Raw genomic sequence first — 69709 nt, forward strand, 5'->3', positions numbered from 1 at the left:
GCCTGGTCATCGACGCTCCCTCTGATTGATTTATAGCCAAGAGGGGGAACTGTGGGCGAAACAGGGGTTTACAGAAAGCAGCCTCGCGGGGCGGTCTGATCGTCGTCCCTGACTGGGTGGGTGGTGGGCGGCCTCGCCCAGGCTCATCACTTCCGTCACTTCCGTAGTGAAGGGTGTTGAGCCAGCCCTGCCCCTTGTCTCTGTACATCCAGGTTAACACCCTTGGGAAACGCCTCTTCTATCCTGTAATCGGACCCCAGCCTTGCTTTCTCCCACCTCCCTGTTACCTTCCTTAGATTCTAAATGCATAAAAGCATCTGTAGACCGTCATTCTCCGGAGCATTTGAGACCTGCTTCCCAGCAACTGTCGTCAGTTTGGGTCAAAGCGACTCATAAAACCTCTCCAGTCTGGACGTTCCAGGGTGGACTCCTCCCAGCTCCCCCTTCCCTTCCTCTCCTTTTCAGTAAATTGATTTCACGTTCCACTGTGGTGCTAACACTTGCATTTGGAATAAGCAGTCCTAGAAAGCAAACTTCTGTACATGAAACGGACAGGAAGGGTGAGGTGAGTTTCAGAAACCTCTCGGTAGGAGGGGCGCTGGCTGGTGTCCCGTGCCAAACCGCACCACACGCTCAGTTCACTCGTCCCGTCTCACTCACCCACGCCCCCCACACCTGCCCCGCGGTGGCAGACCCTCCGGCAGAGCTGTGCTCGCTGAGCAACCAGCGTGTGAGCAGCCCATTTGCATCCAAGAGCCAAGAATAGAACCCGTGAGACCCACTGCGTGTTCTGGAGGGGAGGGACGCCCGTCTCCCTGAGTGTTTCTCGCGGCTGTTTCAGCCTCTGCTCCGATCAAGCAGGTTCGTCAGCTGCACACTGTTACCAGAATGTGACCGCCACCCACGTCCTGGAATCACAGAGGGCTGAGAGATTAACCAGGAAGCAGAAACAAGTCTGAAGGTCCAGACAGAAAGTACTCACCGCTTCGAGGTCCGGCTCTGCCGAGAGCAGCTCCCAAGGGACCGAAACTGCGTGACCTTGAGGTTCAAGCGGGACAGATACACAGCCACCACTCCAGAACCTGGGAAGAAAAGCCCTCCTCGCCCGCAGGGGCCTGATGCCTGCCAGCTGACGGTGCTCTGTCTGGCTCCTAGTAAGTACGTTTCAATATACTGATTCCTTGGTTCTTGACCTTCAAAGAAATGAAACCTCTTGCATAACTTAAGAGCTTTATTTAGTGTATACTCTCCATATGATTCGGCACAAGGTATAAAAGCTCTTTTTAAGATTTTACCCAGAGGATGTAAACCATACAGAAAGGCCACAGAACGTGAGCCACCTGCTTCCTCAGTGTTCCTCCGTGACAGGCACGTACTCCTTCTAGGCCAAAGGGTTGTCACATGGAAAGTCTGTGACAATATTAACCAAGATATATGATCTGAGAATGTTTTAAATCTTCCCATTAATTCCAAGGTTTGAAAAATGGACTATCATGCCAATTTAAGTAGGTTTTGGCCAAAGAGAGCTGAAATTGTTGTCTTAGACCAAGTTCAAGTTCTCAGCTGACAGAGCCCCTGTTGGGTGTCACAGAGGTTGAGAAAACCACCTTCCAGGGCCCACCAAGGGCCCTGGGTAGCACCCTGATTTGCTCCTGGCTAATGTATCTGCAGTGAATTCCTGTTTCTTAAAAGCCTGTAACAGACGTGACCGGAACCTTTCAATGATGGTGGAGCCTCTGTAGCCACGGTGACCGGTGTCGGTGTTGGGCTGTTTGGTGAAGCCTGCAGGTTCTGGTAGAGGCTCCAAACCTGACACACACAGGTGCCCCCCCTGTGACCCTCCGCGTGGCCCTGACGGCAGCTCCCTTCCCACAGGAATCGCATGGCTGCCGTGATCTGAGTGCATCGTAACCTTCTGGTCAGACCGGATCTTTACAAAGAGGAACAAGTAAGTACTTAAGTCTGTGAGGCCGTCTAAGCTCAGAAATCTTGAATTTTGCTTTAACAATATAACTTTTTCAACTACACCCAATTAAAAGGAATTTCTATGAGCAACTCAGCCTTTAGCAAAGAAAATCAAAGCCTCGGTGTTAATGTTTGCAGAAGCAACCCTTTGTTTTACCCCATTTCCCTAGGTGTGCGTGAACCGTGAACTTAGCGCAGAACCTGCCTAGACAGCGCGGGGCTGAAGGCAGAGGGGCGGCCCCCGTCGGGCTGGGCAGGCAGCTCACGGGCGGCGGGCGGCACCTGCTGAAGGGGCTGGGGAGCCGGGTAGGTACGGGGTCTTTAGGGTGTTCACTCTGAGGCAAACCAAGTGCGACTGTGTCCCTGAAGACAACCACAATGCGAGGTCCTTTCCAGCAGCAGCAGCCAGAGGTGTCACAGGCCCGCAGGAGCCGGCGGTCAGTCCTCCCCCGCCCCCACCCCACGCTCTGTGAGCAGCAGCTCACGAAACGGGCCCTGAGGAGCACTGAGGTGCTCACAGCACTCGCTGGGACCTGGTCCCCGGAAAGGCGGGTATGCGCTGCGCGTGGTCGGGGCCTGGCAGGTGTGGGTCCGTGGGCTCGGTCCTGCAGGTTTTCTGGGCACGCATATTTTCCACTGGAGACTGAGCACCGAATGTGTCGGCAAGAGTGACACCCAGGCTCTCTGACCGCCACCCCATGATGAAGCCAGACCTGAAAACCCTAGACTCCAAATGCCCAGTGCTTTGGTTGGTGCATGCAGGAACAAACGTTTAACATAAACGGAGTGACGTCTGAGAAGGCTCCAGACCCTGCAGTCCGCCACGTGGCGCCTCCCGTGGGCTCGGTGCCCCGGGTCTCAGGCGCTGGCCGAGGTGTTCACTACTTATTGCCCCAAACTGCAGGGACACAGAAAAGATGTACGTCAGGAGTCTCAGTGGCGTATGTAATAAACCCAGCTACTGTCCACTTTTGTTTCAGTAAGTTTTCATAAAAGCCGAGTGCCCGAGCCCATGTCCAGCCTCCTTTGGAATCCTGCTGGGTGAGCGGTTACTGGGTGTGAGGCGCAGAGACGTGGGCCGCCTGCGTCACGATGCCCGCGGGCACTCACCCACTGCTACGGCAGGGAAACTCGGCGCTGTGATCTCGGGGGTGGGGGCGGGGCGGGGCAGGGCTGGGGAGAAAGCTAGTGTCTTCAGCCACCATGATTTAATTAATTGCACAATGTGCTTTTACCAACAACTTCTACACGTCTCATTAGAAATTAATTATAAAAGCAGCCATCCAGACCCCTGAGCAGGGGCACACAGCGCTCTTCCTCGCGGGACGGGAGGTGCTGGGTTCCCCGGGAGACCACAGCCAAACGGGGAGGAAAACACTCTCTGCCAAAAATACTGTATTAATGCATTCGTTAAGATACAATATTTTAAAAATATTCAGACCGCAAAGTTCTAGGCTTTAAAAAATACAAAGGTTAAAACCAAAATATTTATAAAATCTTGCAAATGCAATAAAGGTAAATGAGTACGAAATAAAGAAAAGGGGTCTGTCTGGCAGGGTTCGTCACACAGCGTCACAGGTTTTGCCACAATAACACTGACCAGCAGGACAGACACGGCCACACGCACATTTCCGCTCCTATGAAGACTTCCAGTGTGGAACCTGGAGCCCTTCTGTGTCCAGCATGAACACATGCACAAACACGCACAGCGCAAGACACGTGTTACACATGATGTTTTAGACAGCACAGAACAGTTTTAGTTACAAAGACCTAACATGATTTTTTTGAAATATTAAAAGCATGATAATTGGAAAATATTATAAAATTTCTAGGTGGGACAGGACAATAGTTTTTAAAAAGCCACCAGCTGGTCTTCACTAGTGAAACAACGCTCAGCAACGCAGCCGTGCGGGTCCCTCGTGCGGCTCGGCCGTCACCGCCTCGTCAGCCGGAAGCGCAAAGCGTTTGGAATCCTCACAGGTGTGGTTCCCCACATGAAACGTCGCTGTTCAGGCCACCTGTGAACACGGGCTGTTTCCCGACCACGAAGTCCCAGGCCACCCGTGGACGGTGGCCACACTGAGCCTGGAGGGAAAGACGGACGCACGAGAGAGAACGGAGCTGGCTGAGCTGCGTCAGCGTGTAAACATCTGCAGGCCTTGTTCATGTCACAGCACTGGGTTTGGGCCATCCGATGACGCAGAAACATTGTCTCAGAAACGGACGGAGCAGGAAGCTGTCACTTGCTTCTGGCCAGCTTGTAGACGTGGAACGTCTTGTTCCGGAACACCCGCGTGAAGAGCTTCGTGTAGGCAGGCAGGTCCCGCTTCACCTCCTCACAGAACCGGGGGTGGCCTGCCTGTTTCAGATCCGGGTCGTTCTCTCCTGGGCCGTCCATCACCTGGAGCCCAAACAAAACCCAGTGTGGCTTGGTAAAAAAAATTCACATTTATGAGAGACAGCATGCGTGGGGACAAGTGTCACGTTTCCTTAGTGGACCCTAGTGGCCTGCTTTCCATGTCCGTGGCCACTGGGGGTCCCCTGGGGCCCCGGCCCCAGAGGTGAGTGCCAAGGCAAGGGGCCACCTTTAGTGGCAAAGTGGCACCTTTAGTGCAGCAGACACAGCTCTGACCCTGGGCCTAGCGCCCTCCTCTTCCTCCTCCTCCCGCCCGAGGGACGCAGAGAGGCCAGCGCACGGTGCCGTCTGTGAAGCACAGCAACGCCACCACCACCCAGGACGCCAGCGGAGCCCGCCCTCCGGGGCCACGCGCTCACGTGTCCGTTGGCCACGTCCAGCAGGTCACGCAGCCGGCAGCCCCGCCGGTGCCTCCGCTCGTAGCAGATGCTGTCCTCCAGGATGACGTAGTCGGTGCCCAGGGCCCGCAGCAGGGTGTGCACCTCCTCCGGGGGCCTCCTCGCGTAGATCTGGTAGACCTGCCAGCGGTGGAAGCGGCAAGGGGTGGTGAAGATGGGACGGGGCAGAGCACCGCTCAGGTCGCCCGTGAGCAACGCTGCTCCCTCCACGCGGGCGGGGCCTCACGCGGGGGCTGCCTGAGCACTTCCGCCTGAGGTCCCCTCCGGCCCTGGGGGCAGCGGACGCCTTGGCCACCCCCCCCCCCCGCCCGCCCCCGAAGCCAGAAAAGGCGCCGGGCGCTCACCGCCCTGGTCCGGGCCCGCAGGCCGCTGTCCTCGTAGTGCGGGTGGTTGGTGAGGGTCCGGCCCGTGCACAGCTTGACTCCGGCCAGCAGCTGCATGCTCCCAGCAAACACCGCTGTCCCTGGGGTGTCAGCGCTGAAAGAGGCGACAGTCCCCATTACCCGCTGCCAGGTGCTCACGGGCAACAGCGCGGCCAGCACCGCACGGCGTCCGCGCCAGCCTGCCCGGAGCAGGCGCCCGGGTCGGAAAGCGCAGGGGGCTGCCTGAGACGCTCAGCCGCACTCAAACCGTTCGCAGACATCCTGCACCTGGTTTGGTTGTGAAGCTGCTGACCCGCGGTTCTGACGGGTCTCCTGTCGCCATGACCTGTCTCAGGCTCCAGTCGTCCAGGAAACCCCCGCCCCCCGGCTCTCTCCCCAGGGGCAGAGCCCAGGAGGAGAGAAGGCCGAGTTACTGTGGCCTTTTGTGTAAATGCAGCTGAAGGGCTGCCTCCTACAAATTAACTGTCACAAAGCCAAAAACTGCAAGCGATCAGGCCGATTTCAAGGGTTTTTGTTTAAAAAAAGCAAAAGAGATCCCAGAAATTACTACAAACTGCTTTTCAGGAAGAAGGAACCAGTGAGAACAAGACCACGGAGAGCCCGCGATGCTCCGCGGAGGGTAAAAAGTGTTCCCTGTGTCCCCCCCAGGCTGGTCGCCGACAGCGTGGCCTCGGGCAGGGGCCTCCAACACCAAACCACAGCGCAGGGCCTCCCCGCCCCCCCGCGGCGGCTGGGCAGCGCCCTGTCGGGGAAGCCTTCTTGCTTCCCTGACCCGGGAGAAAAGAACCTCAGTAGCTGATTCAACTCCCTCCCATTTTTTGGAAACCTGGGAGGACCCGCTAACGGGCGAGGCATCATGGGGAAGAACACGCCGTGTTCCTGCACCCTCCCACCCGGACCGGCTGCCCCCCCCGTACGTGAGGGCAGAGGAGCCCAGGCCAGCCTGGTGACCAAGACGGCTGGGTGTCTCACAGTCACCGCTGAGACCCGGTGCCCTGCAGAAGGGCTGCAGTGGACAGTCCCGGGGGTTGGAGGGCAGGGCATGAAGCCAAGCCCTAAGCTCAGCCCCGACCCACAACCCGATACTGTTTCATTTATTCCAATTTAGTGCTAATCCAACAGAGGCCTGAGGGTGTCCATGAGCAAGACGCCCTACAGCTCAAGGGGTCATATTTGCAAGTGGTTCACTCTGGAAAAATTCAAGACTTTCTTTCCAGCGATGGAGTTCTCCTTCACTTCAGTTCAGGGCAGGCAGCTCCCTGGTCGGAGCCCGGAGTGTGGGGGCCAGGAGAAGCTTCAGCGGGCTCGGCTGTGCGGACGGGGCGTCACGCTGACAACAGACCCAGGTAGGTGTCTGCTCCATTCCCTGAAACCCCCCCCCCCCCGCTTCCAGGGAGGCCCTGACCTTTGCTCCCCATGGTCAGGAAACCTGGGAGGTTCAAATGCCATGAGAGGCACGGAGTTTTGTGGAGGGCTCACAGAAATTCAGCTCCCTGCCCGCCTGCCCCGCCTGCTCTCCACTGGCCTAGACGGCCCCTGCAGTCGGTGCTCCAAGAACACTGCGGGTTAACGCCTCAGGGCACTGTCTTGGGTCCCCGGACCCAACAGGCTCAGAACGTGGGAAGACGCGGCCTGGCCGCCTGGCCAAGCAGAGGCGGGAGCTGGCTGTCTGCTTGGCTGTCCCAGCATCACTGTGAATCCATAACAGGGACACACACAGAGCTGTGTACAGCGCAGTTTATAACGGAGGCGGCCTTGTTATCTCTCTCTGACATTGCTGAGGGCCTACTATGTGCTATGTCAGCCACTCCCACTGCAGGCAGACACTTCCCAGCAACCAGGCGCTCCGATGCTCTCATGCGTCTGTGCGTCCCCAGGGGTGCTGAACACGGAGCGGTCAGCATGCCCCACGCCCCCCAGGATGCTCGGAGAGCACCGACCCCCACAACCCAGTGGGTGGGGCCGTCCCCAAGGCAGTGGCGCCGCCAGGCACAGCGGGGGGGGGATGTGCCACACGGCTACTTAGGCTTCCTGAGGAAAAACATTCAAGAGCTCGTTCACGGGCCACAGGTCTCATTGTGTGGCCTCGTCAGCGAGAGCCAGGAGTTCAGGAGAAACGTCCAGTCCAAGCTGCTGGATCCTTGACTTTCATGTCGGACCTTGTCTTGTTCAAAATAGCCAAGGACAAGCGCCTGATGCCTATAGAGAGCCCTGCGCGTCCCCTCTGCGAACGCCTGACTCACACTTGGCTCGGCGTGGCTTTCTGTCCCAGCCGCGTGGCACAGCTGAGGGCCCGTGCCTCTCAGTGTTTACGTGGCTCACTCGGCAAATGCAAAGGTGCAGCAAACATGCGAAGTGGAACCAAATGAGAAACACACGTTTTCTAACCCTCAGAGCCTGAGGCCACTGCCCTTCGGGTTTTCTGTGGGAAAGGTCTCAGGCGCAGGGGAAGGGACGGCCTACATCTGACATGTAACGCGTTCTTAGCCACCATGCGACACTCCTCTCCTAGAGGAACACAGAGCATCCTGACCAGCGTCTGAACGGGCAACGCGGACAGCGGGAGGGGAACGTGCTCCAAGCATGCCTGGCCCGGCTCCACAAGGGACTCGCTCTGTAAGGAGGCCACTGGGTGGTGGCAGGCACCCAGGCCAGACGGGTGCACATTATGTGATTACATGTCATTCCAGAAAGCCCTGACGGCACTTTGAACAAATACCATCATTTATTTTTGAAACTTGAAGCCCCAACAAGTTAATTACTGTTGATCTAACGGGTAAACTGAGCACTAATGTGAGAACATTTGCTTTATCTACACTTCAAAGATTTGTGCAGTTACGGAATATTACAAAAGGATTCATTAAATACGAAAGCGGTTCCTAGGCATTTAAGTATTGAGCTTAGCCTACGTCATATTTCAAATACATAGAGCAAGACTTTCTGCTTTGATTAGATGCCACGGCAGTTTGGTCCGTGTTCTCTTAGTATATTGAGAAAATATTGTGCAACCTCTTCACTGGGAAGGCACCATTTCCAGAAGCCAAGTAGTGAACACGTCCCACCTCGAAATAAACCCACAGCCTCTTGTGACTGCATGGGGACAAAGAACGCCAGCAGCAGCTGAAGCCCTCTAAGGACACAAGGGGACCAGGTAGGAGCCCCCTGGTGCTGTGACATTTGGCCTCGCTGCACGACACTCAGGCCTGCTGGAAGGGGGGTTGAGAACCCCCTGGGTTTTCACCTCTGTAGCCAGGAGACACCGCCAGCCCGGGGGCAAATGGGGACATGAGCGGACCCCCGGCTCCTCCAGGGAAGACTCCTGGGGGCTCATGTCCACAAAATGTCCTGGCACGTGAATGAGAAATTTAATCCCAAAGGAGTCTTGGTTTTATACTTTAAATTTCTACTCCTCCAAGGAACTAAAGACAGAAATAGACATTTTCTATTCCTAGAAATTAGAACTCAAATTTTTTCCACTCTAACCGGTTAAGTTCTCACTGTCTCACCATGGAGCCAAGAATAAGAATCTGTATAAAACCCACAGGTCGCACTCAGAGCCCTCGGCTACCAAACGCCCGCCCCGCGCACACCGGAGCGACGGCAGGCCGCCCGCGCGGGACACACGCGCCGCTGCCTTTCGGCCACACAGCTGGAACAGCGCGGCAGAGGAACTCAGTTCTGCTGGCGGGAGGCAGGTTCATTCAGGAGGCCCTGTGCAGGCAGACTGCAGACCTGTGGACCCTGGGAGCACCGGCTGCCCCTGTGCGGAGAGGCTTTGGCTCCGTGTTTTCCACGCGCTCCAGGCCTGGGCGTCATGTGAGTGTGGCCTGAGTTAGTGGAAGGATGAACCGTGTGAACGCTCAGCCAGAACCCTTTCTGGGCTGGGTCCCTGCGGGCCAAGGGCTGTTAGAACCAGCGGTGACCGGATGGCCCTGCGCCACTCAGGCCTGACACTTTGCCCCCCTCGGCACCCTCCCCACGTGAGGTCCCCTCTCCACGGGGCTCTGGTGGCAGAGAGCAGTTCTTGAATGAAAAAAATTATCTCCAAATACAGAGCTTTAAAGAAAAGCTTGGGAATGAACATGTCTCCACAATTAGGCTCAGAGAAAGGCAGGAGACGGCCTGGAAGCCTGCAGACTCTGGGAAGGCGCGTGAGTGGGAAGGTGAAGAAATCCTCTTACTTAATCCAGTCCATCAGCTCCACTGTGTCTGGGTCATAGAACTCCCTCAACTCGGACAGCTCATCCATCATTCCTGGCCAGAACTGAAATTAAAAACAACACAAAACAAAAACAAAATCCACCCCACCCCCACAGCCATCACTGAGGTGGGAGGAAAAGGCAGGCGCTGCCTGTCCGTGGGAGCCGGGCACCAGGCAGCGGGACCCCAGAGCGGAGCCCCGCGGCGCCCCCTCCACTGGGGCGCGTCAGCGGAGTCTGAGACGTTTCCCAAACCAGTTTGAGCCAAAGCTCATCCTGACTGGAGGTGTTGCCGACTTTTTAAAATGAGCTTTGGTTTTACTCAATAAAAACGCTGCTGCGCGTGTGGTTCTAGTGAAATGTTAACATGGTGGTGGGAGCAGCAGCCACAGGACAGCGCCCGGCACGGCAGGAAACTGCGGCCCCGGCCCGCGCCCTGCCCTTGGCGCTGGCCGCACGTGCCCTCGGGAGACAGCAGTGTGGGAGCTGCGGGCGCGCTGTGGAAGCCAGCACACGCGGCTCCGCGCAGCCTGGAGACGGGGGCGGCAGGAGGCCCAGCAGGCTGTTGACTTCCTCCTGCGAGGTGTGGCCCTTGGCTCAGGGAGGGACCTGACGGGGCAGAGCAGCACCCTGACACCTGACTCCAAACCCAGCCCCCTCTTGCTCCGGGATGTGGGGGTAATGCGATTATGTTTCCTTTGTCCTGGAAGTCTGGACCAACACTTGGACATCTATTACCGTCACTGCAGGTGCGATGGCAGAGAAGCGGCCCTGAACCGGGACCCCCCGGACAAACTGGTACGTCCGAGTATATTTATGCTGCTGGGGCCTGCGACCGGCCAGTCACTGGAGGGTGTGCGGGGCCCAGGCGAGCGGCACACTCGGAGGCTCCGCCTCGAACAGAGCGCGTCTAATTAAACAACTAACTGAGTGCTAATGGTTTTCGGAAGTGATGTCACCATCTACACCCACCCTGAGCGAGCACCAGGACGCGCTTCCCGGTGGGACCACGTGCCTGGGCTCCTCCGAGGGGCAGGTGTGACCATGTTTAAGAACCACTGGCTGGACCGCACAGTGCCTGACGGGCTCCGGCTGCGTCAGCCCCGCCCCGCCCTCCTCGCGTCCCCCTCTGTGGCCGCTCCTCGGGGAGACAGGCCGTCGGGTGTCGGCACCACGAGTTCCAGGTTCCAGAGGAGAAGAAACCAAACTCCTGCTCAGATGGTACCTTTCTAACGTTCCAGGATGACTTTGATCATCAACAGAAATAAGCTTTTTAATGATATGTTCTAATGCTTTTGCTATAAAACATTTTTAAATCTATGATTTCAATGGATAGTACATATTTTTCAAGTCTGAAAGTTGCTGTTATTAATTCTGAAAATGTTAAAATCTAGCAACATAGCCTTAACCAATGTGAAAAAAAGTGCTGAATTAACTAAATGTTGTTTCTAAATGATCAGCAATAGTTTATATGAAACTTTAACAACCCAAGGAAGTTGTCAACATGGGGGCAAGAATATTATTAAACTCTTGATTTTAGAATGGAGACTAGTCAATGCTTTTCCCTTCTAAACAGGACTATCCTGATGAGACATACAGCAAAATTAGTATTATGAACAGGAAAATGTGAACTCCTCACTGTGTACGTAAAACTCAAGTCAGGCCGTGAAATACGGGTTCCTGTTACTTACAGACAAATCTGCGCAACCGCGGAAGCAAGGCTGCCGGGGTAATGGCTCATGCACACGCCATCTTTCTTGTCTTGGGGACTTCACATCTCGTGAGCCGGGGGAGCTCAAGTCTCTGACCCGCTTCCTACAGCAGCTTCTCCTCAGCGGGCACTGAGACGGGCCGGGGCTCGGGGACCCTCCCTCCAAGGGGCAGCACCAAGGTTTCCCGGGGTTCTGCGGGGAGGGAGGGACCTGCCCCTCCCGAGACATTCTGCAACGTCTGGACACAGTTCTGGTTGTCACCAGTGACCTCTGGTGAGTTGCAGGCAGGGAGGTGGCTGGGCCCAGGACACCTGGTGCCCGAGGACTGTCACCAATGTGGCCACGCAGAGTCCAGCCTCTTGGGGCCCCAGCCGCAGCCAGAGGGCCGGGACAGCAGCTCTGGGCCCCACTCCCAGAGCGTCTGACTCAGCGGCCGGGGCCACAGCTCCAGATCCTGTTTGCTCTGCCCTCCCTGTCCTTAACAACAGCGAGGGACGTAAGTCCTGAAACGGTTCTTAAAAAATCAGTAAAACCTGAAGTAAGTGGCTGAGATGGTAAGAACTCAGCCGCACAGAAGCAGCGGGAAGGCGGAGTTAGCGGCGAGGCGGGGACGGGAGGGTCCGAAAGTGAAGTCACCTCATTTGTCATCCAGCCTGTGTCTGCTTAGCCCTTAGCTGCTGCTTTTCAGGTGTTTGTAAGACGCTTCATTTATTCATGTCACAGTGACAGCATCCCAGAGGCCGGGCGGTGGAAGCCACCTGGTGCCGCTGTTCCCGTACCTGGGAGCTGACTCAGGGCTCTGCCGGGAACGGTGGACGGTTGGATGGATTGGAATATGACTGGAACATTTACAATGGGATCATCCAACACAGCGATTACTTTTTAACCTAAACCCTTTGCTTCAAATAAAATCTTACAGGGAAACACGAGCCAGTGCACTGCACAGCTGAGCTGCAGCTGACCCTCTCTGTGGGGACCCCCCCCCCAATGACTCGTCTCCCAGACTGGGGGCTGCACGCAGCAGCTGGCAATCCACTGTTCTAATTAAAATTTGAAGAAAGTCATTGGAACTTAACACGTAAGTTGTTTTTAAACTTTTTTAAACTGAGAGCTCACTTGGCTAAGGCAGCCTGGGTTGCCAGCGCAGGTGACAATCCGAGCCTCTAAACACCGAAGGCGACAAAACGTCCCAGTCGCCACCACGGCCGATGACCCAACTCTTGGGCGCGAAGCACAGTCAGTGCCATTTCAGAAACCAGTCAACTGAGGACACGAAGGACTTCATGGTCCCTCCAGACCTGCTTGCAGGCGGGGCTGGCCTCCGAGGCCTCTAGCGACACGGCCCCGCCCTCTTCACGGGCGACTGAGCGGCTCACGACCTCAGCAGGTGCGGGGGCTCTCACTCCACGTAAAGCAGGTAATGGGGAAAATACTGTTCCTGCTTTTTTCACCTCAAAATAGCTCTGAAAACATCTTTATTTTCAGAATTTGCATCAGCTGAAGAGTGAGCCAAAACCAAAATTTGTTAGAACGATGAAACTGGAGTAGTTTCTGCTGTGTGTTTACTTCTTAGAGACTGTTTGGGAACCAGACCAGCCTTCTGATCCAAGCCAACTGCCGCAGAAGCTAAGGCGACCTTTATAACCTCTGCAGTGCACTGTCTGCCAGCAACACACCAAGGTCACCCAGTCAAAGCAACGCCCTGCGACTTAGATTAACGGCGAGAATGAGGAAATCAGTCTTACCTTATAGCACAGAGAGAGCAGTATCAGCGTCGGGACAGAGTACCGCATTACACACGTCTACGTAAGAAAGACAACATTTACATTACAAGTGTCTTCAACACTCTTGCCTCCCAGTTTTACTCTGTAAACACAGGACTTTTTAAAAAAACAACAGAAACGTAACTTAAGGGGGCATTTAGTGGTGTCTCCAACACGCAACGCGGCAGACCCAGTGGCGGGCCCAGTCGCGCAGAAGCCCGCAGCTCCAGCCATGCCCCCGGTGGCCTCAGAGGGCAGGACGACGCACGGCGGCCCTGACGGGAGGGCTGTGACCCACAAGGTTTAGGATAACACATCCTAGTCCCAGAGGTGGCTCTGGACCACGGGATTAATGGCAGTTTTTAACTTTTCTTCTTGTATTTTACAGTATTCCCAAATTCTTTACAATAGGCATATCTAACTTATGGTCTGGGAAAAAATGATTAAAAAGTAAAATTAAAAATTAAAAAATTCCTTATAAAATCATAACGTATCAATGACCTATTTTTAGCTTCCATCTCAGTATCCGTTTCATCAGACAGGTGTGTGGGCAATGATTAAATGACACAGAACTGGCAGGACACTGAGGTCACAGGCGGCACTGACCCTCGCTGGGGTGTACAGGTGGGCGACCTTCAGCAGCAGCCCCCACACTTCGGCGCTGCACAGGCCAGAGGCTGCAAACACGCACAGGTGTGGCGTCCACAGGTACTTCATCCTGCAAGGACAACGGGCGGAGGTCAGCCCGAGACAGCTGTGCGTCAAATCTTACCAAAACTGTGCAGAAACATCTCCAAAGGTCAGCCACTAACTGCACTGCCTTCTGAGAACGGCACGGGAGGAAAGACAGGAATGTCACTAATGAGGGAAAAGCTGCTGTAAATGAGCTTTTGTTCTGGGAGGAAACAGCAGACAAAGGACATTTTGTGGGAACCATGATCATTAATGAAGATGATGTCAGTTTCCAATTTTACTGCTGAATTATGTCAGGTAAAGAGTGGCTGAATGAAAGAATCAATCAGATAAGACAAAAATACCTCATTGTACTCAATGCCAAGAATCCAAACAAGATGGTGTGTATCAGGTTGTAGGCAGTTTCTGGCCTCAGGCTGATCGCACACGCTCCCGTGTGACCCATGAACGGCTGGCTGGGAGAATCCCTGGGTAAGAAACATGTACAAGTTAAAGCTGGATACAGAATTTTAATTTAGTCAAAACTTCAAAAAAGAAGATACAAGAAACTTACGCTTTCATATATTTAGAAATTAGTTCTGTACGATAAACTACCACTGACCATTTTGTTTATGAGGCTAAAAGGGTCATCACATAAGTGCATCAGTAAGTAGAATAACTAAAATTTAACAAATTTCATTTTAAGTAAACATTTAAAGTGCTTCAATCCTTTAAGTTATAAGAGAATAGCAAAAAAAAAAAACAAAAAAACAAAACAAAAACTAGTCCTGAAATCATTGAAACTAAGAGATCTTGAAAGATGTTTTGTTACCAGTGCTTTTCAAGTTTTTACAAATAAGAAAAATTAAAAACGCATGCATAAACTTGGAATTCGGTTTCTCCATGAACCACTGATCACATTTTAAGCTGCCAGTACCCACTGGGTGTTTCTAACCGGTGACTTTCCATCACACGTGCGTAGTGACCTCACCCAGCTGGACGGCAGCTGCGTAACGTCCCGTGGGTGCTGTTTTCTGTTCACTGACTGCTGTTGCCGGCGGCTTTCTGCCCGGGGCCGACTCACAGTCCAGGAAAGACCCTTGAGTCAGTCAGTGTCCCGCCCGTCAGGCTGTCACTGGTTGAGGAACATGGATCCCTCACCCTACAGCCATCCTCGCCCTCTCGGTTTGGCGGGGCGGGTCCCTTGTGGGGAGGCTCAACATCCCCCTCTCTCTGCGCTTCTCACAAATGTGCCAATGGGTCTGGGGCGGGGGCAGTGAGAGCCCAGGTGTTTTCCTGGCAGGAACACCCGTTGCGTGCCTGCACTGTGCCCGTTGGGAAACATGCCCGCGTGTCCGCTTGGTGGTGGTGGTGGTATGTGGGTGTGGGCGCTGCATGGTCATCGTGAGGAGGTGACACAGAGGCCCCACTTGCAGGTAAAGCAACACTTGACCAGGGCCCCAAGGCTGTGTGATGCTGCCATGGTCAAGCAACGCTCTTGACCTCCCTGGAAGCACAAGCAAGTTGCAGCGAAGCTCCAGGCGCTTTCCCACGGTCTTCGCCTGCCCCGCAACGCTGGCTCTCACAGCCTAGGCCCTGGCTCTCAGGATGGCGGATCCGCCCTCCTGGACGCCCCCCACTGAAGCTGAGCAAGAGCACCCTGTACTTTTAGCTCAGCCATCTCCCGGGGACGCGGGGAGTTCACAGCCGCACAGCCCCCTGCGTGTCTGAGGTCCGCCGCACCTGAGGTTGCGGAAGGCGACAGCCAGCGCGGCCACCAGGGTGACGCACAGGACGAACACGTGGGCGTGGAAGAGCAGGGTGTTTGCAAGCCTCCCGAACGTGCTCCAGGGCAGGAGGCCAAACGCCTCCTCACACAGGTACAGGTTCGCATCGAAGTCTCTGGGGCGCAAGTGGAAAGCAGATGAAATTCACGATCAGTCAACTAGCGTTTTCCTTAAAATGAGCCTGAAGTTAACAGTGGGAAGCACAGTAACTTCAGTTTTAAAGTCTTTGCTGCTCTAATATACAACGTAAATCTAGATATTTTTTAAGAAAAAGAATTAAAAAAACCAAGATTTTAAATTTATCCATACCTTGTTGCTCCGAAGCCAAATTTCGCCTTCAGAAATTTAAATATGTGTTCATCTGACTTCAGGTGAAGGGTTTTCTGTTGGGGAGGGACAAGCGCAAACTGCCCTCAGTGGCGCCCCGACGGCACAGTGGGCTCTGGGGAGCGGGAGCTGCCCACCCCTTCTTCCCAGCAGAACCCTGTCGTCAAACAGAATCTCACGCACAAGATCAGCAGGTGAAGTAGATCAGAGACGGAGGTTTCAGGGATGGAGGGGGCTGAAGCCCACTGAGGGTAACTTTTCAGATCAGAAAACCAATAATCCGATGCTCTGCAGCCTCCCATGGGTGCATCGCCCATAAGGCGCATGTGGCTGTGGGCTTCGGGCTGCGACCAGTCACACAGTAACCCCAAGGGGGTCGCCCACACGCCTGGGTTCACCATTGGTGATTATGATTGTAATTCACATCGTTTTATTTTTGATTTATGGCTTACAAAAACCGATACAATGCAAATGGGGAAGAAACTGTATCAGAAGAAAAATGAAGGTAGAAAAGAAAACGAGGCCAAGTCCAGAAGTGAGGGTGGCACAGAAAAAGCGTCCCGGAAAGACGGTATGGACCCCACCCGCCCACACCCACCACGGCTCAGCGACACGCAGGCAGCTGCGCAGACTCTCGCCCAAGGACTGAGACACAGGAGAAAGGCAAGGAGCCTTGCAGGCTTTCTTCCCCCTAAGTCCTGTCACTGTCACTGTAGGTCACAGGCACTGAGCAGGCGCTGTTCTTTGGGGGGTAGGAGCAGTGGCCCCCGTGCGGCTCTCTCCGCCGCTCAGGCCAGGGCAGATCCCCAAGAAGGAGACGCGCGAACCCGCAGCTTCCCCAGGTTCTCAGAAATGCAGGCCGCTCTGCACGGATGCGGCGAGGGCGTGCGCCGACCGGCTGAGAACTTAGCAGGGAGGCCCCACAGAGGCATGGTTTTCCTTGGGGGTCACCACACGACATGGCCCGCAGGCACGTGGCCTGTCCCGAGACCCGCCCTCCAGGGACAGAAGCACGTCCGGGAGGCAGTGGTTCTGAGAGCAAAGCAAGGTGATTTATTAACTGAACCCAATAAAAATCCTGCCATCTTGTTTTTTTAGCTCTGCAGTACAGAAAATGATCTCTAAAAAGTAGGGTTTTTTAAAATTGAGACAAATACTTGTTTAATGCTTTTAAAGTTGAGCTTCTAAGAAGTTTAATAACTCAAAAGATAAGTTCAAGGTAGAGCATGTTAGAGAGAGACTAGAAAGCAAGGGCTAAAGTCAAGAAAATAATCCTGCTCCTGAAATAAGTCGAAACTGAGCCGCTGAAGTAGAACTGGCAACTCTTCAGTAACACCAAATTAAATGTCATTTTATTAACCTACCTTAATGACGTTGTTGAGGAAAAACGTCAAACATAAGACCACAGATAAATGTAGCAGTAGTTTCCCAAGCCTATTAAAGAAGTTTCCAGTTTTCAGATTTTTCTAGAAATTGAAAGAGTTGAGTTTTAATTCTTAAATTTTAATATAAATTCATTAACACTTATGGTTGCTCAAGGACTTAAAACACTGGATCATGCAACATATAGGGAAAATGTAACTATTAATTTTCATAAGTTTATATTGCTTTAATATTTGCAATTTTCTTAAACTAAACGAATCATTTAATAAGAAGCTCCGTAAAAAGGGAAAATGTGTCCTCGGCAACCAGCGTGCGCAGTCGGCCCCGCGCGGTGCTCAGGGCGCTCCTACTGAACAAGCCTTCAGACCGTTCGCCTGTGAGGCCTCGTATCCCAGACGCAGCTCCCCACGAACGAAAGTAAAGGTCTGTTATGCTCTTTGAAATCTGCTAGTTTTTGTATCACCCTCAGATAACTTTACAGATGATCAGATATCATGGTACTTAGAGTTCAAATGCGAGTGATGCTTACTTGTAATTAAGGTAAAAAGAGTGAATGAGAGCTCGTTTTGGATCGTCAGCTAAAAAGCTGTTTCTAAAATTTAATCATTTGAGTTTGTCCAGAGCAGCTCTCACAAAAGACGGAGAAGAAAAAGGGTTTGTTCCTCCCAAAGCAGAAAACAAAACGTCTCCTCGACACAAAGGTGCGCATCAGAAGTGTTTCTCACATGCTTATGAAAAAGACAACAGGCTTTGTGACATTACGGAGGAAAAACGGATTTTTAAATCTCATGTAAATTTTAACTCTAGATAATAAAGCCAAAAGATCAGGCTGATGTTTTCAAACACGATACTCTATCTGTAAAGGTATTTATTTGGATTTCCAAGAGTTCTTTATAATTCGCTGAAAAGTCAGTAACCAGGTGCGGGAGTTGGGGCACCTGGAGGCTGGGCCGGGCGCATCCCTGCCCCTCCCACTCACGCACAAACAGAAGTCTACAAGTTCTCTCTTTTGTTTCAACTTTACAGCCATGGCATTCAAGCAGGCATCTCTGGTTAACCCCTGAACTGAATTAAGATTCCAGTTCTCAGAGAAATAATAAAAACAGTAACGCTAACCATGAACTTCCCAAAACAAAATACCGCCCTTCCTGTTTCTTAGTGGGACTTTGCTCACATGTGTCCCTTAGACTGCTGCATGAAAATAAGGTCCCACAAACCACACTATTTATGTAAAACATTTATGGACAGAGTCCTACCTGAAGCTTCCTTACAATTAATACTGAGAGGTTAAAGCTGATAAGCAGCGACCCAAGGATCATGGAGTTGAGAAACTGAAGGGCGCAGACAAGCAGCAGAGCCGTGACCTGAAGCGCGTACAGCCACGTCGCCTGCAAGAGCCAGAGAGCCGCTCGGGTGAGGCCTGCATCCATCTCAAGTATACAGAAGACACGTGCCGCGTAATACAAGCGAAAAAAGAAACCGAATCACATACTTCTGTTACTTAACCTTCACTACAAACACTTGGAACTCTAACAGTAATTGAAGAGGAAACAGTGGACCCTGTGAAGTGGGGGAGGCAGACAAGGCCCTGAGTGCGTTCTGGAAACAGGCAGGGCGGCCTGCACACTTTGCTTCCTTCTAACTCCTCAGCTACGGCTGCCGGCGGCCGCAGCATCTCACTGCGTTCCGTTACTCCCACTTCCACGCTCTAGGGCCGTGTCTGCGCCACTTCATTTTATCTGTGTGTGGGCCACTCTCCCAGGGACTGGACCCCGTGCAGAAGCAGGCACGGTGCGGCACCAAGGACACGCTACTCGTCGGGCAGATGGGATGCCCACACTGGCCTTGGTGCCGTTGGGACCGGCAGGAGGACCCGCTGGGGTGACAGATGGAAATGTGCGTAAGGAGCGCTCGCCACTGGCGCTCTGGACGGAGCAAAGACTGAAAGAAGCAGAACTCCACCCACCTGGACATAAGAAAATGCCTCAAAGTAAAACAGAATAAAGAGCTGATACCTTTTGCCTTCTCTTTCCAGTTAGATCATTTTATATTCATACTGCCTTATAAAGAATTTCATTTACTCAGCAGCAGATCAGATGTCCCCCTTGTTTTGCTCTCTAACCTCAAAGGAAACAGACCTGTGTCGGGCATTGCACATACTGCTAAGTGGTCACGAGTTAACTCGTGGTTTCGGGCCCAAACGTTGTTGGCTGGTCACGAGTTAGCTCGTTTTGCACCTGCATTAGGTGTTTCAATTTCTAAAATTCAGGCTAATATAGGATGTTGTAAAATCTTTCTTCATCTTGTTCAATTGTGTTCACTTCACTATAAAAAAAGTTATTTTCTTGATATTTAGGTTTTTGTCCCAATTTTAGTATTACAAAAATTTCAACCATGATGGATTATGATGGTGAAGAATTCTTCCTGAATTACATGCAGATGCTTTATCTGGTTGTCTGAGCGATTCTGAAATATACCGTAGTGATTTGGAAACTGACAGTTTATCGGAAGACAGTTATCAGTCTGATATTAGACACCAAAACGGCAAAACGAAATGTGACAGAATCTGGAAGTGAAAGTGACTTTGAAGAAGAGGGGATTGAAAATGGTATGACACCAACTTTGGAGGGTTGTTCACACATTTCCGGTGTAGCTGTCGGTCCTAGGGATCCACAGAGCACCAGTGAAGTGACGGACCTACTTTGTGTGATGATGTTTTTGATTTATTTGTTTCTCAAACAAATTTATACCACTGCCAAATGGAACAATTTTATAAAAACTCTGCTGAAACTTTACCATGGACGTAAGTTACCACTAGTGACATAAAGAAGTCTCTCGGCTCATGGGTGTTGACAGGACAAACTAAAAATCCCATTGGAGACATTACTGGTCAATGGACCCTTTGGTTGAAGCACCAATATTTCCTAAAACCACAAGCAGAAAGAGGTTCGAGCAAATTCTTACGTTTTCCCATCTTAGTGATAACTCACATAATACATCTAGTGAAGACAGACTATATAAAACTAGACCTCTTTGGGTTACTTTATTCCAAAATTCCAGCCTTTGTATTTACCTAAACAGGAGTTACCCCTACATGAAGAGGACGTATCAGCTGCAGAACGTACAAAAAAAGTTATTAACACGTATATAGAAGATGTGCACCAAGTTCCATTTCAGCTCATTATGTATAAATAAGGAATATACTGAAGTCCATTACGGTGTTTCACTTCCATCCTCAGTCACGAAATAACAGCCAGGGACATGAGGCAGCCTCTGCGTGACACTGCCGGTCAGCAACATGTTAACAGTCAGGCCTGCGACACACACACTCCGAGTCGGGTGAATGTCACTATGAGAACTTTATAAAGTTGTTACATACCCACTAATTTCCTTGGGGAAAAAAGTCAATAAATAGCTACATACTTTAAAAGAGCCATCACATAAATTAAAATTTGTTATCTTTAAGCAGGACAGTTGATCTAGATATTTATGCTCCAAATAAATGTACGAGGAGAGGCCCAAAAAACCCCAGAATTTATTTATTAAATTGCGCATTTGTTCTTACATGTTTAAACTTCAGTCACCTTGAAAGTACTCTCCATTTGATGCCTTTTGGTGCTTCTGCTGTTTTTTGTTTCACCTCTTCCACATCCGCAAAACGTTTCCCTTTGAGGACTTTTGCATCCAGGGAAACAAACAAACAAACAAACAAAAAGTTGCTCGGGGCAAGATCGGGTGGATGGGGCTGTGGGGCACAGGGGGCGGGGAGTGTGTCATGCCGCTTTTGGTCAAAAACTACTGAACACTCAGCATGATGTGGGCAGGTGCACTCGTAAGTCACCCATCAGGAGATGGGCAAATGCGCTGAAAGTCTTCAAAACAATTTCACTGAAGCTGAACGCAGCCTCTCACAACACCGCCAGCTGGTGCTCTGATACAGACGGGCTCCTAGGACGCTCACCTGGCAGGGGAGGCCTGGACTTCCAGGGGCCCGCCCTCCAGATGATTCTGGGGTTTTGGGGGCCCCCCTTCGTATCATTTAAGGTACAATAAGCAGAGTAAGTTAAGGTGGTCAAACGCGGCTGTGTGAATCACCAGCTTCAAACACATTCCCATGAGCCACAAGCAGCGGCGGCCTCATGGTTAAGCACATGCGTGTCCTGCTCCCTCTGCGACAGCAACACTGAGTGAGAACCACGCGCCCGAGTGGCTGGCGCTCACCTTCTGGGCCGGCAGCATGTCCAGGGAGTCCAGGGCGAACAGGCCGAGCGCCTGCAGCAGCATCGTGAACTGGGTGAACTGCCACGTCAGACTGAAGACGAAGGTCGCCAGGAAAACGGCAAGCAGGGCCAGCCTCTGTGGAAAGACAATCTGGTGTAATTCACACGTCGCTCGTGATAAAAACCTCGCAGACAAGGCTCCGAGAGAGGCCAGATCTCTACAACCAAACAGGAAAGCCATAAACCGCTGCTCCGCACACGGCTGCATGGGCTGTTTGAGCTCTGAATGCCCTGCACGGCCTCAGCACAGAACTGCTCACTGGGGTGTGCGGGCCCCGCCCGGGCCTCAGGAGCAGCGGCTGCAGAACCCGACGGCTCTGCAGGCGCTGTCCGTGGGCTTGCTGCACTGCCGGCAGGGCAGGCTACGCAGGGCACATTTTAAACAAGAGTTTTCTTTGCAAAGGAGGAAGAGGCTCTGAAGACGACTTCTGTTAACTTGAGTTAAAATAAGGCCTGTCCACGGGCTCCGGGACGCCTGGCATGCCACCACTTCTGAAGCCTGGATACACCTGGAGGGTAAAAACGTAGTAAGTCTCGTAACAACTTACTTCAGACCGGGGCCGCAGGTCTGGTCTCAGGAAACACGTGACAGCTGCGACCTGAACCGCGAAGAAGGGCAGCGCCCAGTTCTCCCGCAGCGGGACGGTGAACTCCACCCTGGTGGTGTCGATTCTGCAGCAAGAACACACAGGGACCACCCTCGTCCTTACGTCCTGAAGTGACCGCTATGCTACGCTAAGGACACTTAGGTTCTGGTTGTTGGTTCCCGGGAATGACCTGTCCTCCTCGCATCTGTCCTGGGAACATAACATCGGCACCGAGAAAATTCGGGTAACCCGTCCACACCAACGTAGTTCAAGTGGTGGACTGGGGCCCCCTACAGGAGGGTCCACGCTGAGGCCCTGCCGCTGCTCCCAGCGTCATTGGCACCCGCTCCCCGTGCCCTCCCCGCTTCAGACATGAGCCCCGACCGGAGCCTTGCTGACCAGCGCGCAAGCTCCCTGCCCCTGGAACGCGACCTCTCAGGGCAACCACGGGTCAGCTCCATCTCTGCGCGCTCGCTCTGCAGAGCCGTCCGACTCATACTAGGCGCTCAGCAAACGTCTTTCATTTCCTCTTCCTACGACAGGAACCCTGACTCGCACCTCCTCTTGGTGGGAATAATGCGTTTGGCTCAAACACAGAGAGGCCGCGCAGCGCAGTGGTCTCACGCCCGTCTGAGCCGCGGCCAACGCTCGGCCGTGTGTACACGGATGCAGACATGTGCTTGGTCTGTATACAGACACACACACACTCACAAATAACAACGCTTCGAGTTAACCCTCAAACTTCCACGGTGGGAGTGATACCTCCTCCAAAGGCTTGTTAAAAATACACGTAAAGCATTTTGTCGAACGCTTCGCGTAGTCTCCACTCAACAAAGTTAAATAAAAAGTAATTTGTTTAGGACTATAAAATAAATGTTAGAACTTGTGTTCGAGTTTGTATGACTCCTACTTAGTACTGGTGTTTCTACTGTAGGTCAGGCGATTTTTCAGGATATCTTGAATATGTTTTTAAAGAGTCCTATTTCATAATGCTCCGGTATTCAGAGGTAGCTAATGAGATACTAAGAGGTCCTCACATTTGTACGGCGCTTCATGCTTTGCTCCCTGTAAGCTGCACACACCCCTGTTCAGGCTGAGCGAGGTGTTATTATTAAATGTCTTTGAGAAATGAGACCCGTGGCTGGAGAAACACTGACCACACAGCAAACTGGTAACAGAATCGGGTTATTACGAACAGCGCTCTTGACTTGCTGCTCCATGTTCTGTTCCACAGCTGGAGACACATGGACGTAGGACCCCCCCCGCCTCACTCACTCAGACAGACAGACGCCACTGAGCAAAGGCTCCCACACAGACAGACGTGGCAGAACAACCTTCTCTGAGCTGGAAATGAAGAAGCTTCCCGTTTGCTCACGTTTATGAAGGGGGACAGGCACCCTGAGCCCAGCTCACCTGTTTGTGACGTACCAGGAAGCCGCCAGCAGCCCCGCCAGCCACGTGCCACTGAGGAGCCAGCTGGTCACGTAAAGGGCTGCGACATAGACCGCCTGGAGTCCGAACAAGGTGTAGATATAAAAATAAACAGGCTCCAGATATTTCTGTAAAAGGGACCAGTAATAATTATGTCAGGGAAGCCCTAACTGTCTCCTGTTCATTAAAAAGCACAACAGAAGAAATTCAATATCCAGAAGCCTGGTATTAATCCCAAGCAGGAAGCCCACGTCACTACAAGAGGGGAAGAGGCAGCAATGGCTGAGGCCTCTGACGTCATTCTTTAGACAAGGTCACACCTAATTTTGTCCAGTTTTACCTTATTCACAGAAGTGCGCACTGGGATTTGCTAATTTTCCGGTGTTTTTTATTTCAAAGGTTAAGTGAGGAGTGAGTACATGTTTCCACATGGAAATACTCATCACTTCTAGATTGCCTGGAGTCCAAACAAGGTGTAGATATAAAGATGCCTACACACACATATAATATGCCAGGGAGCATCTACATGCACACAATATCCTATGAAACGTAATGGAAAGCGAAGTTCACAGTGTTTGTGAAGATAATCAGGACACTGTTGTGTTCATACAAGTCCAGTGGAAGGTCAGAATAACACACGTGGGACGTCAACCCCAAACGGCAGATTTCGATGTTTATTGCTACTAACAACGTGGTGTCGCAGAGCAGAACGTACCTGTATGGGCAGAACTTTATATAAAACACCGAGGAAAACCTCTTGGTAAATGTTCATTCGTTGAAGGAGGTTGATTGTCCTCATAGATTCAGTTTTGTTATCATACATTAAGCCATGGAAACCTAAGGTTGATAATTGAAAAATCAGGAAAAACAATTACAACGAAAATTATTCGCTGACTCACAATTCATCATGGGGTCTAAGACGGGCCCCGCTCGGCGTGGAGGCCTGCTCGCCCCCAGACCCTGCACCCCGCCCCCGGGCCCGTCCACGGCAGCAGGACAGCCAGAGGACAGAACAGGAAGGGGCACCGGGCGCCAGCAAAACCCAGCAAGTGGGAAACTGTCTGACAGATCAATCAGTGTTTCCAACAAGAAGTGATGAGAACAAGTGGGAAGAAATGTATAGATTAAAAGAAAAGAGACAGAACAAATGACTGCAATGTCCGGCCTTTATCTGGATCTCAGACGATGAAAAACCTATAAGACGTGGGAACCTGTTATGGGGTTTCCTTCTCCCCTCCCGTCTGTTTGGACCTGCTCAGAGTCACGCACCTAACGCCGGGTGAGCCAAGCTCACGGCGAGCTTTAAAGAGAACAGTGTGCCACGTCTGCACCAGTTTCTCCGCTCAGACGCTCCCACGGTTTTCACATTTGGGGCCTGGTATTTCTTGTTGTGCAGACTGACCAATGATGTTGCTGTTTAAAGACACCATCTTTTTCTTTTTTTGCAGGGGACATGGAGGTGGCACGTGGGGTGGGATCCGCTGTCTGGCCCTGGGCCACAGGCCCGGCGCCCCCCCAAGCCCATGACCGAGCCCAGCAGGTCGGAGACGAGGTGGTGGGCATGCACAGACGGACAGGGGTGGGGAGGACAAACCCTGCGTGGAGGCCTGACTCCCAGGAGCCTGCAGAGCACTGCTCTGCCTTCGGGAAGCCCTGGCCCAAATGTGGGTGGGCATGTGTTCCATGCACACCGCTGACTTCCAGCCAACGGCTGAAGGAAGGTCCCCTCATACTGCCTGCCTGGGACCCACCACACCCCGGGCCATCAGATAGTTGATGAACACGGGCCTTTTACATCACAGAGTTCCAGCTCATAGGTGCAGGAGGAATGACAGAATCAGACCGTCATACTGTAACTCTACAAAATACTGGGCATGGGCAATAATCCTCAAATGGCTGCCAAAACCATCACATTTTGGCTGACGGGTAATTTACCCCATTACGGATAAAACTGCCTCTCTACACAGGAACTGACTAGTTAATTTTTATGGCACAAAAAGAAAGATAACCAAAATCTCACGTCTCTTACTGTGATAAAATGGGAAGTATAAAACATCACCTATGAAGAATTCTGGCCAACACTAGAGGTGCAAGCAGGGTCCCAGGCAGGCGACTGTGTCACGTGTCAGGCCAGGCCCGCTGGCGTGCGTGATGGGGCCTCCAGGCTCCCACTGCTGAAGCACAGGCAGAGCCTGGCTCTAAATGCTTACAAACAGTGAAAGTGGCGACTGCCAAACAAAGGGACTAACTGGGCACCGGGGACAACTGTCGTCATTTGTATGATCAAAATGCCTCTTTTAGATACCACTCCGCTCTCCTGCGAAGGCCACCTCCAAGGTGATGGCGAGCAAAGTCAGCTGCAAAACCAAGGACTCCCAAACAGACTGCTTCTGGGATGGAACAGAGCTGAGATGCAAGGGAAGGAGGGTCCCAGAAAGTATTATGCCAGTTGTTGCAGAGCAAAACATTTTCATGGATGGACTGCTATCTAACAAGGAAAAACTACCCACGTCCCAAGAGACAACGGCCAGCTCCGTGGAGCATCTGACACGCGTTAGTGCAGAAGCGGTTTTGGCTGAAAGCGTGAGGGAGGGCGGGGCCCCGACACGGTGGGGGGTGGGGTGGGGTACCTTGTGCAAGGCTGGGCGCCTGCAGCATTTGCTTGTAGTAGGAATAGTAGAGCCCACACTCCGTCCGGAAGGAGATCTCTCGCTCCACCTCCTGAAACAAAGGTAGCCCTGTGGGTTTACGCAACCTCGTTTGGTCAGAGCATCTGCTGTCGCTATAGAAACAGGGCACAGAGCTACAACTTAAAAGGAACACAAACTCTGAAAATAGAACCTTAAGAAATCTCGGCAACTAAACACGACAGAAGGCCGGTAGCGGCGGGAGCCGGGCGTCCGTTACAGAAAGGGGTCACTGTGCTGCACGCTCTACTTTTGTGGCTGCTTAAAATTCTCTTTAACGAAGCATTTAAAAAAATGAAGGCAACTAGTTCCATTTAGTTGATGTTTCAGTGAACGTTTTTCTTGTATTTCACACAAATTAAAACTAAAAAAGTACACCGCCATTCTTACATAATATTAGTGAGACACAAAATAGGAACAGCGTTAAAAATCCCCCATATGAGCCCCGCACGCTCCTTTCCCCCCTTCCTCCCTCCTTCCCCTCTAGGAAAAAAAACCACTCAAATGAAAAAAAATACTGTAATTGCATTAGACACCTGCCTAAAAACTAACAATATTAGAAAAGATGAATAATTTTCTTAGTGAAATGGGGCAGACCTTTTACATGCGAATTTTACTTTGACAAGTGGAAAGACGTTCCTGTAGGAAAATGGATACAAGAAATTTAAGCTGTTTTTACATCAACAATTTTAGAAGAACCAAAATTTAAAGCAATAGCTATTAGTCCATTTGGTTGTAAGATACTTTTATAAAATTTAAAACATTAACATAAAATATGCAGGCAACAGGTAATGAGGGTGAAGTGTTTCTGGAATAATCCCATTAATACTCTCGGACCCTGTATATAGATGAAAAACATATAAATGAACAAAAGCTGTCATCTATGTCGTTACTGATTCCTTTCACCAGCGTTCAGAAAAGCAGGCCCTAGAAGCCGCAGCATACCGTCTGAGGGGTGCCTCCATCCGCGCCAACCCCCACGCCACAGGCCCGCCTGCCCTGGGGAGAGGCAGAGCCCTCGCGCCTGGCTTTCCCGTGGATACACCTCTTTGGGCACACCTGTACTCTCCCTGCCGCCGACTATTTTTTAAATAGTAATAAATTCTTCATTGAAAGGACCACTTATCTTCAGACCTGAAAATTATTTATTTCTTCTCCCCTTTAAATATTTCTCCTGTTCTTTAAAACAAGTATTATACATCCACTCAGGAATAAAGCACTGAAGAAATACTCAGTTATCTCAGAGTACAGACAACAATCGCTGGCATCGAAAAACAAACTGTTTTGTTCCATCACTGTCAAACCTTTAGGGAAAGAAAAGGGAGCAAGGGCGGGCAGCAGATCTCATATGATGAACTTCCTTTCACAGGAAATACATTTGTCCTGGAAAAATCCAACATTAAAAAGAAGGCCCAGCCAGGTTCTGAAATGTAATTTCATTAGCATGTGTGCTCCGTAAAAAGGGCAGTGTAAAACGATGTGGCTGTTTTTGCTTTTACGTTTGCATGGATCTGTGATGTCACCTCCCACAGTGAAGGCGACTGTCCCTAGCAGCCGTGGGAACGCATCCGCCTTTATTTTAACCCCTGAGGAAACCGGCGCTATGGCTTTTGATAACGTAAAACTAAACTGGTACCACTCCCTCCTAGATGTTAACTGAGCCAATATTAGCTTTCTCCCAAGCAAATGAAAAAACAACAAAACCATTAAGTTTAATTACATTTCTTTTTTCTTCTCCAGCTGCCTTGAAAAGTTTTTTTACTTTTTATCCCCACCCGGAGATGTTTTTCATTGCTTTTAGAGATAGAAAGGGGGAGAGAAACACTGATGTGAGAGAGAAGCATCAGAGGCTGCGTCCAGTGTGCGCTGGGGCCGGGGAGCGAGCCCCTGACCCAGGCCTGTGCCCTGACTGGGAATTGAACCTGCAACCTTTCAGTTCCTGGATGACACTCCAACCCACGGAGCCATGCTGGGCTCTCCAGGGGCTTCAAGAGCTCAAAGCACAGCTGCCTTCCATGGAACATTCTGACGCCAAAGCTACACCCTCAAGTCAACCTGGGGAGCCGCACCGCCCTTCTCCTGCGGGGACTCTTACCCGACACGGTTCTGAGAGTGAAGGGCTGACTTCATCAAGACGGGGCGAGAAAACACTGCTTGAAGCACAAACAGCAGGAAGCTTCTCCCCCCAACCCCCTAAAGCACCGGAATGTGTAAAGAACAGAGGGTCATAATTAGTAAAAATGCATTCGAACATGATGAATTGGTGATCCTGGCAGCAGCTGTACGGAACCAAATGCTATACTTTATCAGACAGACATCTGCAAGTTCTACATCTGCTTCCTGCTAAGAGAACAGCTGCTTCCCTCATTCAAGCACTTTTCCAGTTTTACGGCGATTTATCCTTCGCCGGGCGGGCTGCGCCGAGGGCAGCACACAGCAGGCCGGGCTGCGGCGAGAGCTCACGGGAGGCGGCGATGCCTGCGATCCTACCTGCGTGGGTTCCCCAGGAGAGTGGTGCTGAGAGCACCCGTCTTCTCTGAAGGTAACGACGAAGAGCGGCATGTCCGGGGCAGTGCGCAGCCAACTCCCTTCTGTCACCAAGTCTACAGCAACGTCACCAAAGCAGCAAGAACCACAACGACTGCTCAGAAGGAATGCCTTCGGCAACACACAAAGGCAACAGGCCCTTTTACACTAACGGCCCCAAATGGACAGAGGAGCCGGCGGGGGGAAGCTCTGTGAAGGTTAAGCTCACGAATGTGACCTGTAGCCGAACTGGTCAGCAAGTCGCCTCCCCAAGCAGCAGCCGCTCCCGGCGAGACCGCTGTTCCCCAGCCCGGCCCTGGGAAGCCGGCCCCCAGCAAACATGTTCGTGCACAGACTGGGTTTGCTGCCGGGCTACATTCACGTCCGTCTGCTAGAATGAATGATTCCTGCCCTCGCGGGGAGAAGCCTGAAGGCAGGGAGTGGCCGAGCTGGGAGGTGCTGGCGCTGCTCCTGAAGTGACTGTGGTCTCACTGGGCGGCCACCAGTCCTGGGCCTGCTGCGGCCACCATGCTGCAGACTGACCCTGTTTAGTCTAAAGACTCCTTGTTTTGCCAGACTGTTCAGTGCGAAGATATACAGATTCTGTAATATCAAACCAATAAGAGAGTAACAGTGGAAAACACTAGCATAAGGACAAAAAAGACTAAACAAACCACGTGACTGAGTGAACTGAGAGCTTTTAGCTGAGATGACCTTTCCTCTCACTGAACACGTATCTGCTGGGGAAACAAAGCGGTGTAAGGATTCAGTCCTTGATCCCTCGGGCTTGTTTTTCAATGAGAGCAAAGAAGGCACTTTTTACAAAGGAAAGTGACCCCAAGGAAAGAGGGGTATCAGTCAGAAAAGAAAGCCTTACCCCTGAACTATTCAGCTGGCCTCCCCCTGGATCCTGTGCTTCTAATCAGTCTCTTCTTCCCCATGAGTCCCCTCCCTCATTCCGCAAAGGCCTGCTGCCCTCGGCAGGGAACAAAGGAGACACACCCCTGCCTTCCTGGGACTTACAATCTAGAGCGGACAAGGAAACACAGCAGGCGAGGCAGAGACGGGGAAGAGGGACGGGCGGGGCCGGGAAGGCCTCGCTGCTGAAGGACCAGCGAACAGAGTCCTGGAGAGCAGACGCAGTGAGCCAGACAGACGGCCCTCTGCCCTGAGGGACAGGGAGGAAGGCAGGTTCCTGCACGTGTCCCTTCCCTGTGACACTGGCTTCCCAAGCTCTGCCCTCCCCCACACCAGTTAACCCTTCCCACCCTTCAGGCCTCACTGACCTCACGCCCTCTAGGAGCCTTCCAGGACCCTCCAACCCTCCTGCGTGCCCCCCCAATGCTACACGTCAGCCCAGTGCAGTGGGGACTCACGGCCTAGAGCTGCCCCGGCCTGTGTCTGGCCCAAGAGCGGCAGCTGGAAGACGGGGCCCGTCTGGCCAGGCGGCGCTGCCTTTGTGGGGAGCGCTGCCTGCTGGCCTGCGGCAGATGCCCAGCAGACACTGCCCACGTGCACCTGTTCCACGGGACAGTCTGCCACACACGCAGAGGGCTCTGCCATTCCTCCCAGGTTCCCAGCGCTTAAATCGCGTTACCCGCAGACCAGGTGCTCAAACACCAGGCGAAAGTATAATGAGAGTAAACAGAGAAAAGTCAGGGGTGCTCAGGAGTCCTGACGAGGGGCTGTGTTTATCTGAGGAAGCCACCAAGGCCACAGATGAACTTTAGTCAGGGAACTGCACTCACAGTTTAACCGTGACGTCCCTGATCGCTCAGCATGTCTCCTTATTGTTCAGTTACTGGCAGGACATTTCTGCTGCGCGTCCCACAGGGACACGTGAGCCTTTATTCAAAATGCTTGTGCTAGTGAGTAAGCATTAAACTGCTTTATTCTAGGGCGTCTCAAAATGCACTCCATTTTAAAGAGATAAAGGCGAGGAAAATTTTTCTTGACAACTAGCGATTGTCACTGAAGGATAAGAGTTATGCCCTGGCTGGTGTGGCTCAGTGAACTGAGCGCTGACATGTGAACCAAAGTGTCGCCGGTTCAATTCCCAGTCAGGGCACAGGCCTGGGTTGTGGGCCAGGTCCCCAGCTGGGGGCTCTTGAGAGGCAACCACATTAATATTTCTTTCTCTCTCCCTTCCCCTCTCTCTAGAAATAAGTAAGTAAAATCTTTAAAAAGTAATTTAAAAAAAAGTTGTGATTCTTTGTTATCCTGATCGCTGTGTAAAGGCAGATGGACAGATGCTGCATCATAAACTATTAGAAGGTGGGAGGTAAGAGAACTCTGCTGTTCCGGTAAGCTAAAGCTCAAATACTTTGGAATACTCTATTGGAACTGTCGAGATTCCTCAGTGATTCTTCTGCACAGTCTCACAGGTCACAAATCTTTGACCTGGAAGGTGAATTTTACCTTTGTAAGCAACTAGCCATTAAAAGCCATAGTAGTAACTAAGGTCAAAGATCATGACACTTTGGATCAAAAACCAGGTATGTTTGGTTCAAAAACACTGCCAATGTGTAGGCTTCCTTGCATGATATACTTGTTGTGAAAATGTCTAATTAAAAAATACCTAGACAAGAAAGACAACAGGAAACGTGTTTAAAACACCACAGGCCCTCCGGAGAGCGGGACGGAAATGAGGGGTCGCCCCAGCCACGTGCGTGTCCAGTTAGACGTGGACACACGGCGGTCACCGGTGGAGACAGCACGGCTCAAGCAGTGCCTTTTGAGATGCTTTCCTCTCTTTTAAAAAACTGTGCCCCACAGGAGAGTTTGTATCCGTGACCCGACTTGTACACACATAGGAGAGAAGGGCCCACGGTGCCCTGTGCGCGTGTGTGCGGCGCTGTGCCATCGCCGCGGGGCCCTGGCGCCAGGTTCCCACCCCATCGGACGGGCGCTGGGCAGGGCGCCTGCTGCTTCGTTGGAGCGAGCGGTGAAGCTCGGCGGCCTGTAAAAACTCTGATCTCCTTTTCACGTGACAAACACCAGCCTTTTTACTCCACGGCCAGACTCTTTACGAGACTGGGTCCCGTGCGAGCTGCGCAGCGTGGGCCGTGCCCTGGATACACGGAGCGCAGCGCAGGGCGCTCACCTTGATGTGGGAGAACCATAAGTCGTTTTCGTGCAGAGTGGCCAGGTAGACGGACGTCAGCACTCCGGCGCAAAGGGCGACAGTGCCACCCGCCGCCAGCGACAGAATCCGCCACACTCTCCTCCTGGTCCAACCTGCTGGGGAATCCAAATGACAGCTAAGCCGGCAAAGACTCGAACGCCCCACCTCAGACCCTCGCGCCTGCTCAGCCCCGGCCGCCGGCCCGTGGGGAGGCACCGCCGCCTTCTGGGACCCTGGGCCCGCCCCAGCCCAGCGGCAGCTCTCCCCGCGGGGTCTGACCGCTCACGCGTCCACTCTGCCGCCCGAACGCGGGCTTCTCGACAAGCCGCCGTGCCCATCTGAAAGCCCAGAGCCCGGGCCTGGCGCGGTCAAAGGGCCGCAGTGTGACCGCGCAGCGTGCGCGACGGGGGGACAATGCGGTCCCTGTCTGGGGGCCAACAGTCTGCCTGCACGTCGTGACCCGGTCAGTGTCTGGCCGACGACTCTGACCCCCCTGAGAACGTGGCGGGGAACACCGCAGGGCTGTGCCGAGAGAGTAAGACGTCCGACTCGTGTTCCAGTGCGTCGGCGGGACGGGAACCCAGGTCCGGCTGCGGGTGCGGCAGCGGCGGCCCGGCGCGCGAGGACGCCCCCCGAGATCGTCGGACCGCGGCCCGAGCGCCCCTAAGACCGCGCGTCAGGTCTCGCGGCTTCACGCCCTGGGAGCGGCACGGAACGCGCAGGAACGAGAGCCGCTCCGGGGCGCCATCAGCACCTACCCGACGGCGACCTTCTCTCCGGCGTCCCCGCCTCCGGCTGCGCCGCGCCGTCCTGGGGCCCCTCCGCGGCCTGGGCGCCTCTCCTGTGCCTGACGGCCATCATGGCGTCAGCGGCTCCGGGGCACGGCTCCTCCCGCGCGCCTGCGGACGGCACCTCGGCCCCTTCCCGGCTCCCCGGGCCCGCGCACGAGCCTGCGAACAACGTGCGGGTGACGCGCGCGGCAGGAGGCGGGGAGGCCCCGCCTGAGCCGCCGCCGCCACGCGACGTCTCGCACGCGCGCCCCGCCACCCCGTGTCCAGCAGCGGCCGACGGCTGGTCGTGAAGACCGCGACTACGCGTGTGTCCGGCGCGGACCTCAGGGCGCGCTGCGCACCGGCCCGTCGTGCTCTCCATTCGCCCGCCCGCCCGCGGACTCGTTCCTTCGTCCGCCCGCGCCGTCACTCGCTCACTCGTTCCCACGCAGCCAGGCGCCCCACGCGCACGCGGCGCGGACTCCGGACGCGAGGCTTGGGCTGCGGGCCACACTCGGGCCGCGCGACAGCGAATACACACTCACGCCCCGCGGGCCGGCGCGGGGCCACAAGCCTCCCCTCCGCGAGAAGGCCCGGCGCGCAGCGCGCCGGCGGACGGAGCGGTGCCGGGTCACTGAGGGCCAGCATGGCGGGGCCTCCGCAGCACAGACCTGCGCTCGGCCGTCCTGGCGCCGCTCCGGGTGGGGCAGGACCGGCGGACAGGGCGCCGAGAGCCGGGGGCCGGTGACGACCCGGAGCAGCGGAACGTCGCGGGCGGCCCTGAAAATGGGGCCTGGGACGTCTGCTAGCCGGGAAGGGGGCGCTGAGGAGGCCGGGCCGCTGCGGCTGCTCTCATCGGTTCCGGGAGCCGTCCGTCACCGAAGCCCCGCCCCTCGCGGCTTCCCTTCCCTTCCCGCCCCGCCCCGCGCGTTGCCAGCCGGAAGAAAGAGGTGCATTTCCGGTCGCCACCCGCACAGTGCCCGCCGGAAAGGAAGCAGCGCGCTTCTGGTCCTCACTGCGGGCTGAGGTGGTGCGGCTGCGGGAGGAGCTTCGGCGCACGTCTCCTGGCGCCCGCGTCCTCATCCTCCAGCTGGCGGGTGCGGAGGGCGCGGCCGGGGCGTGGCGGGGCCTGGTGGGCTCTCTGAGCCCCTATGGCCGCCAGTCACCCGGAAGGCTCGACAACCGCGGGTGGAACAACCCGCGGGCACGGTCGCAGCGCGGACCCCGCGACCCCAGTCTTACCGAACGCGCTCCTCCGTGGTCTCGGCCCCCCGGAGCGCCGACCTCTGCGCACGGATACGCGCCGCGCACCTGGATGTGTCTCCACCGCCCCGTGGGCGCCGCGACCTCGTGTGGACTCGGCGAGGGTCCGGGGTCCTCGCACAGCACCGCCCGGCCAGGCCGCTGCGCGGGCCTCCCAGCAGTTGTGCGCGTTTTCGGCCCCGCGCCTTCTCCACGGGGGCTGGCGTTTCACGCGCCTTTGGCGCTCGCCCTTTATTGAGCGATCTTCGCCCTCCCGCGCGCACGCACAGGCGCGCCTGCCTCCTCCGGTAAATGCAGTGGAATCCGGACGCGCTCCGCTGCCTGCCTCGGGGCCCAGTCCAGCCTTGCCCAGGGGTGCACATTACATTGGGGCCTCCCGCCCGCCTTCGAAGTGTTTCTGAGGACGTTCCCTGTGAGCTGCTCACGAGAAGGCGGCACGGAACACCGCAGCCCCCCGCCCTCCGGCCAGCTTTCTTACTAACCGAGTCTGTGGGTTTGGAAGTCCAGTCCACGGGCAGATGAGCACAGGTGCCCGTTTGTCCACCGACTCCATTCAAGTTAACGAAGCACTCGAACGCGACCGATTTTGTTTCATTTCCTACTGGGCTATTTACCATCGAAGATGCAGTAAATGACCTGCCGTCTGAGCTGTCACAAGCTGCGGCCGCACCCTGAGAACAGCCGCCGGCTCCGTGTCCGTGGGGCCCGGCTGCCGCCCCGCGAAGCTCCACTCCGAGGCAGCCAGGCCTGCCGCGGGCTGTAATCAATCCCGTCCGCCCAGCACGGTCCAGCGGCACCACCGCGGTAGTTAGCTGTGGATGTAGGATTTTCTAGGGGCTACGTTAAAGAAAACAACAGGTGAAACGAATTTTAATGAATTTAACCCCAAATACCCAAAATACCACTTCAACGTGTAATCAATATAAAAAACCGAGACCTCCCATATTTTTGTCCTGAGCCTCTAAAACCACGTGCTGCACACTTACTTGCACGGGTCACCTCTGGGCTCAACAGCCACGTGTGGCCGGTGCCGCCAAACCGCTCCCTTGTCTGGCTCTTCACGGCTGCGACTTGTGCGACTGTGAGCTTAGTGCACAGTGCTGGAGTTTGCCCGTGGGGAGACAGGCCAAGAGCCTACAGCTGTCCTGAGTGGACGCAGCCCCTGCCTCAGTTAAGGTGAGGCCGCCCAGGAGACACGGCACAAAGGGACAACCAGACGACACGGTCAGATGGTCGCTGCACTGCCCAACGCAACAAGTCCAACATGAAGGGACACTCGCTGTAGGCCACCAAAGGGCAAGGTGTGGGTGCCTGTGCCACCTCTGGCCTTCCATTAAGAACGCTGCTCGTCATGGGCAGAGCTGGTCTATAGCTCTCTGGTTACACGAGAATTTCAAGCATACAAGGATGTGATCTGGGACAACGAATGGAGAACCATGCAGCAAGGAAAAAACGTCCAAGTTGGACTGAACTGTTACAGTGATTGCAACAATCTACATGCGTTTTCTGGTCCCTTCGTGGGGGACAGTTTGACACCATCAGCAGCAGTTTAACGAGTGACGGGGGAGGGAGGATCATAAGCCTTTGGGAACCCTTGGGAAGTTCATTACCTAAACCTAACTTTCTAAGTGATCAAATCATTATTTCCAAGATAAGTATGGATATACCCTTTTGTTAATAAAACTTTGTGAGGCAAATGTTTTTAACAAAAAATTTATTACCAAAATACATTATTAAAGTCAATACATGACAAACTTCTATAAAGCAAAATAAGTTACTCTAACATTGTCCAGTATCTGCAGAGGCAGTTGAAGCCCAGCAGAGCCGCCTCGCTGTGGGCAGGCGGGCTCTCCCGCCAGGACGCGCGCCTGGAGGTGGAGGCGGTAAGGCATGCAGCTGCTGCGCAGGGCGGTTTCACAAAATGCAACTCATCCTGTTTTCAGTAGGACAGTGTCAGAAGCACTGCAGTCTTTACACGTCAGTGTTCCAGAAATTTCCAGACTTTGGCTACAGAAGCAATGCCATAGTGTTACACATACTCATTTCTTAAAAAAATACATGTACTCATGTCCATGAATAGCAAACTCAAATTTCTATTAAATATATTTTATAGAATATTACTTTGAGCACCTTGCTGTACAATAAAAAGATTAAATAAATGTCTATGAAAACTAAAAATATACTAAGTCTCAATAGAGAAGCTTGCTCATCTTTGTCCAGCCTTGTGCGCGGCAGAGGACACAGCGTAGACACGCATGCCTGCCTGCTTTTTGAGGAAAGACAGAAACGGGCCACCAACAACACCCTTAGCCAGGGCGGAAGACCGGGGACAGAGGCCGTGCTGTGTGTCACTCCTGGCACCGTCTCCAGATGACCTGGAGTATCGGCATGGTCCCATGGAGCTCGGGACACCGGCTGTGCTTGGGGTTGTCGGAGAAAAAGAGGCGAGTGACCCCAGGGCAGCCCCGTCACATCCCCACTCAGCCTCCTCCACACATTTCTTTGTAAAACTGTTTTCACAATCCGCTCTTAGGACTGGGAGTGTTTAGAGTGGAAAACGAATACGTAGACTTTGTACGGCCAGAGGTCAGCGCCAGCGAAGAAAACAATCCTAGAGAGGGAGCTCCTGCCGACTCTCAGCACCTGTCTCTCCCACAGCTCCCACCACACGTCAGCCTTCGCTGCTGCTTTAAGAGACACTCAGTGGTTCTTGGTGGCGCTAAGGCTGGCCACAAAGCGGGCGCGTGAAGGTACGGAACATCCCCTACAGGCCAGGAAGAAGCTTTTGAGGATATTCTGGGCCAGATGAGCATTTTTAAAGACTTGAGACTTCTGTGTTAGTTTTTCTCCCCCATGAGCTAGAATTTTAAATCCATAATTGCAAATGGAAAACTTAAGTAAATCAATGGGAGTGGTCTAAGGTAACGAAGAAAATGAATTTAAAAACTCACTGTTGGGATTTTTTGGTCATTAGTATTTTCCAAATTTATTACATAAAATTAAAGCCAAATTATTAAAACAAAATTCTTCTAAGGTTGTTAATTTTCAGAGTCACAGATTTCTGTAAAGAAATACTGAGTCACAGCTTCTAGCAATGGAGAAGCAGACTGAGTGGTAACAATAGAAGTGATAATAATGGAACCATTTAAAATACTTGATTTGAATTTGAAATGAAATATAATTGTTTTAATTCTGAAAGCAGGAGAAAATGAATATAAGTCCACGTGCAGTAGACTTTGGGAATATAATTTACTATATATAAATTCATTTTATCTCTGTGAAAATCACACGTCACAAATGGATCAACTTTCCTAAATAACATAGCTACCTAAATTAAAGGGCTGCAAAGTTATGATCAACTCTTTGCTTAAAAATCACCATGAAAATGAAATTAAGAAAACAAATCAGTGTTTCCAGATGCCTGGCCCCACTTAAATAGCTCCTAACGCTCTCTTAAAAACGTTACCTCAGTTTACACCTGGACTCTGGGAAGAGAATTCTTTCCTAAAGTGAGTCTACAGAGCATCACATTCAACAACTCTGTCCTCGCCGTTTCCCAAGTCTACCGGCGCCGTGGCCGGGGCTCTGGCAGCAGCGGGGCCGGTTCGGGACGAGCACCATGAGGCAGGCTGGCATGCGGCGCTGCCCCGACTTGTGGGCACATTTTACTTTAACAAAACAAGGCATAAATAAATGACAAAACTACAAAAGCCCAAACAAAAACCCCTACATTATAATCAAAATGTGCACACGAGGAGGAACCACGTCTATTTGATGGCGTGCTTTAAAGCAGAAGCAGGCCGGCAGGTTTCCCAGGTCCTACTGCAGGCGGAGGAAGGAATTTCCTAGAGAGGAGAAACCCTGTAGACTTGCCAGTGTTGCTTGTTGTTAAAGTTTTAAAACCACCAGGATTTTCAGTATATTTTAGCCACATTTGATTACACCACATATGCTAATGACATCAATTAGCTCCAGGAAAGTAAAATCTCAAAGCAGCCCTCACTTTAAGGGGACACTGGATCTAGCCCTTCTCTCTCAAATGGTTTTCATTTTGGAGATCAAACTCTTCCCAAGGACTGATGGTCGAGTTCAAGCCTGCACTTTGCTTTCATGGACTTTCAGAGAAATGCTCGGTCTGGGCTGGCAGGGACTGGAAGCCTGTGAAGCTGCCGAGGTCACCTTGTGGCCCGTCCCCCACGAATGGAGCCTCTGTGAGGGGACAGGCCTGTGTTTCAGCTGGGGTTTGGCTGGGTCTGGTGGGTTCACCTATTTCTTCCTGTGCCCAGAGGAACTCCTCTGTAAATTTAAGACAGTCATTTACTCCTTAAATGCCTATTTACAATCTAGCTTTGGATTGAGGTCTCTCCTCCGCCCTTTTTTAAAGGAGTAAAGCAGTATTTCTTAGGTTACCTGATGAGTTATCAGTGTGGGGGAAGGGTTAGGCAGATGGCCCCAAAGCCCGTGCTCCGAAAGCCACTTCCCCCCACGCCCAGGAAGTGTCACCCCAGAGCTGGCTGCCCAACTGCCAAGGAAGAAAACCGAGCTCTGCTTGAGATTGTGACACTTTTATAACGACGGGGTTTAAAGCGGTTCCCGAAAAACCCTCCCTTAACTCTCGCTTGCATTTCTACACTATAAGCTTTTAATAATAAACACGCTGGACGTTAACGAGAGGTAACAGGGTTAATACAGGGTTACAGCTTCGCTTCCTCCCCAGCCCATTTCCCCTCACTCAGAATAGTTATTACCTCCACCCACCCACTTGGTTCCAAAACCACGTCTGTCACTTCCGTAAGTCCCGCCCACGGCCCCCTCCTGGGCCGGGCCAGCGGTCCAAGGCGCCGAGGCCGATGGCGGCGGGAGGGGCCCCGGGCAGTGCCTAGCTCGTGCTGAGAGCTGTGCCGTGCTCCTTGTTCAGGATGATGTTGACGATCTCACCCTCGTGCTCCTTCATGTGATCCAGCAGGTGCTCTTTGCTGGTCGATTCGAAACCGCAGATGCAGCAGCAGAAGAGCAGGACGCAGTACTCCGTCCCTGGAGGGGCCGCGCCCGAGTCCTTGTCTGAGCCGCACGAGGCGGGGCTTGCGGGGCCCCGCTGCGCGCTCCTGGGGGGCGCCTGGGGAGCCAGCTCGGAGGCAGGCGCCGCGCTGTCCAGACCCGCAGTGGGCGCGCCGGCGCTTTCTTCACCGCTGTTTAGGGGCGGCTTTTCCAGGGGCTTCCCTAGGACCCTTAAGAGCCAAACAAAAGCACCAGACCTTCAGTTGGTCGGAACGCAGCCTTGCACTCACCCCCACGGCGGGCGGGGACGTACCTGCCGCTCTGCGAGATGGCGTCGTTGATGGCCTTGTTCACCTGCTCGTAGTTGTAGTTCCGGTCGCTCGCGTGCTTCCACATGTGGGACTTCAGGGACGGGGGGTGGCTGCACACGTACCCGCACAGGGAGCACCTGGAGCAGGGGGGCGGCACAGGAGCCACGTCACACTTCCCAGCAGTGACTCTGGCCCGTTACTGAGTCCCTGCTCCCGAGGCCCGTGAGGCCTCAGACTCCGCTGACTCTAAGAGACATGAGTTCAGAGGCTAAGATGTCCTGGAAGCAATGGAATGAAGTATCTTATATTATGGAAAACTTATAAAAACCAAGACAAACACCCCAGGTTACTTCAGATATTAGTGTTTTGGAAGGTTTCTCATATAGTAATATACTAACTCTATGCTCCAAACTGTTTAACTACAAACACAAAAATACACAAAATACTCTACATCCCTCTATTTTTTAAGGAAACAAAACTTAATTACATGAACTATGTGCTTATTTACAGATCCACAGAGAATGAAAACAGTCCTGAAAAGCTCCAACACTTTACAGAGTTCCTAATAACCTTTAAAGAACTTCTAGGTGGAGTAAGAACAGTCTTCCCCACGGGAGCGCTTGCTGAAGTCTGGGCTGACGTCCCTCAGAAGAATGATGTTCTTTCAGGGCACTGCTGGGTTTTCCAGTCCCCGTCCAGTGACGTCCCACGTCAGTGGGGAACACCGTTACCATCATGCACCGACATCAGCACGTAACACAAGTCTGTACAGCTGACCCTTGATGGGCGTGGGGAGTGCGTTAGGAACATGGGTCCCCAACCTTGTTTATGTGGATGCCTGCGGCTCAAACCCGCCTTGTTCAGGGTCAGCTGTAGTTGACATCAGGGTTGTCTGTTGTATGTTCTGTGTGTTCTGACAGATGTGTGATATCATGTCATCCTGAGTAAGTTCTTGCCCTCACATCCTCTCTGCTCACTTGTTCACCCCTCCCTCCCCATTTTGCCCAAAAGCAGAACCTTTCACAGGGAATTTTATTGCTTTTAAGAGTTAAGAATCTTCTGCTGGGATACTGAGCACTCAGTACCCAAATTGCCATGTTAATTTTATGAAACCAAAAAGCACAAAACTGACAGACATGGGCATCTCCCCGTATTTCAACCAGAAAGCACGGCTCCTGTCCTAGGACTGCAGCTTTCTCATTCATATTCCTTAACAAACTGAACGGTACACGAGGACATTTTTCCATTGTTTTTTAGAGAGGGTGTGAAGGAGGGAGGGTGGGGGAGGGAGGGAGAGAGAGAAGGAAACATCGACTGCTTGCCGCCTTGTAGGTGCCCTGACCAGGGATCAAACCTGTAACCCAGGCACGTGACCTGACTGGGAATTAAACCCACGACCTTTCGGTCCATGGCACGATGCTTCAACCAACAAAGCCACGCTGGCCAGGGCTAAACAACACTCTTGAAACCAGTATGTGAAAGTTTCTTAGTGCTTAACCTGTGTTCAAACACGTATATGGCTCTTTAATGACTTCAGAACCCCAGGACCGTCACTCACCTGTAGGGCTTGTCCGAGTTATGTGTTCGTCTGTGGTTTCTGACACCCACGTACGTTGTACTTGTGTAGTCACACACGTCACATCGGTACTGTTTCGGGCCCGAAGGCTTGTTCTCTAGACAAGGGATGGCAGAGTTTTAGTGACACGCCTTCATTGGCCTCCACTGGCAGCACCCACATCCCACTGCTAAGGAGTGCAGACACCACACAGCACCGGCACCTCAGCCTAGGCTTTCTCACCGTCTGATCAAGTTAACAAGCTTGAACACGGCTCTTCCCAGACTATCAGCAGATACAAGCTGACCGTCACCGGATCTGCAGACACAGATACACTGGGATGGTTCTTACATAACCTTGTACAAAAGTCTAACCTAAGGAGCTTGATGCTGGCTGTTCTGCTGACTAGAAGCAGCTGAATTAACTAGTGCCTCTGTTAATGTGAAAGGTATCAGTCTAATCAATGTTGGATATTGTCTTAAGGAAACAGCGATTTGCCAACAATCTGTACCTCAATACCAGAATTCAGTATTATCAAGGGGTGGCTACAAAGTGTATGTAACAAACAATACAAACAGCCTAGTGCCTCTTCAGTCTGTGGGATTCCCGTTTATAACTGTCAGCTGTCAGTCCGTTTGCTGTTACGTGTCAACGCTGTGCAGTGACAGCCAGCAGCCTGGCAGGTTGCAAGGACAAAGGTCCTAATGGATGTGAACAGGCAGCTCCCTGAACCCACAGGTCACTCTGCAGCAGGGCTGGGCCCCTGAACCTGGGAGAACTCGAGACCACAGGCTGCGTGATGTGTGCCCGGAAACTGCTACTGAAGACGCCCAACTCCTTGTTCACCCTGTGAGCAACCCACTGCCACAGCCGGCCATGCCCCTCTCAGGACACAGCGGGCCCGAAGCTGGACAGAGCAGAGCAGGGCAGAGCCCGGGGACAGCATGCCACAGTGCAGACGGCGGAGCGCCGGCACAAAGGAAATTTAAGCTCTCTAAAATGCAGTAGTTTCTTTTGCTAGCAACTACTTTTGCCAGGCACAACACAATGTCCTAATTTCCTGGTATAGATCTATTACGTTAATACACACACTACCCATGACGATAACCTAAGTACCACTCTTCATTGGTAGGTTAGAAACTTGGACTTGATGATAAGTAGCGCTGTTCCCAACCGTTTCAGAAGCCCCTGGAAACGAAGCGGAAAGGCCAGGGCACGGCTGTGCGTGAAGCACTGCAGCGGAGTCCCCACGGGTGAAACTGCACACGGCGCAGGACGAGAGGCTGGGCTGCCACCAGCAGTTTCCGGAGGATGGGGTGGGGTGCACTGGGCCTCAGCTCAAGACTTTGGGGCTTTGTCCTTGCTGCCACTTAGCACCGGGTGACCAAGAGGAAACTGTCCCCTCTAGAGGACTTGGTTTTCTCATCAACAAGCCCAGACTCCGAGTGCCCCAGCGCAGCTCTGTGCACCCGGGCACTGTGTGCTCCCTCCACCATGCCCATGGTTTCCTGGCCTCTGTGGGAAGTCCCTGATGTGTCACAAGCTGTGGACTCCTTGTGGACAGGGACCTGTGCTCACAGTGCTGGGCAAATTGCAAGTTTGCAATAAAGACAACTTATTCAGATCTCACTGAGGAACACATGGAGTGGACTGGCTGGGGCGGCAGGGCCTGCCCTGTGAGCACCACATGCAGCTCAGGAGGCTGCCACGTGGAACATGGTGGAGACACGAATGCAGTGGAGCTTGTTCTAAAATCATGAACTGGTTACTTTAATTTTGAGCTCATATTAACCTTTTTATTAAAATTGTTTACAACCCACTTGGACAGTGTTAGGTTACTGCTTCTGAAGACGGTGCAGAAAACCTATTCCAGCGCTGGTCCACCGCAGGGGGTGCCGCTGGGGAGGACGGACTTTCTCCCGTCACTGGGGACCCCGGTGCCAAGACATCAACTGTTGCAGTGCCCCCTTTTACAGGATGTGGAAGCACAAGGAACTCGAGTGGGCCCCCGCTCCTCTGTAAGCAGGAGCCGCCTGGTGCAGCTCAGCCGTCGCTCCACGGGCAGGTGCTCTGTCTCCGAGTCCTGCGTCTGGGAGGCGTTTGCAGGGACACCTGCCTGACAAGGGTGTCTGGTGTCACAGTGGTGTCGGACCAGGTCTTGCAGAAACACGTTTTCTTGGGTGTAATTTAATGAACATTTCAGGAAGGCGTTTTACTCTGCAGTTATTTCTAACTTTAATTCCCGGGAAACCCTAAAAGGAAAGTCACCCCAGTACATCCTCTTTCCCACAGACACTGAGGCACCCACTTGAGACACAAGGCAGCACAGCTCAGCAGCTTTATCCCAGTTATTGGGTGAGGTGCTGCCTTTTCATGCAATCTGGTTCATCTTTTGATTCTAACAGTCCTCATCAGCAGGAACTCGGTCAACGGGTACTAACATGTACATTAGAAGACCTGGTGCAGATGACACCTGGCAGTCACACCTGGTTAAGATGAAGATCACGTCAGGGGCCTCGCTCAGGGTCTGAGGTGGGGACCTGCCGTCCGTGAGCTGCTCTCAGCAGGGCAGCTGGTTCAGGGGGAAGGAGGGGCGCTGTGTCTACGCTGCAGCTTGCCTGGCTTGCTGGCACGTCACCTAAGGGTTTACACTGCACTTGGCTCTAGGAGGACAGCAGAAAGGTCACTGTCACATGCACTACAAGGTGAAGCTGAGTACTTTGGTCTCAGAGCTTCCTGGGAAGAGCGATCAGGTTCTCTCACACCCGCAGTGCACAGCAGGAGTCCTGAAAACCACCCCGGGGTGCAAGCCAGGGCAGCCTGGGGGACACGCACACGCACCTTCCTGGGCGCACTCCGCCTCGGCCGCGTCCCCGGGGAGCCCTGGCCCGGGAGAAGCCGCCGCTGACGCTGTGTCCGGACGGCTGTGCTGCTCTCGCTCGTGGCTCCTCAGCTGGCTCTAAACATTGAGAGAAATTAACAGGCAGTTTCCAACGGACACGCCTGCAGGTACAAGCGGCCATGGAAGGAGTACAGCTTTCATGGCCGGGAGCACATCTCTAATGTCGCAAAAGCAAACGTGCTGAAAGATCATGGGACGCGTCTGACAGCGTGTGGGGAGAAACACACCTGGGGGGTTGTCAGAAGGCAGCTCTTCCCACGCTCTGGAGAGACGGGCGGCCATCTTGGGTCTTTGCATGGTGTGCGCGTGCTCAGCACCACCCAGAGCCCCAGAGGAACGTCCCGCTGCCGGCCTCTGCAAGGACACCCTCTTCCTCTAGTGGCGCCAGGCCCTCCTGGAACCTGCCTGACACCCGCCCTGCCCCCCCCCCCCCCCCCATGCCGGCCACCACCCACCCCCATCCAGTGGCCTGAGGCCACCCCAGCCCAGGAAGGCAATCTGAGTGGCTTTGCCTCCCAGCCAGACCCCGACTTTCAGTAATCTGGAAGTGTCCAGCCCTGCCTCCCAGGCAGCCCCTTAGAACACTGCGAAAAAATTTCTTATGAGTCAACTGGCACACTGAAGAAAAAAGTCCTCAACCAATGACCTAAAGAACACAGGTTTTCTCCACAAAGCAGCATTTCTTGCTGGTTGAGGTTTCAGGGTCTCACGCAAGGTTAAAGTCCCAGAGTGAAAGCAACCCTCGCGAGCCCTGGCCGCCCAGGAAGCTAATGCGAGGCTCTCTGTCCACTGCGCTGCTCCTCCGTAAGCCCGTCAGCCTGTCTTTCCTTCTGCAATGAGAGGAGTCTCATAGGTCAGCTGTGCAGCAGCTGGAGTGAGTTGCACTCTGGGGCCATGGGTGACGAGAAGCTGGTATTTCTTGCATTGCTGATGTGGGGTTAAATGTGTGTAACCAGATGTGCTGTGTATGCTACTCTCTACTGCGCTTTCCCTCGCACGTGAAAAGACACACTAAACCATGAAAGCAAGGAGCAGAAGCCGCTAGGGAGGTGGCAGGCAGGGAGAGACACCCCTCAAGTCCTGATGCCCAGATTTCGGTCCCCAGTGATGTTCATCAGCAGGGACCCCCGGGCCTTTTTCCTGATCCATGCCATATGGGGTGGACCGGACCCCCCACGCCCACCCCTGCTTGGAGGTGCCGGGGCCCCGCACATACCTTGTAGTGGAAGGCCTCCGCGCAGCGCCGGCACTGGTGCAGCCGGGCCTTGCAGTGGTGCAGCATGTGGCCCTCCAGCTCCCTGCTGCTGTCCGCCACGTGCTCGCAGATTGGACACTGGTAGGGCTGCCTCTGCCGATGCACCCGCAGGTGCTGCTTGATGTAGCCCTTGTTCCCGCTCGCGTAGTGGCAGAGGCGGCAGCGGTAGGGCCGCTCGGCATTCGGGACGTACTCCACCACGCCACCGCCCGCCAGGGCCGCCTCGCCGCCGGGCTGGCACTGCGCATTGTCCTGCAGCTCCTTCAAGATGTCCTCGTCCGAAGCATTCTGGTCCGTCCTCTCCCTCAGCTTCTCAATGACAGTGAGCAAGGACAGGCTGATGCCCGTCTTCACCTGCCCGTCAGACAATCCCTGCCTGCCCTCTGGGAGGGCCACCAAGGGGCAGCCACTCTGGTTAAAACTGGCCACTCCATTTGAAGAGTTCTTAAGTGGTGACATCATTTTGGAATATGCTGCCAGTGTGCCATCAACCTGCCTTTGCCCAGTGTCTGGGTCTAAGAGCGTGACGTTGCCATAATGCCCAAGGTTGGCTCTCGTTAGCTCAGCAGCCCTGATAGGCATGGTGACCAGGGCTTCTGCCGCTAGCGAGTGTAATCTTAGGGACTCGGAATTTGTCCTCCTTCGACCCGGGGGTGCATTCTCATCAGGGGCCAGTCCCTGATGGAGTAACTCGCTCTCCTCCTTCTCTGTGCTGCTCCAGCCTATGATCAGGCCCCCAATATCGACAGTGCACTGGTCAGCACGGTAAGTGTCACCTCTCCCTTCATACCTTGCCTGGGCTTCTGTCGGGCGCAGACTGCCCCTCTCTTCGACAGCAGCGCTCACAAGGAACGGTTTCTGGGACACAGGTTCTTCAGCACTCGGCAGGCGCTCCACTATCACGTTCACGTGACCTTTTTTATTGGGGCTGCTGCTGATGATCTTCTGTGCCGATGAAAGGAGGCTGTCGGCCATCAGATGCTCCTCTGCATCAGAGATCACCTCGAGCATGTCCTCCTCGTTAGGGTCAAGGGTCACCGGCTGACTGAGACCAAGGTGCCTGGACTCTGCACCCTGCTCTGAAGCAGACGCCGAGGACAGCGGCTCTGAGCTGCAGATCTGCACCTGCACCGACGGCCCGTTGTGGATACTCAGCTCGTTCTCTCCAATGGCGATGACCACAGCATCAACCCCGCCAGGAGCAGCAGCCGTGGAAGAATCCAGCAAACCCAGGGGCTCACGCTCATTTTCAAATATTGGGTAGGAGCAGTCCACCTCCCCGGCATGCTTCCAAGCATGTGTTTTTAACATTCTCTGCTGTCCGCACGTGTAGCTACAGAACAAGCAGCGATACATGCCGTACTGTTCGTAGGCGTACCACTGCCTCCTCCCCACGTCTGCCTTGGACGCAGCAGGGCCAGTGTGCGTCTGTGGACTGCTCGCCCCCACAGGGGGGTCGGGAGTGGCCCTGCCCTTCCTCTCGGTGGGTCCTGGACACACAGCGCTAGGGGCGCTCACGCACAGCGGGGCTCTGGGCTGACCGGGACTGTTGGCATCGTTCTCATGGTCATTGACCACGTGAGCTTCGAGCTCCTCTTGGCTTCTGGACGTAACACGGCACTCGGAGCACATCAGGACCACTTCGTTCTCCTGCCCGTGCTGCTTGATGTGCTCTTTCAGCACCGAGAAGGACGGGGACAGGAACTGGCACAGGCTGCACTGGTAAGACATCGCCTTCCCGTCACTCTGGGCGAAGGGGCTGGGGCTAGAAGGAGCTTGCGGCGGCGCGGCCCTCCTGACAGGGGCAGCGGCGGGCGGGGCTGCCTTTGCCGGGGCCTCCCCGGGCTCCTGGGTTTCCGGAGAGCAGGCCCCAGCACTTGGACGCGAGCGTTTTCTCCCAATTAAAGGACATTTCTGTGACTTCTCGTGTTCCACTATCTTGCTTAACTTCTGAATAACATGGATTAATGGGTCTGTTTTTGCTGTGGCCTGCTCATCGATCTCCAGGGAAGAGCTGATGACAGTCTCGGCCGTCAGGACGGCTTCCTGCTCCCCGATGTCGGGCACCAGCAGGGCGACGCCGCTGCTCTCCTCCATACCTAGGACGGGGAACAGACAAGAGATGCAGGTCACAGGGCAGGCCCAGGGGTGCAGCCCAGGAAACGGGACGAGCCGGGGTGCAAGCTGACCCAGTCCCTTCCCTGGGAGCACGCAGGAACGCCCCGCCCCCCACCGAGGGGACCAGCTCACAAGTCCTCCTGGGGGTGCTGGCTCCTGTCAGGGCGGAGGGTGGAGCGCTCGCCATCTTTCATCCTGCGGGTACGACTAACAACCTGCACCTCCTTCTTCCTTCACTTCCTCCCCCCGACAGCCAGCTGGCCCCAGTCGGTACCCCCTCTTCTGCGCACCTGGCTGAGGGGACAGAGCCACGCCCAGGGCCTGTGGAGCCACCTCAGGGCGCCATGAAATAGCATCCCTGGAACCAGTATAATTTCCTACACCAAACAGAATTGTAGTTTTTTACTAAAACCATAAATTTGCTTTCTTCCTCTGCCGATCTTCAGAACTGTGAGACCAGAGTAATTAACTTCTTGGAAAGGGCACGGTGGGTGCTGAGGAGCGCTATGCACAAGAAACTGAACAAAAGCAACGCCGTGGTTCCTCCTTTTACTTCCTTCATCTTCCTGGGGACAAACCACAAACTGCGCTGTGGCTTTTCCCAGAGGTCATATTAGTGGTCAACTATCACTCGGGCATGTTTTTTTTTTTCCTGAGAGGGAAAGGCATCAAAGATAAACAGCGGACATCCGCACTGTGCTTCGGGCCCCCCCACGCACGGATTCTTAGAAAGCGGCGCTCTTGGGCCAGGGAAGTCCCTCCACAGAAAAGACCTACAGCTGCCTTCCGCCTAAACCATACTCTTATTTCCTGACGTAGCTTTCATTCCAAACATTTCCTTGGGCTTAAGGAGAGATTAACTGGTTCACTTGGATGACATTTTTAAGTTCAGGCTTTTTTCCAGCAAGTGTTGTTTTTCCGTATTCCAGGTGCGTTTTGGCACCTTACAGCATTCACTAAACGCCAGCACAGTTTCAGTGGCCCTCACTGTCGACCGCAGACAACACTATTCTTAAACCCCAGCCACAGGCTGGGACTTCTCGTTTCCAGAGGCGAGCTGTGGCCCCTGCTATGGACCCCCAGTGCTGACGGCTTCCACACACTCGCCCACAGCCCTTCGCTGCAGCGAGGGCCTCTCCTGGCCTTCTGCTCTCAGGCACACCAACCTTCTGCGACTAGGCCCCTCCGCATCAGGCAAAGATGCAAACGCTTTCCTCCGGGCTTCGGCACTCCCCCGTCTCCAGGGCACTCACAGTGGGGGATGCACTCTGGCCCGCAGCAGCACCACTCTCCCCCCTGAACACCTGAGGGCATTACCTTTCAGGAGGACAGACTGACTCCCGACTCCCAAGTTGGAAAAGCACCTGATACTACACTGCAGAGTCTGGGCTGCTCAGCTTCGCGATCGCGGGGCTGGCCTGGAGCTGCGTGGTCCAGAGTCACGGGAGAGCATCTCACGTGTGTCACCAGCCCAGAAAGGGTCAAAACCCAGAGGTACTGCTTCTGCACCACCACGATGCTGAAAACCACATCTGAGAACATCTTACGTGTCCCTTACATCGTTCTCACGCAGGAAGAAGTCTCTACACCTGACTTCAGTCACTAAACAGGGACTAATGTGAGAACAATTTGTTTCTCTAGAAAGGCCCTCTGTGACTTTCTAAGTCACTTCACTGCCTGTACAGTCCATATTTTTAGGTCAAGGGGCGCTGTGGCTCTCATGTGAACGTTGGGTCCCCTGCGGACCCTTCACTCAAGGCTGCATTCTTTGCTGGCACTGCAGACTCCGATGACGTGAGGAAGAGTGATGACAGGAACCCTGGAACCTTCCAGCTCTTGCACAAGACTGCTCTGCTGCAGACCTCAGGCCTCCCCCCCAAGGAATGTGAGCTCTGCAGGCCGACCCATACCCTGGAGGGGAACACTGCACACCCCCAGGTGACAAAGGTGATGCACGCTGTCCCTCTGCACTCCATGGAGGAAGAGGAGGGAGGCAGAGCGGGCCCACTGTCCCCTGTGATCGTTCAGTGAGCACCTTGAGAAGGAGGTGAAATGAAGAGGAACAGTCACCTCCCCTCAAAAAAAAACACACAAAGAAAACAATCCGACACTCCTGCTGAAAGCAGCGCATGCTCGGGGACCCGCAGGGGGCGTCCACAGGTCTGGCCGGGGAGGCTGCCACACATGGGGTAAGTACGGGAACTGCAACTCTGAAACACACGACAGCATGGGAACACCAGGACATGCCCAAGAGCCAGTGCAGGCACACATGTGAAACCCGCACAGAAATCAAGTCTCATGGAAACAAAGAATCTGTTAAACAGCTTCCACAGCTCACACTCACGTCTACAAAGACAGTGTTAGGGTGACCTTAAGGCCAACTCTTTACAGGTTCGCAGAAGTTCACTTAGGCCACCAATGTGCATAAATATGTAGGATGGCATGTCAAGTGAAGGAAAATTTGAATAGTAAGAGGTGAAAATAAACACAACAAATATAATCCCACTGTCTCAGTAATGACGGCAACATGAATTATGATAAACTGCAAACTAAGCTCGGTCTCCAAGAGATCAACGTAAAAGCGACGGTGAGAAACGCGGCCATGGAGAAAGGCTGGTGGGAGAGCGAGGACAGAGGACGACAGCAGGCTGTCCAGCACCGAGGAGTGACGATACTGTTCTGCCTGTGTAACTGCTTACATTTTTAAAATAGAAAGTTACAGAGAAAAATTGTTAGGTGCAAGGGACCAAGCAAAGTACCGGGAAGAATGGAAAGTTTTTAAATTTATGGTACTCATAGATAAGAACCAAGATGAGTGAAGAAGAAAAATCTATTTTGAAGTTTAAAAGTATTAACCATTTTTAAACAACGCAACAGTACACGAGGTAAAAACGCCAGAAGGCTCAGACAGGGAATAATCAAATCCTAACTGAGAGGAGAGCTCTTCTGGTCTAGAAAGGTGAGCAAAGGTTCCTTCAAGAGGTAAGGCATATGCTGAATCCCAAACGATGTCACCATTGGCCCCTCCAGGCTGTCTGCCCCAGGAGGGATTGAGTGTGTCCCTGGGCCCGGCTCGGGAGCTATGCCATCAGGAGATGGTCCCCAGCTTCCTCCCTCCAGGCAGGCTGCTCTGCAGGAGGCTCTGACTCTGGGCCCTCGCCCTCCCCCAATCTGCTCCAGGTAACATGTTATCCCTGGGGTCTGCCTACCCCGGTCCTGCTCCTTGACTAGGAGCATCTTTGTAAAATACACCTTGAATGGTCCAGCTGTGAGGGTGCCATCTGCTGACAGCGTGAGACTGAGAAGGAGAACAGCCGCAACAGCACGTTTTCGTAAGTGGGAACATGCACGCTATCTCGGGGCGGGTGGAGAGACCGTTGTGACAGGACAGGACAGGGCAGGGCAAGGGGCATCAGCAAAACGGGGGTTTCTTGTTTGCAGCCTTCATGCAAAACATTAGACGAAATGCATCCAAATGTTACAACTGTACCCGACCACAAAAGTTCTATCTCCTTTTCTACCGAGTCTCCAATTTTTCCCAGACAACAGTATTCCACAGGTAAAAGTGTATAACTAACATCTTTTGCTAAAAATGATCCAAATTAACTCAGCTGTCTTTATTTCTTTGCACTTTTCCATTTGGTTTATTTGTATAACTAATTAGTTTCTTGCAGGTATATAGCAGTCAGTATGGTAACGAAAATAAAATCAAGCTGAACAACTCACGGTGGCCTCACCGGGATGGAGAAAGGCTGGAACTTTCTGTGTATGTACAGACAGTTCAGTGTGTTATAAAGGACCCTTTTTTCAGACTAAGACTTTGCTCTTTTCCAACTAGAAAAATCTGCCATAGAAGTAAAGGCCAACTCCCCATTCTTCCAGATTACTGTAACCCTAAAACACAAAACATTTATTTTGTTCCACCAACAGGCAGCAGGGGACGTCAGCTCATGGCCTCCTCCCCTAGAGGAGCCCCGACGGCTGCGGGACCTACGGCAGGTCGCTGCTTCCTCGGCTGTGCAACCAGGAGTGGAGCTGGATGAACTTCTGTGTCCCCGAAACCTAAACAGTCTGTAAAAAATCGCCCCGAAATCGTATACACATTATTTATAGCTTTACCGTACTGACGTCAGCTTCAATGTATTTGAATTCAAGTCTTCTTAGCTTCATGTGATTAGTAACTGCCACGAAGAAGAAACTGAGCGTCCACGCCAGAAGTGCACCAACTCGCAGCCTTCAGTGTCGCCGCTGACATCGGGCTGGGGCGACAGTCTAGCTGGGGAGCTGCAGGGGACCCTGAGGTCTAAGGAGCGTCAGCCGGTACGTGGATCTGACCTTAGCGAGCACCTGGGGCCTGGCTGTGCGGCTTCTCGTGCGGCTCCTGGCGCCCTGAATGGCCGTTCTGCGGAGGAGGGACACTAGGCTCACGGGACCAAGTAATAAGCGACTTAAGAATCGGCTCCAAGCGTCTGACCCCGAACCTGTCCATCCTCAGCGCGCGCCCCTCTCACTTCTCGGTGAGAACCAAGGGCGGGAAGCAGGGCTACTGCGGGTGTGGCGCCCGGTGGCTTCCCGGGGGACAGGGCCCTCAGGGCGCGGCTCGGACAGGGACAGTCCCTCGGGCCAGCCGTCGGAACGTGGGGCCTCACACTCCCCTCCGACTTGGTAAGACATAATCGTTGCCGGGCTCCGAAACAGCGCTCAGCCTCCGGCGTCAGAAGGAACCCAGTCGGGTGACGCCAACGGCGCGGCTCGGCTACGCAGGCCCGCGGACTTCGTGCCCGTGACCAAGGACCGGCCCGGGAACCCCCCAACGCGGGCGCGACGCCCCTTCCGAACGGGTCAGGAACGAGGAACCGGCCGCCGCGCTTCCACCCCGCACGGGAAACACGGCTCACAGGGCAACTGCGCAAACTTGGAACGGCGCCGCGTGCAAGGGCCCCGGGGCATCGAACGGCGAGACGCCGGGAGGTCCCGCGCCCGGCCGCGCAGCTCCCGCCCGTTTCCCGCTGGAAAGGCCCTGGGAGACCAAGGGTCGCGCGTCCGTGTCGCCCGGCCACGTCGCCACGGCCACGCTCGCCGCCAGAGCAGAGAGCGCTCGCTCTGCCCCCGAAGGCAGCGCCACGCGGGGACGGCGCGGACGCACGCAAGCCGGGGGCCCCGGCGGGGGCGGTCGGCCTGTCCCTCCCCCACGCGGGCCGCCCGCCCGACGCCCCGGTCTCACGGGGCGGGCACTCGCCCCACGGCCGGCAGCTCCGGGACAGGCACGGCTGCGGGGCCTCGCCGCGGGCGCACACGGGCTGCAGGGGCCAGCGCACATGGCCCGCGGCGGCGAGGGGCGGCCCCGGGGCACGGTACCTGCGGCTGGGCGGCGGCTGCTGCTCCGCGGGCCTGCTGGGGCCGGCCGGGCGCCCCCGTGCTCTCGCCCCCGGCCTCTCCCGCCGCGCTCCCGCCGCACGGAGCCCCTCTCCCGCTTTCCGGCTCCTCACCGGAGCGCCAAGATGGCGGCACGGGCCCGGTCACGTGAGCCGCGGGCGGTCAGGTGACTAAAGGCGAGCGGGGCGGGGCCGCGCCCGGGCCACACCCACAGGCTCGCGAGGCGGGCGGGGCGGCGCTCAGGCCACGCCCACAGGCTCGCGAGGACCGGGCTGGGCGGGCGCGGGGAGGTGAGGGCGGCGTTTGGACTCCCGAGGCGGCCGCGCTGCCCTCGGGGTCGTCGGGGCGGGGTCGGCGTGGGTGCCCGCGTCTCCCCACGTCGCCGCGTCTGTGCGCCCGCGCCGCTGCTGCAGCCCCTGAACTCCGTGCCGCTTCTGCTCGGGCTGGCCCTTCGGTGGCTGGAGTGCAGGCAGAGGCCCGACCGGGCTCCCGGCTCCCGCTCAGGGCCGGGCGGGGCCCTCTGTCCGAGGGCTGGCGGGTTTTCAGGGCAAGAGCTCCTCTCCTCCCAGGGGCTGTGGGCCTCCGTCTGCTGGGCGCACCGTGCTGCTTGCGTGGGGATCTGGTTCATGACCGGCGCGCAGGGTCACGAGCAGCTCTGCTAACCCGGTGGCACACGGCGAGGAGCGTTGCGCTCAGCTTCACCCAGGATGCTGGGCGGCTTGGGTGCATTAAGGACGCCCCTGGGTGCTTGGGTCTGGACACAGCAGGCGGGCCACCAACAGCGGGAAGACAGTTAACTGCAGGTGTGGCCGTAGTGATGGACTGAGATGCCTCTGGGGACTTGCAGGTGCGCTAGAGCCTGCAGCAGGTGGCAGGAGGAGCCCACGTAACTTACAGTCACTGTTCGGACAGGCCGGTCCCTCCCGAGATGCCTGAGTACCCCGTACACCTCCACCTGCACCTGGGGCGTGGGAAACCAGCAGTTAGAGTTCTGCTTTCTTACGGAATGTTTTGCCAATTGGATCAGCTACCTAAGAAGAAGGGAACAATGAAAGCTTGAGTAATTTTTTTCAGTAACAGAGACTGAGCAGGAGATAAGCATGGAAGGACGGAAGGAAAAAACAAATCAAAGCAAACCAGAAACACCTGAAAGGGAGATTGTGAGGTCAATCAGTGTGCAAGTCCCTCCCGTTCCCTTTGCTGCCGACACTCATGCTCCTCGGCCATTGCACCCCGCCAAAGAGAGGCTTTTCTGCGGTAATGTCTGAAGGTGGGCAGAGCTGAAGTCAGAGAGTTAGTTGATTGGAGGGAGTGCAGAAACGTAGTGGAGAAACCATAATCTAGAGAAAATAAGAGAATTCTAAACCGAGCGAAGGAAGGTAAGTGACTGCGTGAAGTCCCTGAGTAGTCTCCTGCGGCATTCACCGGCTGTTTCCAAGTCCCCGTCAGCGCCAGGTTAGACGGAACTCCTGGCTTAGGGGTGTGGCCTGTGACCGGAGTTGGCTGTGAACTGTGGGCGGGAGCGAGGGGTGTCCCGTCCGTCCTGGAGCATTTAGTGGCCAGGGAGTTACGTCCAGAGTACTCGTTCCCGCTGGCTGGATGACCAGTGGTGTTTCAGCCTGAATTCTAGAGGGACCGGGTGATTTACCTGTAGGGTGAGGGAATCCCTGAGGTTTTGGAGCTGTTTGTTACAGCAGCATGACAGCCACCGCTGACTGACACACCTCTTCACTGAAGTCCCTGGAAGAGGTCAAACCAATGGGAAGAAGCCATTCAGGGCAGACAGGGGTGTTAATGGAAGAATGGGCACCTTTATCCCTGAAGACAGACAAGGTCTCAGATACAGAGTCCAACAGAGGAACGTAGGTAACATAAAAACACCAGGGCAGCCAAATCTCAGAGTTTCCCTTTTCTATACACAGCTGCCCAGAAAAGGACAGTGAAGGTTTTCAAGTCAGGGAAATGCAAAGACATTTCGACGGGGTTTCATCGGACTTGTGGGCCTCTCACTGAGTGTTGTTTATTATGATTTAATTAACCAACTGTAGTAAGATTCAGCGCTGCAGATAGGAAACTGCTTACTCAGTTATCTGGCACCTACTTGGCAGAATCTGATTCTGTCCCTAGAAGAGCAGTGGCCCAGACAGCGGAATCCCTATCTTCACATGTCTCCTTACTCCACTTTCGGACCATTAATTAGTTGATGAGGTTAACGGTTTTGCTTCTACAAGCATCATGGGTCTGTTTCTTCTGAAGTCTGATAATACATGATGTGTGCTTGAGAATCCAAGCTGGAACATTCTGGGAGCACCCAAGGGCCATGCAGGTAGTAAGCTGCCAAGGTGGTGACTTGGTTGTAAGGTGAATGAGATGTCAAACCAGGGGGAACTTGGGAAGACTGACTTATTCCCAGGCAGGATACTTAGAAAGGACACCCTGTCTTTGGTGCAATAAGGTAGGATTAGAAATTTGGGGGAGAAGAGATTAATCATGTAAGACTTTGGCACAGCACAGAAAATTGGAGGAGATGAGTTAGCCTGTATTTCTTTTAGTTGTAATTGTTATCCTGACCTTTAAAAAAGTGTACTTTGAATATACTGCCTCCAAAAAGGATAGGTTGTGAAAGAGTGAGAGGAGGCGGGAAGGCTGAAAGGGGGGAGAGGATGTGGCGTTGCAGCTGAGAAGACAGACAGGCACTTGCCTGGCTCTGTAGGAGAGTTTCTTCCTGCTGCAAAACCAGAGTTCAGTCAGGTGCCTGGAGTTGGAAGTAAGGAGTTTAATGATAGGACTCCTTCAGGTTCAAAATGGGACTTTGTCATTAAGAATAATGACAAGGCTTGATTTCATTAATGAAGGAAACGATTGCTTGATGGAAGTCAGAAGGAATGTGAGATGAAAAGAGATGATATATTATTATATATACGACTGTCAGTAATAAATTAACATTAGCTCTGGGTTCTTTACACTTTGCATCCTGAATATACACCTAGAAATGCTTCATAATTATAGTTCAGGTCTCGAGAATCATCATAAATTACCCACCTGCCATTCAATCTCTGCTGAAAGCCGCAGACCTACCTTATTTCAGCAGCACTGCGACGTCTAAAATGTCGTGTGTTACTGCAGACCCAAGTCTCCCAAGGGACATACCACAGCTCATGAATGCAGGAAGGGCTGGAGGACAGGAGGGCGCCCACCATGTAGCCTGGGCTGGGCTCTAGCTGACGTGGGTCCTCTTAACTCTCAGTTCAGCTGTTCTGGGTCTGAGCGGCTGACTGGTTAGAACAAGTGCTCAGCCACAGCACATAAAGCAGCCTGCCGTCCAGGTGGTGATGGAGCTCTGCACGGAGCTCCTTTAGTCCCTGGGGTGCTGTCTGGGACCCAGGACCCAGAGAGTAAAGGACCAGAGTCTGTGGTGGTGACATCTGGTGGCTTACCTGGAATGTGCGATGCAGCCACACACGGGAAAGCCTTTGTTCTGCCAGGTTGCCCAGCCCCCGCCCCGGGCCCCGGAATCAGTGGGAAAGTTTGGTTTCTGGCAGAACCCTGGAATTTGCGGGGGTCCGTGGCTGGGCTCCAGGCAGGGCACCAGCAGGCTGGGCGTGGGGATGCAGGGGGGCTGCTGGAGGGCCTGGGAGCTCCGTGCAGTTGGGTGGCGTATGCCCCGGGCTCGTGCGCGGCTGTGCGAGGCTGGGCCCGGGCTCGCCTCCGCCAGGCTGTCTCTGCTTCAGCGCAGCCTGGTTACTGGAACGCTCAAGTGAGTTTCAGTGTCTTTGTCGATAAGTCAGTCCTTTCTCCACCAAGGGGATGGAAATGAGATTTTGCAGTGGCTTCTGGGGGGGAGGGGCTGTCTCCTTTGGCCACTTCATCTGCCCAGGAGCCTCTGCTGACTTGGGTGGCAGCTATTTGCTGTGTCCAAAACCCTGTTGACAGGTAATACCACCTGCTTCTGAACAAGACAACGCGGTTATAATAGGATGCAGCTAAATCCTTCCCAAAGAAGCCGTTTCCTTAACGCGGTGACCTTTATTGATGAGAGGTGCAGAGGAAGAAAATGAAAAGAAGGAGAAGAAAATGAGAAAAGGCGCAAGGAGCCAAAGCAAACGCTCATCAAACCCCGAGGGCCTGGCTGTGGGGACATCCTGTGACCTAAGAACGTGTCATTCGTTAGTTTGACAACTCCTGTTGGGGCGATGGACTGGAGAGGCCCTGGCACCCTCACCGTGGCCCAGGGGGCCCGCCGTGGGCTTCCTGGGGACACCGGTGGCTAAGGAGCTGTGCACAGCAGGAGTCTTCCCTCCGAAGTCACCCAGCCCTGGTTCCTCACGTGGTGTGAGAGACCGAGCCACAGGGCACTGTTCCGTGTGTGATCAGAGGGAACGTCTCTTTGATCGAGAAAGAGACGTGAGTGACAAAAGGGAGGGAAATGCATGTGGCACCCAGGGGCTGTCCACACTGGGGTTTATACCTGCTGGTGAGATCAGAGCTGCCTGTGGAAGCTCTCAACAAGCTGGAGGGTGGGGGCCCAGCAGCAACCCAAGGGGCATGTCCAGAACCGGGCATGATCAGGGTGGCAGGACGCACCTGGGCTCCGGAACTGGTGGCCAGGCTCCCATCACCCCCTGCGGCACCAGCTCCGCTTCCGCAGCTCATACCTCTGGGCCCATGGAAGGGGACTCCCCGTGAGCAGTGTTGGGGGCAGCGCCTGAGCAGAGTTTATGAATGGATCAGCTTGGAGGGCTGAGGCAAGGGTGGACACAGGGTTTCTGTCTGCATTGAGGGGACACCTCTGCCTGGCACAGAGGGCTGGAGTGGGGTCCAGGACAGAACTGGCCAGAGGTGTCTTGGGGCTGATCCTGGTGAGGCGCCCTGTGTTAGGGGTGCCGATCATCTTATCTCACACATCTTTGTGGACGCAGCTCTGTGATCGATCGTTCATCCCGTCTGTAGTCTCTGCCTCACCCCCGTGTCCCTTGGTGGCAATCAGCCCCAGGAACCTGGGGAGCTTGTCCGTCTTGTTCATTGACCTCCCCCTCCCCAGCCTAGAATGGGGCCCGGAATGCTACCTACACTCAATAAATACTGATTGAATGAAAAAAGGATTTGTTCCCAGGCACGGACTTTATTTGAGAAGTTACTTGAAATCCATTTTGAGGGGAAGATCGGGCAGCAGATGGACAGCTGGGGGCCTGGGCGAGAGATGGCGTCCAGCTAGGGACTCACCTTGAGCTTCAAAACTCGTTAGCACTCAGGAGCTGTGTGATGTAGGGCAAGGTGCTTGGCCTCTCTGTGCTCTGTTTCTTCATCTGTAACCTGGGGACAGCAATTCTGTCTCACAGGGCTGTTGCAAAGTTGGAAGGACGTACTGTCCGTGCAGCTCTGAAGCGCTTAGTTGGAGTGAATGGTCTGCAACAATAGTTTATTATGATTGCAGAGGTTCCCGGAAGGATGTGGAGTGAAAGGAACGTGCAGACGGGGATCCTGAGAACATAGAATACGCAGCCTGTGAGGGTGGCTGGCAACAGAGCGTGGGGTGCGGGGCTGTGTGTGCTTCTGTCCTTCATCGTGTCCTTGGTGGGTGGCACAGACCGCTCTGGGCTGCGGCACTAGTGACCAGCAGGGGTGGCATCAGAGGACACACTAATGTGGTGCCACAGGACACAGGAGGAGAGGCCGCAGTCACACAGCTGCTCTGAAATCGGCTCGTCACTCACGGCGTTGGGCGTGGGAGCAGCTGAGCACGTCTCGGCCGACGATGTGGGTTTCAGCCTATTTTTCCCGCATGCAGATTTCGTTGGCAAGTGAATTTGTGCTAACACCCTAGGATTTAGTTATATTTTGGTTAAGAAGTCCAGAAGACTTTGGACTTGGCTTTGAAAAATCGAAAGTGAATTGAATTTGCATTATTTAAGTGGCTTATTCAGATGAACACTTGTATCTCTTCAGATTTAAAATTTCAAAGGCTTAAGATTTGCTATTTCAGCAGCAACAATGACATCTAGGGTTTGGTTTCTAGAGGTCTAATCTTAGATATTTCTCCTTGACATTTTGAAAAATAGGGTGCTAACATGTACGTCCAGTCCAGAATGTCTGGACTGCGTGAACTTGGTGGAGGTCCCGTGCCACACTGGGGGGCCGAAGAAGACAAAGCTGGAAGTGGCCCCCACTGTCACCTAAGGAAGCAACTGTCTTCCTAAAAGGGCAGCAGCTGACCCTGGCCAGGCCGCTCAGCTAGGTGGAGCTTTGCCATCCACCAAAAGGTCGCAGGTTCAATTCCTGGTCAGGGCTCATACCTAGGTTGCAGGTTTGGTCACTGGCGGAGTGCACGAGGGAGGCAACCGATTGATATTTCTCTCTTTCTCTAAAATCAATAAACATATCCTCGGGTGAGGATTACAAATAGAAGTGCAGCAGCTTTTAGGGTCACCTGGGAACCAGACATGAGCCACCTTCTCAGGTTTCCTGTTGGGCCCTCGCCCACGTGGAGAGGGCAGCAGTCTTGGGTGCTGGCTCCCCCATGTTTTCTGTTCTTTGGTGAGCCAGGGCAAGAGTCTGGTGGTCCACCTCCTCTCCACCCTGTGTTTTCACCAGATGCTTTTGAATGGCTGATTCTCCTGACAGATTCAGAGGCAGCTCTGGTCTGTTGTCAGTCAGCTAACAGTGCAGACCGAGCAGCTTCTGGGTACAGCCTGTGTGTGGGCCCCATGGGGCTCAGGGGGGAGTGAGCAGGACCTGAAAGGCGACACACCTGGATGAAGCCCTTGAAAAATGTGTTTATTGAAAGGACATCAAACATACATGTTTAATGGGAAATAAATTATACATGAAAGCATCTATGGAAAATTTACCAAGATTCAGATGAAGTTTAAGGCTCTCAGCGTGAGGACTCTGTGATTTTTGTGCAGATTAAAATTAGTACCCTGGTGTGCTGATGCTCAGGAACGTTGCTGTCGGCACAAGAAGTGTCCATTTTTGTGTTTGAGGGAGAGCAGCGTGGAACGGGCCCGTCTCCATGGTGAGCATGGGCTGACCCCCGGCGGTCTGGCTGGGAGGCGCGTTTCTGGTTTGCAGACGGAGCCAGGGCTCTGAGCCTGGTTCCGCGGCTCCGCCATCCCGCCTGCCCTCACACATGCCTTTTGATTTCCCAGCTGCACTGACGGGGTCCTCCTGCCGCTTCCCTCTCCTCTCCACGTGGTGGGCAGTTCCTCTTCCTCGGGTCCCCGCAGAGAGCCATGTTCTCGGGGGAGCTGCCCCAACCGCCGCGATGGGGTCACAGCTCTGCCAGGGCTGTGGTCTGTGTGGTAGCAGCATTGACGTCACCCTCGTCCCTTAACGGTGGGTTTGAGGCTGGCCAGCCTGTGTGTCTGCGTAGTGCCTGGCACCTGCATATGCTAATGAGGAGGTAGCAAATTAATGAAGGAACGAGGAACATGGTGGAGTCTGTCTTAGTGACTGAGGTTCTCGTGACGGCTCAGCATCAGAGCCTTCCGTGACCGCGTCTGAAGCCATAGACGGGGGCTTATAAACGACAGACACTTCTGTCTCTCAGTTCTGGAGGCCGCGAGTCCCAGCATGCTCTGTGTCTGCAGGGATCTCCCCCTCCTCCCGCCCCTGTGAGGATGGCATGGGAGCCACCGGGGATCCTCCGCAAGGTCTCCAGCGGCCCAGGTCAAGCAGCACCCCCCCGCCCCCCCACTGTTGGAAGCTGGAGCAGGCGTGGATGCCGACACCAGCCAGGGCCCAAGAGCAAAGGGGGCTTTCAGGCTGTGAGGGCATTTGGGCATCCAGCTCCCGAGATGAACAAAGTATCTTGTCTGGTAATTGCAATTAATGGCTCTGCTATTCAAGCATATCCGTCAATAAATCTCCTCTGATAACCGATTGGGCACAGTCATGGCCACAGTTATGTCTATAAATTGAGCCCAGGGTAGTTGACCGTGACTCTGACCTCACTGGGTCAGCCTGCTTCCTGACTGTGACTCCATATCCCAGGAATTCAAGTCTCTCCAAATGGTTGGTGTGGAGCCAACCCCTTGCCCTGCCTGCTGGGAGACTTCCTGCAAATCTCATAAACGCCGCATAGAAATCTTCAAAACCACGCCACGTCAACAGCTGTAGTAATTAATTCCGTCCAGCTCCCTTCTGTGCAGCGCTGGGCTGTGGTCAGCAGGGAGGCCCCACAAAGGATCATGATCGCGCATGTCCTTCAGGGCAGGCCTCAGCCCCGTTCCTGCTTCTAGAGGATTCCAGGGCTGTCTGCAGGCCACCGCTGTCCCTGGGGGCCTGGTTCTGCAGCTGCCAGGCAACTTCCGGAGGCTGCAGCCCATCCTCCCGAGGTCAGATCCAGCCGTTCTGCTGTCCTCACCTCAGACACACCTGTGTCCTCAGGCGACCTTGGCTTTCTACGATGCAGCTGAGTTTGGAACACCTAGCAAGGCGGGGGTATGTTTGAGGTGAGCGCAGGCAGTTACACAGACGTGGGAGGAGGGGTCCGGAGACAAAAATACTCAGTAAAATGGCAGGCATCTCAATTCATTTAAAAAAAAAAAGGAAGACAATAGAAGTGGGTTTCCTGACCTGCCCGGGCCCAGACTCTGGTTTCATGGACCTCTATTTTCGCTCTTTCTCTTCCTCCCTGTTTGTGTGGGAGTAAATGTTACAGATCTGCAGGGTCTCGGGGTCAGAGGGGCGGGGGTGGGCGTGAGGTGGAAGGGTGGCCCGCAGAGCAGGGGTCAGGGACCCAGCCGGTCCTGCACTCTGCCCCGGCCCAGTCGGTGCCCCCGTCTCCTGGCCCGGGCTGTTCCCCGGGGTTAGAGCCGTGGCCTCGCACCTCGTGAGCTCCCGCCGACTTGGCAGCAGGAACGGAGGCCACCGTGCTCCTCCTCCCGTTGGCGACGAGGAAGAGATGATCCCTGGAGAGGGGCGAAGTTAAAATGAGAATTGGCGACCAGCAGAGTCAGCACAACCATGAGCGTGATGAGGACAGCGGGGAAGACGCTGGGCCCCACTGAGCTCGAGGGGGAGGGACGTGGGGCCCGCCCTCCCCAGACTCCGTTCCTGCTTCCTCCTCCTCCTCCTCCTCTCAGGGCTTCCTTTGTCTTTTCTTCATGATCTGACTTTCCCTTTGAATGACAACCTAAAGCTGTTTTAAAAGCATTTTAATTTACACCTTCCGGGTAGTTAATCCATGTGCACAGTATGAAAGTCAAGGCAAGAATGGGTAAACGGTGAAAATCCCCCCCCCCCCCCGCCACCCCTTACCGGTCCCCAGGTTTTCTGCGAAGGGGCCATTGTTGAGAGTTCCCTCGATTTCTTAGGATGAGATTCTGTTTGGACAGGTGCGCCCAGAGCAGAGCACACTCTGTCCTGTTGGCGCCTCTTTCCCACGGAAGCACGTGATCTCGGGAATGTGCATGTGGGTGGGCGGCGCTGCCTCTCGGATTCCAAAGGCTGCACATACCCCAGCGATGGATTTTTAGGAGGATATTTTATTAAATTATTTTTAGCAAGAGTAGAAGGAAGGGAGAAAAAGAGGGAGGGAAATATCCATGTGTGGTTGCCTCTGGGACGTCCTCAACCAGGGGCCTGGCCCGCAGCCCAGGCCTGTGCCCCGACTGGGAATTGAACTGGGGACCCTTGGCTTCGCAGGTCGGCGCTCAGTCCACTGAGCCGCGTCAGCCAGAGCCCCAGTGATGGATTTACTATGGCTTTCTTCACATGGCTTCCGTAGATGGACCTTTAGTTTGTTCCCAATGTTCGGTTGTAATACATTTCCTTGTACAGAGGTCTCTGTGCACATGTGTGCATGTATCTGAAAAACAGATTTTCAGAAACAGGCTTGCTGGTCAGAGGGTATATGCATTTTTAAGTTTAAAAAATACCCCCAAACGTCTCTGGCTCGGGCTCCGTGGCGCCGCCGTGCCGAGCCAGCGCGATCGATGTCGATCTGACAGCCTGGCAGGCACAACACGCATCTCAGAGCGCGTCGGCCGCCTGGCACGCCCGCCCTGTAAACTGCTCGCTCGCGTCAAGGGGCGTTTTGATAAACCGCTTTGGAAGAGCGTCAGGCTGGGAGAGGTCACCAGCTGGGACGGGTGGAAGTAGGAGAGGCAGAAAGCCGAGGGAGGCGCAGGAGAGAGAAATACACGGCAGGACCGCTTTTTCCGCAGAGGCGCGCGTCTGGGTCCCGCCTGGCAGTGCCCTCCTGCACAGAGGGCTCTCGGGGCGGATGAAGGGACGCCTCTTCCCGGGACGGGGGAATCTCCGCCTCCCCTCCGTGGGCCCGGCGCTCAGGGCGCCGTCGCGCGTCCCCGGGGTCGGCGTGCATCGAAAACCCGCTCAGAGGACCCGCTGTCTCGCCGCCGCGGCCACAGCGCGCGCCCCGCCCGCCGCGCTCCCCCGCGCGGGGGCCTCCGCCGCTGCCGTTCAGCGACGACCTGCAGGGGGCAGCGGCGTCGCACCCGGTCCCCGGGCGCCCGCGGCCACGGCCGAGGGAGAGCCCAAACGGCCATAAATCAGAATAACACTGATTGTTATAATTTTATTATCAGAGCATTAAGTCAATAAAACGTATCTGCAATGTCGTTTGCATTGTGCACCGTGTTTACCGGTTAATCAGCGCGCCCTAAAGCGCGTGCTGGAGACGACGGAGGGAGGAGGTCCGCGGCCGTCGTGCGGGAGCCCGGGTGCCCCTCCCGCTGCAGGCAGCGAGGCTCTGGGTGCTTCCTTCGCACCGGAAAGGACCCCCTGGCAGACTTGTACCCGGAGCCCGTCTGCCCCGCTGTATGTAGGGCCCTATTGTCCGATCACTTATTTTCCTGCAGGTTGCGTGTGGCCCTTTTTCATGTATGATTTTCCATGGCAAGGTCATCTAATACAGGGTATCCTTCCAGGAAAGAAGAACGTGTTGTTTTAAATAATGAGGAATAATGAAACTTATCTATGAAGGAAGTCAGAAAAATTTATTGCGGAATTACTACAAGAGAAACATGCAAATTAAAAAAAAAAAACAAAAAACCCTTGCATAGCATATTCATTACCAGGGAGCTTCCAAGTAATGACAGAGTTGGGTAACAGGCAGGATATTAGTCGGTGTAATATTGCTTATATCACGTACAATACATGGTTGCTGTACATTTCTGCCTCGCCAATTGCTATCAGATGATCACAGTCTTACTGTGAAATTAACATGCAAGATGCTGAAAATGTTTAGATCTCTACTTTTGTGCCCCCCCCCCCCCCCACTTCACGTGTTGGATTGTGACCTGGAAGTTACGGGAGCTGGAGAAATGGATCCTGAATGTGTCCCTGGTGTGATGATGTTAATTATGTTCTGCTTATCACTTTGCTCTCGGTCTTTGATGAAGCCTTTTGAAGAAGACACAGCGTTGAGGCACGTTACTGTTGTGTGGGACACTGGGCGGGACGTCCAGGCTGTGCCACTGTCCAGTTCTGTGGCCGCAGTGAGCTGGTGTGGCAGGGAGTGCGGCGATGCAGTGAGGGCCTACAGGGGCCACAGACTGTGCTGGGGGCTGGGGATGCCGAAGGGAGTGGGACACACCCGGGCCACGGGGACTCACAGGTTTGATGGACACAGATGGGTCATGCGTGGTGGGGGTGGGGGTGGTCCCGGTCCTTGAACAGAACTGAGAGCTTTGTATCAGGTGCTTGGAGAACCCTTTACATGTGTTGCTCCTTAGAACCCTCTCCCGAACCCCATTTTGCGGAGGACTTATGACCATTCCCATCTTGCTGATGAATAAACCAAGGTTCAGAGACTTGCCCCTTATCTGGAACACTCAGTCAGCGGAGGGTAAGCTGGGATTTGTACACAGGCCCCTTCACCCATGTGCCCTGCTGCATCCACACGCATCTTCCCTTCCCTTTTATCTGCACTAAGAAAACACCCTTTGTCTGAAGACCCTGGTGGACCGCTGCCCTGTCTCTCCTACGAGGCTCCCGGACAAGTGGCTGGGAACCAAAGCGCAGAAGACAGTAGACAGCAGAGATGTTGGTTTTATCCAGGGCCTGGTCCTCCGTGAGGTCGCTTCTGGTTATCTGCTGACTAAGAGTGGAGAGGAATCCTATGGGAATGCCCCTTAGAATCCCCCTTGAAGCGGTTGGGAGCAGGCTCTGGAGTCTGACTGCCTGGGTCACATCCCAGGGAAAAGACACTGACGGTCCCAACTCCCATCCATCACCCCAAAATGGGGTGACTAACTGTGACTTCGCCGTAGACTCGTCTGGAGATTAAAGTGGACATGGCGGTGACTGGAGCCCAGAGAGTGTTGTGTTAGGAGCGCTCATAAGTGCTCTCCACAGCTGTTATTATTACTGATGGTCTTCTCTTCCTGGGCAATTGGCATTAACAGACATGTCACAGGGAATCCAAAGAAAAATTAAATTAGAAGCTCACATTTTATCTGCATGCAACTTTGATACAAAGATCAAAGTAATGTGTCGTTAAATGTAAATAACCCGGAGCAGAATTGCCTTTTGGTAAGAGCGGCCAGCTCTGGGAAGCTCAGATAAGTTGATTATTGGACGAAACACTTATTCCTCCTCACTAGGGTATTGATTTAATTTTGGTGACAGTGTCAACTTGAGGGGCTGATTGAATATGGTGGAAAGGATTTGCATGAAATGGTTTTAGAAGACAAGTTCTGTGAATTGCACTCGGAAGCGCACGGTTCAGGTGTTCAGGGCCGACCTGCCCCCGGATGCTCCTGGGTGTGCCTGGGCATCTCCTCGCGGAGCTGGGAGTCCAGCCATAACCCAGTCCCCATCTGGATCGGACGCCAGAGCAGCTCTTGTCTGTTGCTTTTCACAAAGCTGCCTCTTGCCTCCATAAAGCTTATTTTATATGTTACGGAAGCATCTTGCAAACACATCACCAAACAAAAGATAAGCCCCGAATGGCTTGCTAATACAGAGAGAAGCACTAGAGAAATGTCCCCTTTGGGAAAGTGACTAGGTTTGCCTGAAATATTAGATCCCCAAACACACGAAAAGAGGGCCAGCTTGTCGGGGTGCCTGTGTGTGGCGGAGCACCTCTGGGTGTGGCCGTGGGCCAGGGCTCAGAGGGCAGCTTTGCCGATGGGAGTCAGACCCAGTGCTCAGGGCTGCCAGCTTCACCTGCGTTTTCTGTCTGCCTGTCCGCTCCTGGTCCCCGCTCTGTTTTTGGTAGCCGAAAGGGACAATGCAGCTCGTCAGATCATCAGTGCACAGTGTGGCTCCTGGTCCTTCGAAGGTGTCTCTCTCTCTCTCTCTCACACAGACACACACACATACACACACACACACGGACCCTTATGCCCGCAACACTGACAAACACATGTGTGTGTGTGTGCATATTCTTTCTCGACTTCTTCTCCACGCTAAGGAGGCCTTTCATTTCCCTTGCAGGGCAGAAACTCTTGTCCCTGCCACCCAAGCCTTTCAACGCTGTCACTTAGGTCCCATATGTGGGTGGGGTGCAGCTTCCACGCTGTGTTGAGCAGCCTGGTGGGTGTGGCGAGCTCGGTGCTGTTCTCACCGAGTGGACGTTGCAGCTGAAATGCAGAAAACCAAGATTCCCCTTCCTCAGGGACACTGACCCCTGCGCTGCCCTGCCCTGACTGGTTAGCCACCAAGTGTCCCTTGTCGAAGGAGCAGTGAGCACAGTACTTGATACTCCCAGTATCACAGCCAACCCGCCCGCTTCCCTTCTGTCCTGGGGGAGGAGGAGGAATGGGGGTGGGGGAGCCACAGAGTTTTTAAGATGCGTCTAGACTCCACTGAAGCTGCAGAGTCTGTGCTCAGGGGTCAGACGCCCGGCTCAGCCCAGGGTTCCAGCTCACTGGGGCCACCACCAACTGCTTCTGCTGGGGGTGGCTTTTTCTGTCCCCTACAAGAGAAAATTACTGCTTTCTTGGGATGGTCACACGCAGGAGGATTTTTCATTTACAGTGGAGATGCATGAAACCTGATGCCTTTGTTCCTCAATTCTTACCGCCCACAACCTCCGCAGGCTGGCCTGCCTCAGGCCCCGCTCCCTGAGTCCTGCTTCCTCCGGGCTCTGAATTACCGTGACTTCTATTCTCCCAACAAGAGCATTGGCTCCAGAACTCCTGAAACCACACCAAACAAGGAACCTTGTCTCCCTCTCAGGAATGAGGGGAACCCAACACAGAGACGACTTGTCAAGCCGAAACTGCCAGACGCCACCCCGAGGTTCCTTCATTGTTCACACCCCATGTCACCCATTAGCTTGTCTTGTTGGCTCCATCTAAAAGAAAGCAAAACAAGACCAAGTCCAGCTACCGTCCCCACCCCCTGTCACTGGCCCTCTCCTGGCACCCGTGGGACCCTCCCCGGTCTCCCTGCTGCCCCCACTGCCCCCACAACCCGTTCTGCAGACGATGGCCAGAGCTGTCTTGAAACAGCACAAGTCAGGTTGTGCCCCTGTCCTGCCTGAAAAGCCTCGGGTTTCCCGGTGTCCTGGGAACGAAGTCCTGCCCCTCACCAGTCTTACCCGGCCTGGCTCCCCAGTGTGTGGACCTCGAAGAGCTCCAGTGCTGGAAGCCATGGACGGGCCTCTGCAGGGGCATTGTGGGTGCTGAGCGTGCTCCCTCCCTGACCTGTCAGGACTGGCTTTCTCTCAGCCTGCAGGTCTCCACAGAAAGGTCAGCTCCCTGCACAGGCCTGCCCTGACCCCTGAGGTCCCTCCGCCCCGGTCCCCCCCACCCCCACAGCATTGACAATGTGCAGAGTCGCCTGGTCTGTGATACTTGTGGGTCTCCCCTCAGGAGTAGGTCAGTGCGGGAGGAACGGGGACCCTGCTGGGCAGAGTTGGCTGCCGGGGTTCAGCACCACGGACAGTGCCCAGGCCCAAGTCAGGGAGGGACTGTGGGCTTCTCCCGTCCCCCAGGCCACCCCATGGGGCTACTGAATTGTCTCTCTCTGTGGTCTTTTCCCCCCATAATGGTCTCTTGACTTACCTCCCTCTCTCCTGAGAGTTTCTGGGGAGCATCCCTTTCCAATGGTCCTTCCTAGTCTTTGTCAAAAATTGCTTTGGGGTTGCAGGTCTTGCTGCCATTCCATGCAAAGCCCCCTGTGGCTGCTCCCCAACAGCAGAGGGCAGGGCAGTGTCCCATGTGGTCACCCAGGGCTTGTCTGCAGAGTGAGCTGGTCCTGAGTGACACGGAATCAGGGGGACACTTGTGGGGTCCCAGCCCGGACGGCCCCTGCAGATCAGCAGAGGGCCCTTTGGCTGAGAAGGGGCCTCTAGGACCTGAAGCTACACCCAGCTCCTCCCCAGTTACTGCAAAGAAACGAGTGACAAGGGGAGCTGCTGACAGGCCTCAGGGCCCCCCCAGACAGCCGTGGGGGCACTGGCTCTGCAGCAGGACAGCCTCTCAGCCGCAGCGGGTCTCTGTGCCGTGTAAGGGGGGCGGGCGGCCTCTGAGGGATCCCCAGTGCCCGAGCCAGGGAAATCCTCACGGGCTCTGGGCGGGGGTCAGGCACCCTCCTCCCCGGAAGACAAAGTTGTCTGAACCAGCTGACTTCCTTGGTGCCCCACTCAGAGGTTTTGCGGGTGGAGGTTCGGGGCGAGCAGCGAGCCTGTGCTGGGCGAGACCAAACTGGCAGCCGGTCGCAGGGTGCTCTGGGGTGGAGGAGGCTTAACATGGAAACCGACGCGCGCCTGCGGGGGCCTCTCCCTCCCCCGGAGCCGAGCTTTGCACGTGTGACTTGTGAGAAGGTTCATGACAGGAGGTGGCAGCAGGCACATCCCCCCCGGGTACACAGATGCTCTGCCCATCACCGCCGTCCCACGTCGCACTGAGGGAGTGGCTTCTGTGCTTTCTGACGCACGATCTGTTGTTCAGAACAGGGTCCATGTCCCCGCACAGGTGAGCCAGGCTGCAGGAAGGCACAGGTGTCCTCGCAAGGCTGTGAAGTCCCCACCAGAGTCCCCAGAGCCATGGTGGGCCACAGGGAGACTTCGGACCCTTGAGTGCTGGCGGGCTGCAGCGTTAGCCAGGCCCTCATCTTCTGATCCTGGGGCACGAGGTGCCTCAATTAAAGGGGTTGAGTTGAGTTGACCACGACAAACGCGTGTGTCAACATTTGTCCTTATCTAATTACCTGTACCCGGTGTGTGGCTGACCATGTGTGGGCAGTGTTGGAAACTGGGGAATTCTGAAGCAGCAGCCATTGGCCGTTGCGAGCTGGCAGCGCTGTGGGGGAGGGCGGGGTGTCTGCTGCTAGCAGCCAGCTCTGCCTCCGGGTTCACACCCCCGACAGCCTGCGAAGGTGGTGCTCGTGGTGGGCTCGGCGGCTCTGCGCTCAGGCTCAGACTGCGTGCCTTGAAGGCCCTGCGAGCCTGGGCACCCGGCTGGCAGCCCCGGAGGCCTGGGCCGCTGCCAGGTCACCGCTCCAGCCCGGCGCTGGCGAAAACCAGAGGCGGAGCTTTAGAAAGCCAGGGAAAGATGCTTTCGTGAATTATGTTTTTCAGCTCCTAGAAGTCACCCCAAGTTTCCAGTTGGATTTCCTGGGTCCGTGTGAGCTATGCCATGTCCCATGGTAGGGAGGGGCGGCACTGGGCTGGGGGTGTTCCCTCAGAGGCCATTCCTTCATTCTGCCCCAAATCCCCCAGAGCAGAACTCCTGCCAGGTTACTACTCAGAAAGGCCCAGGCTCATATTCATAGCTAAAAAGAAACACAAAATTCTCAGCGTCTTGTGGTCTGAGTGGAGCTCAGGCAGATCACTTGTGACTCACCAGTGATATATGAGGACAGTGGGGGAGCCCAACGGGGGCGTCCCAGAGGCTGTGGGACAGGGTTCCCTAGAAATCTCACAGTCCGTGGGAAGTTGTTAAACACGGGGACCAGGCAGCATCTCCCTTGCAGTGGATATTTCTTGCCCAGGTGTCCTACGATTTACTCAACATCATGTTTTCTCACAGAGCCATGTACTGAGGTTCTGACTGGATCCCGCGGGGAGAGCGTGATGAAGAACTTACACAATAACACATCCCTGTGTCCTGATGGTCAGCACATGTGTGGATGTCCACAGCGGGGAACAGAGTGCTGATGTAGGCTTTCTGGGTTTGCTTTTTATTTTTTGCAGGACCACATTTTCAGATTTCAGCTACCCCATCATAAGCCAGGGTATCACATCCCTCAACATCATGGTGACGGTAAGTCTTTGACTTCCAGGATAATGACTGTTGCTTCTGCGGCAACCTGTCCTTGAGGGCCCCCTGGGAATGTTCCATACTTATCAGGCACCTGACCTCCATCTATGTAATTCTAAAGCATATTGTCGTTCTAGTAGGAAACTTAAAAAAAAGAGAAAGCAATTACCAGTCGCCTTGTGTCGTATAGATAAAAAGATCTAGATACTCAACCTCATCTCTGATTTGGCTTGATTGATTAATTAATTAAACATTTATTGAGTCGGGCCTCCCTGGGTGCTGCCGTGCTGTGTCTACTGGTCAGGGGCCTGGGAAGTGATTTGCAAATGTTGATACTGCCAGAG

General features: G+C 54.2%; 2 protein-coding genes and 1 long non-coding RNA gene across 3 annotated transcripts; 1 reads left to right on the plus strand and 2 right to left on the minus strand.

Moving 5' to 3' along the window:
* The first annotated feature begins 812 nt into the window (after positions 1 to 812).
* On the plus strand, positions 813 to 2174 carry LOC149993894 (uncharacterized). Its single transcript, XR_016507701.1, has 3 exons — positions 813 to 1154; positions 1876 to 1948; positions 2136 to 2174. It is a non-coding gene; the product is annotated as an uncharacterized LOC149993894 (long non-coding RNA).
* Positions 2175 to 3343: 1169 nt separating this feature from the next.
* Positions 3344 to 32569, minus strand: DPY19L3 (dpy-19 like C-mannosyltransferase 3). Its single transcript, XM_090261427.1, has 18 exons — positions 32399 to 32569; positions 31620 to 31756; positions 25934 to 26024; positions 24019 to 24140; positions 23286 to 23431; positions 21834 to 21957; positions 21227 to 21361; positions 18262 to 18393; positions 16987 to 17088; positions 15605 to 15678; positions 15252 to 15410; positions 13874 to 13996; positions 13443 to 13554; positions 12819 to 12875; positions 9344 to 9426; positions 5124 to 5256; positions 4741 to 4899; positions 3344 to 4366 (listed from the first exon to the last, which is right to left on the minus strand). Exons 1-18 carry the CDS (start codon positions 32499 to 32501, stop codon positions 4205 to 4207), a joined length of 2154 nt encoding a protein of 717 aa, XP_090117553.1. The 5' UTR covers positions 32502 to 32569; the 3' UTR covers positions 3344 to 4204.
* Positions 32570 to 38222: 5653 nt separating this feature from the next.
* On the minus strand, positions 38223 to 52324 carry ZNF507 (zinc finger protein 507). The gene is made up of 7 exons (XM_090259618.1): positions 52171 to 52324; positions 50937 to 51214; positions 44656 to 46793; positions 43379 to 43496; positions 40541 to 40655; positions 38985 to 39119; positions 38223 to 38901 (listed from the first exon to the last, which is right to left on the minus strand). Exons 2-7 carry the CDS (start codon positions 50980 to 50982, stop codon positions 38553 to 38555), a joined length of 2901 nt encoding a protein of 966 aa, XP_090115744.1. The 5' UTR covers positions 50983 to 51214; positions 52171 to 52324; the 3' UTR covers positions 38223 to 38552.
* Between the last annotated feature and the right edge of the window lie 17385 nt (positions 52325 to 69709).

Source organism: Furipterus horrens, unplaced genomic scaffold (assembly GCF_987537825.1).
Source record: "Furipterus horrens unplaced genomic scaffold, mFurHor1.1.pri manual_scaffold_13, whole genome shotgun sequence".
Taxonomy (NCBI): domain Eukaryota; kingdom Metazoa; phylum Chordata; class Mammalia; order Chiroptera; family Furipteridae; genus Furipterus; species Furipterus horrens.

Excerpts from the sequence above, each read along its gene's own strand:
- DPY19L3 (XM_090261427.1), bottom strand. The coding sequence starts at position 32,501 with ATGATGGCCGTCAGGCACAGGAGAGGCGCCCAGGCCGCGGAGGGGCCC. Across the intron at positions 17,089-18,261 it reads TAATTGTAAGGAAGCTTCAG|AAAAATCTGAAAACTGGAAA; the intron begins GTAGGACTCTGT and ends TTCAATTTCTAG. Across the intron at positions 4,900-5,123 it reads TGCGGGCCCGGACCAGGGCG|GTCTACCAGATCTACGCGAG; the intron begins GTGAGCGCCCGG and ends CACCGCTGGCAG.
- ZNF507 (XM_090259618.1), bottom strand. The coding sequence starts at position 50,982 with ATGAAGCTAAGAAGACTTGAATTCAAATACATTGAAGCTGACGTCA. Across the intron at positions 46,794-50,936 it reads ATACATTGAAGCTGACGTCA|GTATGGAGGAGAGCAGCGGC; the intron begins GTACGGTAAAGC and ends TCCCCGTCCTAG. Across the intron at positions 43,497-44,655 it reads CGGAGGCCTTCCACTACAAG|AGCCAGCTGAGGAGCCACGA; the intron begins GTATGTGCGGGG and ends CTCAATGTTTAG.